The 69,308-nt window shown below is 51.8% G+C and overlaps 13 non-coding genes across 13 annotated transcripts; 5 read left to right on the forward strand and 8 right to left on the reverse strand.

Moving 5' to 3' along the window:
* Window positions 1–3,017: 3,017 nt before the first annotated feature.
* Window positions 3,018–3,091, reverse strand: TRNAI-AAU (transfer RNA isoleucine (anticodon AAU)). Its single transcript has one exon. It is a non-coding gene; the product is annotated as a tRNA-Ile (tRNA).
* Window positions 3,092–7,245: 4,154 nt separating this feature from the next.
* Window positions 7,246–7,318, forward strand: TRNAA-AGC (transfer RNA alanine (anticodon AGC)). The gene has a single exon. It is a non-coding gene; the product is annotated as a tRNA-Ala (tRNA).
* An 8,124-nt stretch (window positions 7,319–15,442) lies between these two features.
* Window positions 15,443–15,515, forward strand: TRNAK-CUU (transfer RNA lysine (anticodon CUU)). The gene has a single exon. It is a non-coding gene; the product is annotated as a tRNA-Lys (tRNA).
* Window positions 15,516–18,615: 3,100 nt separating this feature from the next.
* Window positions 18,616–18,688, reverse strand: TRNAV-AAC (transfer RNA valine (anticodon AAC)). Its single transcript has one exon. It is a non-coding gene; the product is annotated as a tRNA-Val (tRNA).
* A 2,547-nt stretch (window positions 18,689–21,235) lies between these two features.
* On the forward strand, window positions 21,236–21,317 carry TRNAS-UGA (transfer RNA serine (anticodon UGA)). Its single transcript has one exon. It is a non-coding gene; the product is annotated as a tRNA-Ser (tRNA).
* A 5,705-nt stretch (window positions 21,318–27,022) lies between these two features.
* On the reverse strand, window positions 27,023–27,094 carry TRNAG-UCC (transfer RNA glycine (anticodon UCC)). The gene has a single exon. It is a non-coding gene; the product is annotated as a tRNA-Gly (tRNA).
* A 5,743-nt stretch (window positions 27,095–32,837) lies between these two features.
* Window positions 32,838–32,911, forward strand: TRNAK-CUU (transfer RNA lysine (anticodon CUU)). The gene has a single exon. It is a non-coding gene; the product is annotated as a tRNA-Lys (tRNA).
* A 5,163-nt stretch (window positions 32,912–38,074) lies between these two features.
* TRNAT-UGU (transfer RNA threonine (anticodon UGU)) lies at window positions 38,075–38,148 on the reverse strand. Its single transcript has one exon. It is a non-coding gene; the product is annotated as a tRNA-Thr (tRNA).
* Window positions 38,149–41,793: 3,645 nt separating this feature from the next.
* On the reverse strand, window positions 41,794–41,866 carry TRNAR-UCU (transfer RNA arginine (anticodon UCU)). Its single transcript has one exon. It is a non-coding gene; the product is annotated as a tRNA-Arg (tRNA).
* A 6,824-nt stretch (window positions 41,867–48,690) lies between these two features.
* Window positions 48,691–48,772, reverse strand: TRNAL-UAG (transfer RNA leucine (anticodon UAG)). Its single transcript has one exon. It is a non-coding gene; the product is annotated as a tRNA-Leu (tRNA).
* Window positions 48,773–55,246: 6,474 nt separating this feature from the next.
* TRNAI-UAU (transfer RNA isoleucine (anticodon UAU)) lies at window positions 55,247–55,320 on the forward strand. Its single transcript has one exon. It is a non-coding gene; the product is annotated as a tRNA-Ile (tRNA).
* Window positions 55,321–57,040: 1,720 nt separating this feature from the next.
* TRNAV-AAC (transfer RNA valine (anticodon AAC)) lies at window positions 57,041–57,113 on the reverse strand. The gene has a single exon. It is a non-coding gene; the product is annotated as a tRNA-Val (tRNA).
* A 10,809-nt stretch (window positions 57,114–67,922) lies between these two features.
* TRNAF-GAA (transfer RNA phenylalanine (anticodon GAA)) lies at window positions 67,923–67,995 on the reverse strand. The gene has a single exon. It is a non-coding gene; the product is annotated as a tRNA-Phe (tRNA).
* Between the last annotated feature and the right edge of the window lie 1,313 nt (window positions 67,996–69,308).

A 69,308-nucleotide genomic window follows, 5' to 3' on the forward strand; every position in this document is an offset into this window, starting at 1 on the left:
CTGCACGCTGAGGTAAATTGTGTCAGACTTAATTTGTTGGACCTACATTGCTCTAGGTGCATGAATTGTTAGGAGAGCTAACAGCACCAATGAGTGGCAAGACCAACGTTTTCAAATACAGCGTCTGCACACAGGAAGCCTATTTCAAATACAGCCATTAGATGCACTACAGTGGGTTGCTTTGTGTAGATGCTGGGATAGTTATCTTGAAATAAATTTGCTGTGCAGAACCCCCTTTTGAACCCAGGGCTGTGAAAGGTTCAGCAGCAGCTCCTCAGAAGACACCCAGCACTGCAGGTCAGGTTGTCACTCATCAGCACCCCAGTGAAGGGGCATTAGGAAGGGTAATAGAGTGAAGGGAATAAAGGGCAGAGACCCTGCCAGCAAGGCAGAGTGAAGCCTCCTGAGAAAGACTCTGGTATGGTCTCCAGAAGCCACTCAACTTCCTTCATGTCTCTGGACATTGCTGCCTATAGCAGTCCAGCGAAGGGTAACAGAGCAACACCCTGCACTTGTCTTCTGGCTAGCAAGGGCTCACACCCTTGGTGTTGTGAGAACCATGCGCCACCCACCTTAACTATCCAAGCTACAGAGAAACAGCTCAGAACAGGCAGCTGCTGTATGGCTCCTGGAGTGAGGTGGCTCTCCCTCCCTCCCTCCCTCTTCAGCATCCCACCCAGGCATCCCCTCAGCCCCTCCCCCACCACCCTGAACCCCAACCTGGCATCTCCCACTCAGACTGCGTCTCCCATTCCCCACTGCCCTGAACCCTGGCTAGGAATTCCCTCAGACCCTGCTGCCCCGCTCTGTCTGAGCTAGTCCCCTGCCGGTGTCCCCTCAGACCCTGCTTATTCCCTCCCTCCGCTGCCCTGAGCACGACATTAACACGGCCCATGTTCCCTGGCAGAGGGGTAACACCATCACCACCTGCTGCAATGTGCTTCCTTTGGAGGGACCCCAGTCTGCTGCCTGCTCCTGAGCTCAGCTGCTCCCAGCTCACCCAGAGCACATGGCCTTGGAGCAGCAGCTGCCCTGGCTGCTCTCCTACCACAGACACAGAGCCCACAGGAGTCACCCCAACTCCAGAACCTTCTGCCTGCTAAACCTGCCCACCAAAAGTGATGCAGACACAACTCACCCCGTCCCCTCCAGGGGTGTCTCCCTGTTAGGTGCATGGGTCACACGTGCATCACCACGTTCTCTCACTTGTTTCTTTGCTGGTGCCTGGCAGCCTGGCTTTGCAGTGCCTGGTGCCCTCTGAACAGCTGCTGCTGGCTGGGTCACCTCCCTGGAGCCATAGTTCTGCTCAGCTACAAGGACAGTGTCACCAGATCACACCAGCCTGAGGCCTCTCAGGATCTCTGGGCACACTGCCAAGTTCCAGAGCACCAGCTGATTGCCCCAACCCCTCCAGCCAGCTCAGCCAAAGACCTGGATCCAGCAGGCATGAGTCACCCCGCTGTCTCTCACTCATGGGATGAGAGAGGGAAGCAGCACAGACTGCTTGCCAAGGCAGCGCCAGCAGGTGCCTCTGACCTTGAACTTGGGCTGCAAGAAACAGAGTCCTGAATGGTGGCCTGCACCCCTCCCCAGTTGCTTCTTACACCTTTGAACAGGCTGGCATTGCACGCTGGGCACCTCTCACCCTCAGCTGGCAGCAGCACTCTGCCCTCATTGCTTCTCTGCAGCTGCTCTTTCTCCCACAGCTCCTTTTCTCCATCCTGGGCTTCCTGAGCATGTGGCCCCACGGCACTTCCCCAAGTCAGAGACTGAGCTGTCCAGGCTCCTTCCTGTGGAGATGAGATGAGAATCATGGAATCCTAGGGCTTGGAGGGACTTCAGGAGGTCAATCCAGTCCAGCTCCCTGCCTAAAGCAGGACCAACCCCAACTAAATCATCCCAGCCAGGGCCTGTACAAGCCAGGACAAGAAAACTTCTTGGGATGAAGATTGCACCACCTGTCTAGGTAAAGCATTGCAGTATTTCACCATCCTCCTGGTGAAATAAAAGCAGCACTACCCAAACACTGGACTATTACTGCTGTCTCTTGGATCTGAAACCAGGTTGCTATAGCCACAATGCAGAGTACAAACCCTTGTACGATCACAGCAAGCTAGAGAAGGCCGGTATTGTGTTTTTTTACTTTCTCGGGTTTCACCTGGTAGTCTGGGACCCAGCACATGGCCCCAGGCATGAGCAGGGTTCTTGGCTTCCTGATGCACAAGGGAAGGTGAATGCAGCTTTCCCAGCCTGGGACTCAAACCCTAAAACCTCCAAATAAGGTTCTAACTCTGAGAGAGCTGGGCAGGTAACTGACATAATTTAGAAATAGCAGACAGCTTTTTGCAAGACTGTAAACCTCATTCTCCTAGGAAGAGTGCCAATTCCAAAACAGAGATTTTGGAATAGGGACTGTAGAGTCAGGAAAATGGGGCTATTAAAAACTAAGTTATTCAAGAATATTGGATTCCAAAACAACGTTGCTGTGCAGTTACATCCCCGGCATGCCTCCAGGGCCTGCTCCTTGTACGTCTGCACCCCACCCCCAAGGGCCCTTCCTGTGCCTTCCCCAGCCCTCTGCCCACCAGAGCAGCAGCTGCGGGACCTGAGTGAAGAAGCAGAACTCAGGCAGGAAGAGGAGTAGGGCAGGCAGGGACTTGCACCACTGGTGAGTTACCTGGGCCTGTGGTGCTGCAATAGCAGTTGTCCAGGGAGAAAGCCTGTGAAGCCAGAAGGCCTTTGAGGGGAGATGCAGAGCAGAGAAAGCCACTGGAGCTGCTGTAGGGGCTGGTGCCCTTGGCAGAGGGCTCCTGCTGCTCCTTCCTGTGTGAGGTGTGTGTTGCAGAGTTGGGAATCTGGGGATCCTCACCTCCCCCAGGCCCACTCTGCAGCCCTTCCCTTAGCCTGGGGTGGTGACTCTGACTTGCTCCCTGCCAGCCTCTCAGCCCGGTTCCTTCAGCTCTTTTGGCCTCCTGCCCAAAGCAGCCACAAGAAGGAAAACAGAAAAGACCTGCCCCTGGCCAGCATGGGGCTTGAACCCATGACCTTGGTGTTATTAGCACCATGCTCTGACCAACTGAGCTAGCTGGCCAAGTGCAAAAGACACCACAAGTGGCCTTTTTGGAAATGAGCAACAGGCAGCTGCAGGGCCACTGGACTGATGCCCTGCCCAGGGGCTGTGTCAGAATGTCTCCCACCTGCACAATTCATGTCCACTGCAGGGGTTTTACTTCCCAGCAAGGTTAGGAAATTTTGATGAGGAAGCAAAAGGAAGCTACAAGAGGGATCTCAGGTGTGTCAGGTCAGCACTGGGGACAGCTGGGTTGAGAGGTGAATTACCACGGGGGTGGGGGCAGAGCTGGGTGTGCCTGGGAGTGAGACGCTCCCTGTCACGCACTAGTGTGTGCAGGGACAGGGCTGGGGGGTGTCTCTGCAGAGGCAGGTCGAGGGCAGGAGCTGCTCCCACAGACAGGGCAGAACAGAGCTCCTGCCGAAAGGGAATTGTGTCTGTGTTACAAACGTGCTGGAGGAGCTGGCTGGCACAGGCAGCCCCCAGAACCACAAAGCTGTGAGGCACAGACTCTCTTCTGGCAGCCACAGCAGCACCTTCCCCACACCCATCACACCTGCCTTTTCCCGAGCTCCAGGCTGTGACTAGATTCTTTCCAACGCTCCTTTTCCATCAGCCTTTACCTTCCCCAGCAGGGAGAGACATTGCCCAGGGAGGACATACAACAGGGCACCACTGGGAGTTGATTCATGATCTCCTGTTTATGAGGCAGGTATGTTAGCCAGGTAAGCCACAATAGTCTCCTTGTTATGTTACTGCTTCCTGATAGGGAGGTAACTGTGTTAGTCTGTGTCTTAAACCAAAAAACAGCCCTGTAGCACTTTCAAGAAATGCATTTTCATAGGGCAAACCCATATGGTTGGACTGTCCACAACACCACCTTCCCATTCCCCAGCACAGACATTGTGCCGCAGGGCAGCTGGAGTTGCTGCCCAGCGGACATTGAGGACGGGAGGGGTTAAATTGCTTCCTTCACTTTTTGTCTCCTCTGCGGTGTACAGGTCAGAAACTACCAGTCTCCCCTCCTCTCTCCCCACCTGCCCCAGTGCCAGGATCCCACAGGACACTGAGGATGGGAGGAGTTTGGGTTTTCGTGTTTTTTATGTGCCTTTTGTGTTGCAGACCCTTGGGGTGCGTTTGCAGAGGGGGCTGCCAGGGGCAGGACATGAGCCCTGCAGGGCACTGGTGGGTGTGTCTGTGACATCACAAGGGCCTTTGGAAGAACCTCAGATGATTGGCTAAAGGAGGTGGGGAGGTGGTGACCTCACAGACAGTCCAGCACAATGGCCAGGTGGGACAGGCTGCAGGGCTGGGGCCATCTCAGAGACCCCCCAGGGCTTTGCCTCAGGGAGTCTCCTTCTTGAGAGCTCTGCCCTGGAGGCTGGGGAGAGAATTCATGGTGAGGAACGTGAGCGCAAGGAGGATCCTCTTTGGCCCATTCTCCTTTCCCACGACTAACTGCGCTGGACGGCAGCATCTGTGTGGGGAGGGTCAGAGTCCGATCCAGACGATTGGTTAAAGGAGGTTTACTCTCGGTAATATTACTCTGGTTGCTTTAAGTGTTTGGGAGAACTGCAGCATCAGTGAGTGGCAAGACCAAGATTTCCTAATACTGCATCTACACACAGGAAGCTAATTTCAGATGCAGCCAATGGACACACTATGGCTTTTTTCAAAATTGGTTTTACTCCTGTCTGCGCAGCCCCTGTTTCCACATTGTTGCCATTACTTGTACTTGTACAAGGAGGTTTACCCATTTCAAAATAAGCTGTCCCCTATTTATTTCTGAATTATTTCAAAGCAGCGGTTGCCTTGTGCAGAGGCTGGGATAGTTATTTTGAAATAACTTTGTTGTGCAGAAGCCCCTTATAAATCCAGGGCTGTGACAGACACAGCAGCAGCTGCTTAGAAGATAACAAGCCCTGCAGGTCAGGTTGTCACTCATCAGCACCCCAGTGAAGGGGCATTAGGAAGGATAATGGAGTGAAGGGAATAAAGGTCAGGGCTCCTCCCTGCAAAGCAGAGTGAAGCCTCCTGAGCAAGACTCTGGTCAGGTCTCCAGAAGCCACTCAACTTCCTTCATGTCTTTGGACATTGCTGCCTATAGCAGTCCAACAAAGGGTAACAGAGGAACACCCTGCATTTGTCTACTGGCTAGCAAGGGCTCGACCCCATGGTTTTATGAGCACCATGTGCTACCCACGTAAACTATCCAAGCTACAGAGAAAAAGCTCACAAGGGCCCTTTCGGAAAGGAGCAACAGGCAGCTGTAGGTACAGTGTGGTTCCTGGAGTGAGATTGCTGTCCCTCCCCCACTGCTCAGCATCCCACCCAGGCATCCCCACAACCCCTCCCCCACCACCCTGAACCCCAACCTGGAATCTCCCCCTCAGACTCTGTCTCCCATTCCCCACTGCCCTGAGCCCTGGCTCGGAATTCCCTCAGACCCTGCTGCCCCTCACCCGTTGTCCTAGGCCCCTGCCAGGTTTCCCCTCGGACCCTGCCTGTCCCCTCCCTCTCTTCCCCTGAGCACGACATTAACATGGCCCATGTTCCCTGGCAGAGGGGTAACAACATCAGCCCCTGCTGCAATGTGCTTCCTTTGGAGGGACCCCAGTCTGCTGCCTGCTCCTGAGCTCAGCTGCTCCCAGCTCACCCAGAGCACATGGCCTTGGAGCAGCAGCTGCCCTGGCTGCTCTCCTACCACAGACACAGAGCCCACAGGAGCAGACCCCACAGCTGTCACCCCAACTCCAGAACCTTCCGCACGTGCAGTGCTAAACCTGCCCACCAAAATGACCCACCTGCAACTTGTTCCTACCTGCTCCAGGGGTATCTCCCTTTTCAGTACATGGCTCACCTGTGCATCACCACTTTCTCTCACCTGAGGCAGCCCATGGCCCTGACTTCCTCTTTCAAATCCAGCCTGCACGTGAGAGCACTTCCTCTTCCCACCAGCTGGGAGACAAGATGATGATAGTGCTCTCTTGTGCCAGTGCACATCGCTCACCACAGACAGCCGCAAACCCCCTGTACATTGTGAGCTTCCGGCGGGTGGGCCGCAAAAGCAGCTCCCCTTGATTCCTTGGGCAGGAAGTTACAAGGAGAGCAGTTTTATGGGAGAATGTGGGTATTGATCCCACTACTTTGTGCAGGCTGAGCAAGCGCTCTACTATTTGAGCGAACACCCTCTAGAAAATGGGATGTTCTGCCCCAGTCACCTCATTGCTGACTCCATACGTCCCTGCAGCTCCCCGGCTCCTGTCCAAAGATGACCCTTGTTAGCCCAGTTCCTACCAGCTGGCTGGCTGAGCTCTTTAGACACAGCTGCTAATTATGCCATGGTGACGGTTTCAAGCTCTATGTGAGCCCTTGGGGCATATTGACTAAGTGGCCTGGCTACTGTGGATGGGGAGGTTCCAGCACACACACGGATCTGTGCAGTGCCAGCCTTGTGGGAGGGCTCTATGGGAATCCCTGCCTGCATCACAATGCCACTGCCTGGGGCTGCTGGTGCCTGGCAGCCTGGCTTTGCACTGCCTGGTGTCCTCTGACCGTGTCATCTCCCTTGGCTCAGAGTTTCACTGATCTTCATGGGCAGGTGATATACCTGCAACAGGGGTGGCTCTGTGAAATGCAGAGGTCTGTAGCATGTGGTGCTTTGGCAGGTGCTTCATTCCTGAGAGCAGCTGCAGAGGAGATCATGGACAGTCAGTGTCTGTGGGAGGAGGGGTTCACATTGGGGCTCTGGGGCATATTTTTATGCTTCTAATTACTGTCCACGTGTGTGATTTATTTCTAGAGCTGTTTTTGGAGTGCCCCATCTGGGTGTGTTTACTAGCCAGAGCTGTCAGAAAGCACCCGCCAGCACCAGCATTGTGATGCAGGCAGGGATTCCCATAGAGCCCTCCCACAAGGCTGGACCTGCACAACTCCCTGTGCGTGCTGGAACCTCCCCATCCACAGCAGCCAGGCCACTTAGTCAAGAGGCCCCAAAGTCTCACCTGGATCTTGAAACCGTCACTGTGACATTATCAGCAGCACTGTCGAAACCGCTCAGCCAGCTGGTTGGAACTGGTTTTACAAGTGTCATCTTAGGAAAGGAGTCTGGGGAACTGCAGGGACCTATGGACTCAACAATGAGGTGGCTGGGGCAGAACATTCACTTGCCCAGGGGGGAATTAGCTCAAATGGTAGAGCGCTTGCTTAGCATGTAAGAGGTAGTGGGATCGATACCCACATTCTCCATTGCTGGCCTTTTTTCCAAGGTAATAGGAGACCCCTCCCCACTTCCTTCTTCTTGGCTGCTCCCCAGGAAGCTCTCCATGCAGAGGGGCCATTTGGAGGTGCCTGTGCTCAGCTGTGTGCAAGGGCACAAAACAGCACTTGGACCATCTTCTCTCCCACCTGCTGTGGGGATTCTGAGCAGTGGGGGAGGTGTAACAAGCCAATTCCAGAGGCCCCAGGGACCCTGCAGCTGCCTCTTGCTCCTTTCTGAAAGGGCCCTTGTGAGCTGTCACTGTGCAGGCTGGCTCGCTCAGTTGGTGTGAGTATGATTCTCCTAACACCAAGAGTGGGGTCCCAGTAAAAGGGAGGGGCAGAGCTGACATGGTCTAATCTGTCCAGGTGGAAATGGCCCATGATCAGTAGTTTGTATCAAAAGAGGAAAAACCAAGTCAGATCACACAGGGGGATGTGGCCCATTGTCAGAGTCTAAGATGGAGCTGTTCACACCCAGGGCAGAGAAGCTGCTTTTTTTAGGAGCCAGCCACTCCCAGTCTCTGTTTAATCCTTGGTTGATGGAGTTAAATTTGCAAATAAACTGCAGCTCAGAGATTTCTCTCTTGCTTTGATTTTTAAAATGTCTTTGTTGTAGGACTGCAACTTTTAAATCTGTTACTGAGTGTCCAGGGAGATTGAAGTGCTCTCCCACACATTTGTTTAATTTACCCTTTCTCATTTCTGATTTATGTCCATTTACTTTTTTACATAGAGACCGTCCAGTTTGGCCAATGTAAATTGCCGTGGGGTATTGCTGGTGCATGATGGCATGTATTATATTAGTAGATGTGCATGTAAAGGAGCTCCTTATGGTGTGGTTGCTTTCAGGTCCTGTGAGGATATTCGTGGTGTAGATATGCGAGAAGAACTGGCAGCAAGGTTTGTTGCAGGGCTTGGTTCCCAGTTTGGAGTTACTGTGTTGTGATCTTTAGTTGGTGGTGAGGATTTGTTTCAGGTTGGCAAGCTGTCTGTAGGCGAGGACAGGCCTGCCTCTCCAGGGCTGTGAGAGTGAAGGATCATTGTCCAGGATGGTTTGCAGATCACGGATGATGTGTTGGAGAGGCCTTAGGTAGTGGCTCTTTGTGATGGCCAGTGGTGTTCTCTTGTTTTCCTTGCGAGACCTGTCTTGTAGCAGGTGGCTTCTGGGTACCCGTCTGGCTCTGTCAATCTGTTTCCTCACTTCCTTCGGTGGCTATTGTAGTTTGAGGAAAGCTTAGTAAAGGTCTTGTACATGTTTGTCTCTGATGGAACAGAGCAAATACGGTTGTACCTTCGTTCCTGGCTGTCTACAATGGATGATATAGTCTCCTCTGGATGGAATCTGGAGGTGTGTAGATAAGCAAAGAGGTCTGTGGGTTTTCAGTATAGGGTGGTATTTCTGTGACCATCCCTTATCTTCTGCACACTAGTGTGCAGGAAGTGGATCTCTTTTGTGGACTGGTGCAGACTAAGGTTGATGGTGGGGTGGAAACTGTTGAAATCCTGATGGAACTCTTCAAGAGCCTCCGTCCCAACCAATGAAGCACTTGCCCAGCTTTGATGGTGTTTGGATCTTATAAGGCACCGGAGGAAGCTCAACTTGTGCTGAGTGGGGTCACACAGACCAGGCAGTGCTGTGAATGACTGAGCCCAGCAGCACCAGCTGAATCTCCCTCCAGGCAGGAGGAAGTGTGGGGAAGGCTTTGGCAAGGAGAAGTCAAGTGCAGCTGGGGTTTGTGTGGCGGGGGTTGGTTGGTTTTGTTTTTGTCTAAAACAGTGACATGTGATGTTTGCTTTTCCTCCAAAGATGAGTTTTGCAAGGCGGAGTGTTGCTCAGGGAGCAAGAAGTCTTGAGTTGAACTCCCTGATGCTCCCGCCACAGAGTGTGTTTGCTGCTCTCCCTGACTTTGTGTTCCCTGCGTTTCTCTTACCAACATGTGCCAACAATGCTCAGATGCTTTGTATATTGGACAGACTTCTAAGTCCCTTAGACAAAGGGTTAATGGGCACAAAACAGACATCAAAACACTCCAGATCCACGAACTAGTTAGTCAACCTATTAATGTGGTGGACCGTTCTATTAATGACTTAAGAGTATGCATGTTCCTGAAAAAATTTTTCGCACCGCTATTTAAAAGGAAACAGCTGAGTTGTCGTTAATATTCAAATTCGGCACATTAACACATGGTTTGAACCGGGATGGGAATGTTCTGAGTCACTAAAAGGGCTCGTTTGCATACTTGGCTTAATCTAATTTTTGACCTCCCTGCCCCCCCCCACTCCTCTACTCTCTGATTTGCTCACCTTGAACATGTTTATCTGATTTGTCCTCCTTGACTGCTGTATTTGGTTCTGTTTGCCTTACATATCGAGTCTGTTCTGGTTTGGCTGTGGTCTGAAGAAGTGGGTCTGTCCCACGAAAGCTCACCTCAGGAATTATTCTGCAATTCCTTAAAGTGCTACTTGACTGACTTTTGTTTTGACAGAGTGGTTTGCGACCTGTTCCGAGTGGGAAGTTGGTTTCTTGCTTCAGGGCTCTGAAGAAAGCTTGGAAATGACCTTGGAAAGGTGAAGTTAGGTGCAGTACTTATCAGAGCACCGGCTGATGGTGGCTTGTTGGTCTAGGGGTGGGAGAGCTCCTGGGCTCAAGTCCTTTCTTCTGCCTTTCTCTGATATCTTACCCAGACATTTGGGGGACTGATGTCTCTTTGCATGTTTTCCCTGTGTTCATTTGCTCAGTACAATGAAGCAGCCTTTTGCTACTGGATGGCTCAGCTCAGGCATTAGTCTGTCAAGATGTGCTCCCAACATCTATGTCCCTCCTGGTCATTGGGACAGCACAACTTGGTGGCGGAAGCCGCAAATGTCCAGCTTCTGACTCTGCCTGTTTCTGGATAACTTGGCATTTCCCCCTTTCTGGGCTACAGTCCTTTAATTCACTGTCTCTCCCACAGTGACCCAGGCAGTCCTCTTTTTCCATGCCACCCCCTCAGTGGCTGTTGCAGGAATCCCTCCTTCTGGTTGTAGCTCAGCATGGACTCCACATCCAGCGCTTCTTGGCTTTTCCTTCTCAGGTTTCACTTCTCCTTCCCTGGACTGCTTCCTACAACTCCCCTTCATCTGGATGCGCTGTCTATGAACCCTCAGCCCTACAAGGGGCTGCCCTTTTCCAGCAGCCTCTGTCTTTTCAGCTTCCATCCTTGATTTATAGCCCCATCTGCTCCTGCTGACAATCTCTGCTCCCAGCCTCTTCCTGCAGGTGCAGCCTGGGCAGTGATTCAGCCTTGCTGGCCACCTTAATCCTTGCAAGCCTGTGTTGGGAGGATTGGTTTGGTGCATTCTGAGGACTGAAAGTTGTGGTCTCTTCATGTGGTGTTTTGCTCTCTGTGTTTGTTCTTGATCTAGGTTCTTTTTTGTGGCCTATCTGAGCAGCAGGGGACATGCCAGGCAGCTGTTCCAGGTAAGAAACCCCTCTTCCTCTTCACTCTGGCCTCTCTGGGAGCCCCAGGGTTTACTCATAAATGAGTCTTTGGGGCAGGAGTCACTGCATGGACTGCTCATTCTTTCATTCTCAAGGCAAGTTCCTGACCCTGGCTGAGGGTCTGGGGTTAACCTGGCTCGGTCATGTCATGCTTTGGGGCCTTGGGCCAGTGCATGGTGCTCTGCAGCTGGGATCTGTCAGGGCCTTTTCTCTGCTGTGTTGGTCCTTTCTTCAGCCACCATTTGTGTGTTCGATGGGAACAGAAACGTGAGCCTCGCAGGCTGGGAACTGATCTCAGCTGAGGGACAGATTTCCTCAGTGCTGGCACATTTGCAGAGGAAAATTTTAAGAGTTGAAGTTCATTGCAAACATGCAGGGCAAAAACTGAATGTTCTGGAGATAGAAATGAAAATATATTTTCCTGAAGAAAACCACCTGAAATGGAGCCCCTCTTTAGCTGCAGTCAAATGCTGCATCTCTGAGCTCTGCCCCTCTTTACCAGTGGAAAATGGTGATAGTTTTGTTTCTCTGGAGAGGCAACTCTACCTTTCTCAGAAGGAATGTGCCCATGACAATCTGGCTAGCCAAGGAGTGCAGGGTGCCAGTCAATGAAGAGTCACAGGTGCCCAGAAAAGATTCAAACGGCAGGTCTCAGGGTGAAGTGGACAGCATTTAGAGCTCTGAATCTTTCTATCTCAGTTCAAGTCAATGTGGGACCTCCTAGTAGCACAGCGGTTACCTGGAAATCTCTCTTTGTCCAGGGTCTTGGTTTTCTTATCCACAGGTGCACCTGAGTAAGGGCTTTTTCCTCCTGCTGGATAAATGAGTCCCACCAGAATGTCTCCTCCATTATCTCAGCTTTTTGGGAACCTCCCAGTACTTGGCCTGCATCCCCCACTGGTTCAAAGAGCTCCCCTTTCGTGAAGCCAAAGGGGTCTTGCTTCTATGTTCACCTGATTTCCTCTTAGGGAGGCCACTGTTGTGGCTGAAACCCTCCTGTCTTCTCCTCCCATTGAGCCAGCCACTGTTTTACTAGGGGGACGGGGACCCTCCACAGCTCCACCATCTTCCCCCACCAGTGACATGACAAACCTGCACTGGGCTTTGTTGGAAGGAAAACAGTTAAGCTAGTTGTGGACTTTGTTGTCACTCCACCAGTTCCTGCTGGTCTGTCCTGTCCCCTGGTTCAGCAACCCACCGGCCTGGCCGCTCTCTTCCTCATCCAGTAGCTTAGAGCTGAAAACTCAGAAAGCAGAGCCCTGGAAGGTTTCTAATCCCACCACCTCCAAGGGAAGGAAGGGAGTGTCGGGGGGGGGGAGACTCAGTCTCACTTCTTGAGGAAAGGTTGCAACCCAAAGACATTCACAAGATTTGTACTTACTGCTGATCAACCCACACCAGCAGGAGAATGAAGTCCCACCACCCTGAACGTCTCTGAACCACTTGTGTAGAACAGCCAGACACTCAGACACCTGAATGTCACTGAAGAGGATTTCCAGAGTTCCACAACAACCTCTGCAGAAGAGCTGGGGGCCATGATTGGCTGGGGCAGTGGTCTCCTGTGTTTCTCACTTCCCTGATTCCCAGAGCTTTGAGGCCAGCAGAACTGGGGAGGAAATGGAGATTAAAGAAAACTCCTGAAACTGCTGTGGAGGGCAGGTGCCACTTGGCAGGGTGATCCTACTGCCCTTCGTGTGGGAGGTGTGTGGTGCAGTGCGAGCTCCTGGGGGGCTGGCTTTGTGCTTTGGGTGGCTGGGTCCAGGCAAGCCCCAGCCTCACCTTTTCCAGACCCACTCGGAAGCCTGTCCCTTATGTAGAGGTAGTGACCATAAAGCCTTCCTCTGCCACATGGACTGGAGACCCAGGGTCTGGTGGGGTGTTTTTGGACAGCAAGAATTTTGTTGGTCAGGTCAACAGAGTGGGGACAGGACAAGAACCTTGTGATGAACATCATCTCCTGGGATGGGGAAAGGCTGGCCAGGCTGTGTCCAGGGCCCAAGTCCTTCTCAGTCAGGTGAAGGAAGTAGCCAAGCAAGAGGAGGGATGGAGATGGCCAAAGCCCGTTCCCAACAGGCTGGCCAGCCTCACCACATGTGTATGCTGGAATCTCCTCCCATCAGGGCTCTAGATTGCTCCCTGCCAGCAAAGTACACGGTGGCAGGGCCATCCTTACCCAAATGCTGACTGCACAGCTGCATAGGGCACCTCAGCATTTCCCAATTCATTTCATTCATTGCAATGGGAGCTGGGCACCTGAGTCCCCAGTCCCAGCCCTGTGTTCCTTCTGTGCTGTGTGGGCCATGCTGCCAGGGAACAGAGAGGGCCTGGGGATGCCAGACCTGATATACAGGCTCAGAGACTCAGCCTAGACAGTCCTGTGACTCCAGCAAATCCTCCAGGGGCTGCAGGGCATTGGGTAGCAGCAGTATCCCTTGTGCAGCAGCGTAGATTGGGGGCATATCAAACTCTGGTGCAGCAATGGGCTGGTGCAGTGGGGTAAAGCAGGTTCACCTCCCACTAGCAGCAGCTCCTGGGGGCGAGGGGAAAGTGGCTCCATGCACATCGTGACATTTTGAACACACAACCCACCTCTTCCTATTGGCTGTGGTTCCCCCTTCCTGGCCAATGGGAAACACAGGGGCGATTCCTGCATATGTGATTTCCCCCTTCCCTACCTCCCCCAGGGCCTGCAGGGGATGTGTCGGCCACTAAAGAGAAGAGTTGAGACTCCCAGGCCAAGAAGCAGGGCACAGAATATCCAAAGTCTTCAGTCTTATGAAATTCCCTAAGAGGGGCACAGCCCAGCCAGCTGCTGGGTCGCAGGCTCATCCACCTCATTAAAAATGATGAAATCTGTTACTGCTTCTCAGTTTTTCCTTTCTGCAGACTTATTTTCTTACATACACCCAAATGGGTTTTTTATATATATGAACATCACTGAAATTTCTGTCAGTTCTGATCACATGAGATGGTTTTAGGGGAGCTGCTAATTTCAGGGAAGAAAAGTGGGGACCAATGTAAGAAGTTTCCTTCTTTATATTTATCCAAATTCTAAAATATCTCCAAAGATGGAGATTTTGCCTTTACCCGAGGCAATTTATTCCAGTGCTTAACTGCCCTGACAGGAAATATCTCCTAATCTCCATCCTCCCTTGCTGCAGTTCAAGGGGAATTCAATTTAACTAAAATTAAAGGGAAGGAATTTTATGATTTGTAGCTGTATTCCCAATTCGATAGATTGATTGATTGATGTTTGGAATCTATCTATCCATCTATCTATTGGTCATTACTCTGGCCAGATCAGGGATTGTAGAACTCACTGCTCAAAGAATTAAATTTAAACTTGAGAGAGAAATAAAACTGTGAAATGTGCAGACCTGAGCACAGAGTTGTTCTGCACGTGAATTATGATACAAACCCACAAGTGTGAACTTTGGGTCCTTTCCCTTCCTGTCACTGCATTAATGTCCTCCAAACACCCCGGGGTGTGGGGCTTTCTCTAGCCCTGGGCGCCTTCCAGTGCAGACCAAGTGCCTGTCTGGTGTGCGCTTTGGTGCCACACTCCCGACTGCACCATACAGGAGGCCTGTGATCTGCAGGGGCGTCAGATGAGATGATCTCTGCAAAGAGCCTGTGGCACAGAGCAGCCTCTGGTGTTCCCATGTGCAGCCGGCTAGAGCCCCAGAATGTCCCTGAGAGAGTGGGGGTGACACAGGGGTAGCAGCTCAGCCATGCAAAGGGGCTGCCAGGGGCAGGACATGAGCCCTGCTGGCCAGGGGGAGGTGTGGGAGTGACATCACAAGGGCCTTTTACAGCATCTCAGCTGATTGGTTAAAAGAAGTTGGAAGGTGATGACATCATAGAGGGTCCCTGACACCAGCCATGTGGGACAGGCTGCAGGGCTGGGGCCATCTCAGACACCCCCGGGGCTTCCCCACAGGGAGTTTCCTTCCTCCGCTCTGCCCATGAGGCTGGAGAGGAATCAGGGTGAGGAAAATGAGCATGAGAAGGAGCCTCTTTGTCCCGTTCTCCTTCCCTCTTGACTAACTGCGCTGGACGACCGACGTTCACCTGGGGCAGGTCAGAGCCTGACCCAGCTGATGCTGGGCAAATTGAAGGCAGGGAAAACACTCGGTTAAGGTGCTGCCCTCCCCAGTGGAACTGAAGAGTGAATGAATCAGGGTCCTCCTTTCTCGTCCCATCGCCCATTGTTGTGAAGCACAACAGTCTGTGAGCCACGAATGCCCCTTTCTCTGGAGAGTCACTAACAGGCAATTTCCCACAGAAAACTCTCTGCAAATGTGTGTTCACTCTGTATGAAAAAGAAACGTGTTCTACTGACTGCACCGGCTCTGCGCTGAGATCAATGGTGTCAGCATTCATTTGTTGTGCAGAAATTGCCGTAGGTGTGTGAGGTGTTCGGGAGATGTAGCAGCACCAGTGAGAGGCTTGGCCAAGATTCACTCCAACAGTCTGTTTTCTTTGCATCTCACCTCCTGCAGCCCAGATAACAAAGACTGGAGTCCGGCCCTTGTGAGCACTTTGCCCCACACATTTGACTTTTGCCCAGCTGACAGGCACATTTGACTCTTTCTATTCTGTGATAGGCTGTATGGAGCATTTTATTTGTGGCCCGGCTAGCTCAGTTGGCAGAGTGTGAGACTCTTAATCTCAGGGTCATGGGTTCAAGCCCTATCCTGGGCGCTTCCATTCTTGCACTACTGTTCTCAGCCTACCAAACAGTTTTCACTGTTGTCCTGGCCTCTGGCGGGAAATGTGTGTTCTTGTCCTTGGCTCTAGTACAAACAAAGACAGTACAAGGAGGAGTTGTGTAGACATTCTGCAGCCCTCTACTTGGAAGTAGTGGGGTCTGCCATGGCAGGAATCAGCTCTTAATCCTGCAAGGACCTGGAAACCCTGAATCAGGAAGCTGAGACCATGCAGGCAGCAGCCATACCATGAGGCGCTCCTCCAGAGACCAGAAGTCAGCCAGCCCCCTGAGTGCCCCCAGGGCTCCCCCACCAGGCCATCCCATGGCTCTCAGGCCTCCAGCCATTGGAAGAGGAAGTGGGGCCTGTCCTGCACTGAGTCTGAGCTCTGTGACCTCTGGAGTGAGGAGGAGGTGCTCCACGTTATGGGAAGCAAACAATGGAATGCAGAAGTGTTCACCCAGCTGGCCAAGGGCCTGACCATTTGAGGTCACCCTTCCTGCCCACCTCACCATATCAGGAGTAAGGTCAAGGAGTTGCAGCAGGTTTATGCCCGGGTGCAGGACTCAGCCATCTGGTCTGGGGGTTGTCCCCAACACTTGCCCTTATTACCGGGAGCTCAAAGCCATCCTAGGCCCCAGGGACACCTACTCTCTCCTGGTCTTCCTTGAAACCATGGCCAAGGAGCCCCACCAGAAAGTGAAGCCTGAGTGAGGACCAGAGCCCAGCTCCAAACCCCCAGGGCCAGAGCAAGGACCATCCGGCCCAGCACCCAAGTGACCCAGCGAGGAGGTTGAGCTTTTGCTGGACGTCCCATCCCACAGCTCCAGCCGGACATCTGCCCAATGGTCATTCCCAGACCATGGCGATGGACTGTCAGGCACGTACCCCACAGGGCACACACTCCCAGGGCATGACCCTAGCATGCCAGGGCCCGAGCACACCGCAGCCCATGGATAAGGCTACGGCCACCAGCACCCTCACCCTCGGAAAGCCCCATGTGCCCCCTGTCTCCCCCCATGTAAATAGTTAGTGTATATAGTTATCCCCCCATTGTACATAGTTAGTTCTGATGGTGTTTGTTATGTTCCATGCTCAGAGGCGAGAATTTAGGTTGTTTAACGAGGAATCATTTTCATTTTTCACAACCCCTGCATGTTCTATGTGTGGGGGGCAGGGAGCGGGTGGTGGGAGTAATGTGTGGGTGTTGGGGGCAGTGAGTGAGTGGTGGGGGGGTGGTATGCTGGTGGTGGTGGGAGTGTGCAGGGGAGGCCTGGATGGTGCTCACTTGATCCCCCAATCAAAGTACTCCCATAGGGCCTCCCAGAAATGGACCCATTCTTTGGGGGCGTGAAGGCTACGGGCAGCAGCCCAGCTCACCTGTCCTCCTTGGGGCACCCGGAGGTGCAGCTGCTGGTACTGACACATCCATGGAAAGGCTCTAATGCCACAGAGCACCTCAGCACAGCTTAAGAAAAAGGGAGGACCATGACTACATGTGGCCAGATGACTCCCATAAAGAGCCTCCCCCGCTCCCCCCGCCCCGGCCTGGCTTCTCACCTCCACCAAACCCACCCCCAAAGCAGCAGGCATGCTGAGGCCAGCATCACACGGTGGTACAAAATTGGGCAATCCCCAAGTGGGGCCTCTTAACTGTGGGGCTCCTTTTAGCTGTGGGACAGGAGCTGTGGCCCAAAGACGCATTCCCCAGCTGCTGAGAAGCACAGAAGAACTCAAGTCTTGCCCAGGGTGGCACAGTCGAATGGAGACCTGCCTCAGGGCCTCTAGCTGGTGCTGTGGAAGAATCTATTGCAGTTGGGGCAGAGAAACATTCATTCCCCTCTGGCAAGTGTCTGCTCTTTTCCCAGCTATGCACTGCCCAGCCCAGGAGCTGGGAGAGACCAGAGCCCCTGATTCAGCCTTGGGAACAGGACTTTCCTTCGAGACAGCTGCCCATGTCACTGGGTGCAGCTCAGCCAGGGGTGCCCCCACCTTGCCACGCTGTCTGGCTAGGGCACTGAACCCCTGCACCCTGGCTGCAGGGGACTGAGGTGAGTGTAGCACTGTTGGTCTGACACTGGAGATGGGCTGGGCCCTGTCAGGCAAATGAAATCATCCCACCCCACCACCTGTGGCAGCCAGACCTCAGCTCAGCCTCACAGAGTTGAACTGTGCTTGGAGTCTGCCCAGCACAGGCGCTGGGTGGCAGCCGGCTCAGCCGTGCTAGAAGTAGCATCACACAGTAGGACTGGAACTCAACAAAGCTCAGCAGGATGGTGCCTATAAAGGCTCAGTGAGGATGGGATTCAAACCCTGCAGAGCACAATGGATTAGCCGTCCATCCCCTTCACCACTCGGCACCTCACCCAACACGCCTGGAACTTTTTCATATGTCCCAACTTCAGCCCTGCCAGGAAGTCTGGCCGGGGACACAGCATGTGCAGGTTTGGCCCAACAGGGCTACGCTCACTCCTGTCCCCTGCAGTGCTGCTTCCTGGGGCGAGCAGGGCCCTGTCGTGCCCTGGCCTGGGAGCAGCACAGCCCGGCCATGAGCATTCTCTACTCTGGGGCTGGGCCCTGCCCCAGCTCTGTGCATGTGTCCCTGCTGGGTGGGTACAGAGCAGGGCCATGGGCAGGGTCTGCAGCCTTTGTGTCTCCTCCTGACATGCTCTGCTCCTTTCCAGCTGCTCTGTTAGCACAGCAGCTCCGGCTTGATTGGCCCCTTCTCTGCCAGGCCTGTCTGTGAGGTAGGGGGCTGATGGGAGGCAGGTTCAGGAGCAGGCTGTGGCTGGGAGGGAACACGTGGGATAGGGCAGGGGCACTTGCCTGGCACAGCTTCGGTTGGAGGAGGGGCAAAGATAGCTCTGTGGTTCCCAGCCAGTGAAATCAGTGAGGGAAAACCCTTCAACTACATGCCAGGAGAGAGCTTCTGTGCACGAGCAGCAATGCATCTGCTGGGCTCCCCTCCTGGACAACAGGGTCTGGTTCAACTTCTTCTGTCACATGGGTGTTGGGCTTGTCAGAGAGAGAGGCTACAGCAGAAAGAGATGAGCCCTCAGGGGCATAAGAGAAAGTGAGACAAACAGAGATGCTCGTGCTTCTGCCTGGCTTTGACTCAGGGACCTTTTGCGTGTTAGGCAAACATGATAACCACTACACTACAGAAGCTCAACTTGCCCAGTAGGTGTATCTTGCCCTCCCCTAAATTGCATCCTCAAGCCACTGCTTCCCCTCCATATGTGGATGGGGGACCTAAGAGAAATTGAGGGGAGTCCTTTACTGGCTCAGCTGCTGGAGGAGAGGGAAGCAGCTGCACTCACAACTGGGACTTTCAATAGCATCTCTTCCAGAATTGAGGTCCCAAGTGGTTATGCAAATGAGACATGCAATATTTAAGTCTGCACCTCATTTGCATTTCTTATTGGCCACATTTCCATACCACTTCCAAAAGGGCTGGGCAGTGGAGCCACAGCCTCCCTGTGTAGATGCTCCACAGGACTTTTTGAAAGAGCTGCGGCTTTTTTGAAAAAAACTCTCCAGTGCAGACATAGCTGTGGGGAAAAAGTAGAAGAGCAGAGCCAGGCTCCAGCCTGAACATTTGCAACAGCTTATAACAAAGAAATGTGTGTGTGCATAACTGAAGACTAGAATTTCTTTAACAACTACAGAACATACAAATGTTTAATAAGTCTTATTTGCATGGCCATTTCGAAGTTTGGGGCACGTGTAGACACGGCCCAAGAGGGGAGTTGCCAGGTGGTCTAATCCAAGTGCCTGGGCTCTTTGCAGGGGTAACTGGGTGGGGTGCGGTGGCCTGGGATGTGCAGGGGTTTAGAGGAGATGTTCTGGGGCTGCCTTGTAGTTTTAAATGCTACCAGTGTGACTCAAACCTTCGTGCTCTTCTGCTCTTATAAACTATTCCGTCTGGGGAAAACACCGAGTGGGACAAGTCCCTAAGCTGAAACCATGATGGTATCTCCAGGGGAATGGGAAGGAAACTCTTTCTCCTTTAGGAACACAGATGAAAGACTGACCCAGCCCACTCTTTCAGAAGGGCTACGTCTACACTGAGAGAAATCTTTGAAATAGCCTGGCAAATGGCCATTCAGAAGAATACGAATGAGGCACTGAAATGCATATTCAGCGCCTCATTTGCATGCCTCCAGATGCAGCGCTTTGAAATTTCCTCGTTTCGCTCCTGCGTGGCTCGTCCAGACAGGGATCCTTTTTGAAAGGACCCCACCAACTTTGAAATCCCATTATACCATAGGAAAAAATGCTGGAAGTGAATCAGCAGTCCAAGTGATTTCCAAAGACCTGCTGCTATTATGAACCAGGGCACATGCTCCTTGGGGCACCCAACCACGTTGCCCCATCTGAATTCTGACAGGTCTGGGGGCCTTGTTCTGGAGTCTGGCCCTTCTCACCTTTAAACCTGTTAAATATTGTTCCATTATTTCAGCAGCAGCATGGCGGAGCTGCAGGAGTCGGTGCCTGTATTGGTGGCATTTAAATGCCTGGGGGGCATATAATAACCACAAGTAAGATGATCAGCATTCATTCCAGTGCACCACACAGGCTCTGCCTGCCAGCACCTCCTTGTCAACAGTGACTTGACTTAAACCCTTGTCCTCCGAGGGGTGCATACATGCAGCAGTCCCATTCCAGAGACCACAACAGCCCAGCAGTTGCCTTTGGTTTTGTCCAGAAGGATCCCTTGTTTGCTACTGTCCTGTTGGCTGGTTAGCACACTTGGTTTGCAGGTGGTTCTAACACTACTCAAGCCATGTGTTCAAGGGCCCAGTGTACTGCCAGACAACACTTGGGTGTGTGTGGTTTCACCTTTGCCTTTCTTCCCCCAAATCACCTGAATTTGGGGTTTTTGGTCTGGGGTGGAATAGCAGCTGACAAGTCTGTGGGTTTGCTGGTGGGAGATCTGGCTGGCCAGTGGGGGTGGAAGAGTGGTTGTTGGGATTTCCCTTAGAAAGGAGGAAATCCCAGCCTGGGGTTGTAAGTAGCCTGGGTTTTGAGCAAAGGTAGCCTGGGCTGGTTTCTCTACATGTGCCCATGGCTCCTGTCCTATTACACACCATCCCTGCTTTCTCTGACACTGTTGAATGCTCCTGAGAAGAACGTTGTCAGCCTGTGCATGGTGTCTAGGTGGCAGCATCCTGCTCCTTTCTTCTCTTTGTCTTCCTCAGCAAGGGGAGGAAAACGAAGAGCCCACTTGCACCGGACATGAAGTAAACAACTGAGGAGAACTTGCTGAAGACTCCCTATTGACTCACTGAGTGCGGGAGCCAAATGGTGGGAGGGACCTGATGACCTCACATCTGCAGGGCAGGTTAACTACATGTCCCTGAGCTCAGCCCATGCTGGAGGCAGCTGGGCAGCTTAAGCAGAACACAGTGTCAGATGGGAGTAGATACGTGTTATTGGGGAAGGGATCCTGAGCGCTGCATCCCAGCCATGTGCTTTGTCCATGGTCCTGACTTCCTCACAAATCCAGCCTCCAGGTCAGAGCTGTTCCCGTTCCATCCAGGGGGAGGGGAGATGTTCAAGGTGCTCTCTTGTGCCATTGCACCTGGCTGAGCACAGAGATCCCCAAATCCCCTCAATGCTGGGAGGCAGGTTGCTGTTTGAATTCTGTATTGCCAATGACATTGTCTCATTATTGTCCAGTATCCATGATAACAAAACACTCAAGATCTCAGAGCTGTGATGACTGAGTGGTTAAGGTGTTGGACTTGAAATCCAATAGGGTTTCTCTGCGCAGGTTCAAATCCTGCTCACAGCGGAGTCTGTGTTTTACCCCCACCCAGGGCAAGACACACTGGTGTGGCACATGCAAGAGGTTGGGTCCCTAACCCTGTTTCACAACGCCTGGCTGTTTCCGGGGAGAAATGCAGCAGTTGTGATGTGGTCAGTGCTCCAGACAGAAGCTGGCTGCTGCTACCTGCTGGGAACAAAGCTCCGGGGAAGTAGGCGTCCCTCCCATGCCCCACTCTGCTCTGCTTCTGCAATGCTGTCCTGCTCTGCTCTGTCTCTGCCCGCACCCGTCTGCTTCATCCCCCAGTGTCTGCTGGTGTCTGCCTCCACCAGTCCCTGCCCCACCTTCTCCCCCGGGGCCACCTCCTGCTCCGCTCAGACAGGAAATAGTGGCAAGTGCCTGGCCCATGGCCCGAGTAGCTCCACTGACATCGTAGGGCTGGGGGGAGCCTGAAGTGGGGCAGAGGAACCTCTAGGGGAGAGCCTGACAGCAGTGAGTGGCAGGTGCAAAGTGGACAGAGGGGGTTGTGGGGTGAACAGGGTAAAAGCTGGGATGTGGTTGGCTCAACTGTCTTCAGTGGTGTATTCTGGTGACAATCTTCTCTTGCGATGGGAATCTAAACTGCTGGATGGGGAGGGGTGTGGGCCAGGCCAGTGAGTAACTGAGGCAGGGGCAGGCCAGGCCCAGTGAAAAACATTGGGGTAACAAGGAGGTTCACAGCTGACTACATTTTTCAGTCCCACGTAGTGCAGAGCCAGGGCTGGGGGAACTGCAAGTGGGGGAACGTAGCACAGATTTGGAGGACCCCCTCCCCTTTATTGAAACAGCCTGTCCACTCCCATACCAGGTCAGACAGGCCTTTCCGGGTCTGGCTCGGTGGGATGTGAGGGCAGGAAGGTTTGAGCCACAGCAGTGGCCTCCCTCAGGGCAGCTGAGGTGAACACAACAGCAAGGCCCCTTTGGGTTTGGTCCATGGGGAGGGCTTTGGACCAGTGGGGGATACAGGCTGGTTTCTGGGAGGTTCCTCTAACGCCCAGACTCTGTCCCCACCACTTACTGATGGGAGCCCAGAGAGTCTCTGCTCATTGCAAAACGGCATAAGAAGCAGAACATCTGCCTCGTGGAAAGGAGGGCTCAGGCGCCGCTTTTCTGTGTGGCCAGTTGGATGCAGTGTTGGACTTCGGATGAGACCATAGATAGTTCAAGTTCCGATATGGTCCTACTCGCTCTGTGCAGCCTTTGCCCACAGACTGCAACCTTCTCCTTGGCTGCTCTGAGAAAGGGTCTGGCTCCAACTGGACTCTGGGAAGCAGTCGCTGGTTAGGGATGAGCCCTGGCTGCTCCCACTGAGCCATGACCTTTCTGGACTTGCCAAAGAAGAGGTGGGGGGCAGATCAGGCTTGTGTGTGGAGCAGTTTCCCTCTTCCAAATGGCGCCTGTCCTTGTGCTGGAGGGAGCTGATTTAATTGCCCCTTTCCAGCTCTGGGGGTTTCTCTGCTTCTCACTAGAAGGGGAGAAACCTCTTGAGGCCACATCTCCTGCCCCACTGCCAAACTGAGTCCCATAAGCGGGAGCGGTGACAGAGCTGCTGAGGAGCTGCTCTGCTTCCTGCCGTCTCCTGACACTGGGAGCGGACTGTCCGCAGCTGGCCCCATGCTGGTTGAGGGGAGGCTTTCAGTCACTGTGTGGCCTGCCAGAGTCAAGGGAACAGCCTGGCTGGGGGTATCTTTGCCAATCTGGCCTCAGGCTGATCTCTGAGAGGCCTTTGGTCAGTGTTGAGTCTTCCAGGGGGTGGGGAGCAGCCTGGCTGGGGGTGTCTGTGGCTGTCTGTGGGCCAGGTATGATGGTGAATCCTTTAACAGTGTGTGACACACGTGATTTTGGGAGAAAGATTGTGCACATGCTGGGGGAGGAGCAGAGCAGTCCCAGAAGGAGGCAGCTTGTAAGCCACGACCTTTAGACAGGCTTTCAACTGGGTAGAGCAGGAAAGGGGTAACAAGCCTGCATTGCGGTGGGGAAGGGGAAACTGAGGCACTGCACCTCATGACCTTGGTGGCTAAATGCCAAGCAATATATCCATTCCCAGACACTGCTACCTGCATTCCGGGGGCTCTTGTTCCCACAGGGGAGTGCACCAGACAGAATGAATCAGTTTCCCAAATATGGCCAGAAAAATCAGATGACTAATCTGAGAGGTGTCAAGCAAAAGGAGTAGCATTGTCCCCTCAGTGGTGTAACATGGAAGAGTCCGCACCTCCCTCGGCCCCACTCAATTCCAGGGCCGGGAGGAAACATTTTCTGCAAAACTATCCAGAATTATAGCTTCTGCTCTGCATCCTTCCAGTGGTCTGGCCATTGTGGGAGGGCAGCAGCCCACGAGGTTCACCAGCTGCAGCACTCACACCATCCTCTTTCAGCCACCAGATGACAAAGGCCACATCCGTGTTCCCTCGGACATTGCCCATCCTCGGGCTGGTGGAATTTCCTTTGAGGTGGGATGAATTTTTTAGGGGCAACACCAATGCTGGGGTCATGTGCAGATTTGCATCATGGGTACAGATTAACATCCTTACCTATAAATACATGTTTGGAACAGATCAAAGGTACGGAAGACAAACACATCTAACCGGGGGATAACTCACAAGGTGCAATGCTTCTAACAGTTATTTCATGTGATGTCATATTAAAAAGAATATTAATGCCCCATTTTGGTACCTCTATATGATCATCCTTTCTTACAGCTCCAGCTGTTAAACACACCCAGATGGAGCACTCTGAAAATGGCTCTATAAATAAATCACAGACATGGCCATTCAGTGAAACATAAAAATCCATCCCAGAGCCCCAATGGAAACACCTCCTCCCACAGACCACTAACTCTCCACAATCTCCACCGCAGCTGCTCTCAGAAATGAAGTATCTGCCAAAGCACCGCATGCTACAGACCTCTGCAGTTCACAGAGCCACCCGTTACATGGATATCACCTGCCCACGGAGCTCAATGAAGCTGAGTCCAGGGAGTTGACGCAGCCAGTAGAACCTGTTCAAAGGACATCAGGCACTGCAAAGCCACAGGAACCTCCCTGTCCAGAGCAGTCAGGCCACTTAGTCAAGATGCCCCAAGGGCTCACCTTGAGCTGGAAACCGTCATTTTGGCGTTATTAGCAGCATTGTCTGAACAGCTCAGCCAGCCAGCTGGTAGGAACGGGTCTTACAAGTGTTAGGAAAGGAGCCGGGGAGCTGCAGGGACATATGGACTCAACAGTGAGGCGGCTGGGGCAGGGCTTTATCTCATACCCTGGGGAATTAGCTCAAAAGGTAGAGCTAATTGTATTGCTTTGCATGCAACAGGCAGTGGGATCGACGCCTACGTTCTCCAATAAGAATTCCATTCTCCAGCCTTTTCTTCCAACGCAAAGTGAGACCAGAGCCCCTTCCTCTTACAGCTGGGTCCCCCCCACCAAACCTCTCAATGTGGAGGCAGGATTTGGGGCCGTCTGCGCTTAGCTGTGTGCAAGGGTACAAGAGAGCTCTTTGAACATCTCCTCTCCCACCTGCTGGGAACCCACACACGTTTGCTCTGGAGGCAATATTTGAAAGAGGAAGTCAGGACCATGGACTACCTCAGGCGAGAGAAAGTGGTGATGCACAGGTGAGCCGTGTACCTAATATGGTAATACACTTGGAGCGGGTAGGAGTGAGTTGCACGTGGGTCACTTTGGTGGGCAGGTTTAGTGCTGCATTCGCAGAAGGTTCTGGAGTTGGGGTGACAGCTGTGGGGTCTGCTCCTGCGGGCTCTGTGTCTGTGGGTAGGAGAGCAGGCAGGAGAGCAGCTGCTCCAAGGCCATGTGCTGTGGGTGAGCTGGGAGCAGCTGAGCTCAAGAGCAGGCAGCAGACTGGGCTCCCTCCGCTGGAAGCACGTTGCAGCAGGTGGTGATGGTGTTACCCTCTGTCAGGGAACATGGGCCGTGTTAATATTGTGCTTAGGGTAGCAGAGAGAGGGGACAGGCAGGGTTTGAGGGGACACCCGGCGGGGGCCTAGCGCAACGGGTGAGGGGCAGCAGGGTCTGAAGTAATTCCTAGCCAGGGCTCAGGGCTGGGGGGAATGGGAGACAGAGCCTGAGGGTGGGTGGATGCCAGGTCATGCATTAATCAGCTAAGCCACAGAGCCCATCGCCATTGCTAAAACCCAGGCACTACTGGGAATGGGACCCAGGCTCCTCTGCTTCTAAGACATGCGCTTCAACCAGCTAATCCACAGACCCTCAAGGACCGGTGGCTCAGTGCTCACTGGTGGCCAATGACTCCCATACAATTTCCTTCATTCTTTCCCTGTCCAGGGTGGAACAGCTTAGTTTCTGTAGACAAACTCCACACCCATCTAGTGCACCATCTCCCCATTCTCTGTGGGCTCTGCCTTTCCTGTTTGAACCATTCATAATGTTAAATACCAGGGTCTTGATTTTTTTTTCCTCCTGCATTCTGCAGATAGACTCAAATTCCTGTAACTTCCATTGCATAACCTTCTGCAGTAGGTTTTCTTTCAGTTGCTTCTTTCTGTAGAATTCCTCATAGGTGATCTTCAGCATCTCTCCCATTATCAGGATCTTTTTATAACAGCTCCTCTCAAATGCCAATATCCTTCTCTTTGAATCTTTCCTTATCACTCATGTCTCACAACCGCACATCATGCTGCTGAATACACACGTGTTCGAGACACTCAGCTTTGCTCCTAAGATAATTGTGTTGTTTCTTCACTTCTCATCCATTGCCTTCAGACACGCACTTGCTTTCACAATTCAAGTCGCTATTTCCTTCTTACAGCCCAGAGCATATGTTATGTTGCTTCTCACATATGTGATCTTCTCTACTTCGATCCCATCTACACTGATCACCCTTCTAATTTTCTAATCTACATATATCATTGTTTTTGTATAACAATGTTCATAATCCCTCTTTACCACTTCCCTTCCTCATTTAGCACCTGCACCATTCTTGTTTCCTTCTTTTCATCATCTTCAATGAGAACTATATTATCCACAAACCTCAGCTTGTAGATTATCATCCCGAGCAGCTACTCCGTCTACTTTTTCCTCCATCTTGTCAAGATGCATGATGAAGATACTACTTATAACCAAATGCCCATCCCTCCACACATTCTTACCACTGCCTGAGCATTGTTGTTGATACCTGTCAACAACCGATCAGTCTGCTATCCCCTCCCTGTGACTCCAACAGCGCCCAAGTCACTTTCTGATCTATCCTGTCAAATGCCTTTTGAAAATCAACAAAGCTACTGCAGATGCTGGAGTACCTCTCCAGGCGCGAGCCTGGGCAATTTTGTGGGACCCTGGGCTGCCCAGACTCCAGTGTCCCCCTCTCGACTTCACTGACATCATCCAAAGGAGAGGATAACCTCTACGTCTGGTACCAGCTCAGCTGCAGAGACTGCCAGGTCAATGCCAGAAGTTGGCACAGAACTGCCTAAGGACTCCCCTCCGGACTTTCTGTCTGGGTTTACTCCCTCAGCCTTGCGCCTTACCAGGATAACCCAGAAGGCAGTGGGGCGGGTTGCACAGAAGCTATCCACAACCTTGAGCTGACAGAACTTGGCTCACACCAAGCATGATAGCTTAAAAAGCCAAGACACTTCCCATTTCACCAAGGAGCAGGTCATCTCCTCTCTCCGCTTCCAACAGAGAAATTGAAAGGAAGGAAGGAAGGAATTAACCTGTGTTGACTGGGAATTGAACCCAGACCAACTGCTTGGAAGGCAGCCATGCTCACCACTACACCACCAACACTTCCTTGATGGGCCTGTGCTAAAATCAGGCATATGAATGCCAGAGCATGTGTCTTCAACCCCATGTTTTGTTTTCATATATTGATATTGTAGAAGCTCTATTCTCTATCATTCACAGGGCACCAGGGGGGCTAGATAATCAAATGTGCCAGATAGAAGACTTACCTACCCTGAATGCAAACCCAGCCACACCTCACAGATCAGCTCCGGCTCATGTCCTTCAGTACATTTTCTCTGACTTTTACTGAACAGTCTCCAAGCATATAGAAGAACACTGTCCCACACACAAAGGAAATCTGCCTCCCTGAGTGATGGTCGCTATGTGAGTGGGAGAAGGTAGGTCAGTGGGGAAGATGTGGTGTGCACCTGAGGAGAGAAAGTTTAATCAACACCCATTTGAAAAACTACTCTGGGCTGGGACAGAAAAAGAAGCCTGGGAAAGAAGAGTTTGTCTAACAGGGATCTGAAGATTAGCGATTCAAGCAAGAGTGAAATATGGATGTCAGCCAGTGATAGAGTGTTTGATTTCAGGTAAAGTGATCTTCTTTCTAATCCATGCTCCCCTTTTCAAAGGCAGCCACTTGTATGACAATAGTTGTATCACCTTTCCCAACATGCTCTGGATTTCTATCGTATGGGGATCCTGAAAATGGAAATGAACCCTTAACATTTGTCAGTGCCAATGCAGATAAACCTAGCAAACCCCTCCCTTTGTTGAAATCTGGCTACACAGCGAAACTGACAGTTGAGACTGACATGAGGAATTTTGGGTCTTATTTCCATAAAGAGGTGCTCATTCAGAGTCTATCACATACATCACTTCCAGCAGGAAAGGTCTCTGCACACTTTGTAAATGTGTGTGTCGAGAGGATGTCATTTATTCTGGGAATTCACAGCCAAGGCCTTTAAGTCCTCCCTCAGCTAGATATTCATACACACTTATCACCAAGCTCCCCAGTCTCTGCATTTCTGTTAATTCTCTGCAGGCTGTTTATTATTATTTCTTGTAAAAGAAAAATTAACCCTTTTCACCTTTTGGGGGCTTCTAAGAAATGTTGCCTTACAGCCAGGTGGAGGTGGCAGCAAGACGGGTTGGGCTCAATGTCTAGGGGAGAAGAGTGGTAGAAATGGGGCAGGAAGGAGTGTCCTGAGAGGTGAAACAGCTGGAGGGTGGCATGAAGTGCAGGGTGCCAGCCTGTCAAGAGTCACAGGTGCCCCCAGGAGTAACATTTGGTTGGTCCTGGGGTGTAAAAGCAGTACTCAGGAGTCTGATCTCTGCAATCTGAGTTCAAATCTCAGTGGATGGCTGGTTGGTTGTGTTGTTGCTGTAAATCTTTGTCTCTCCAAAGCTTGGGCTTCTTTATTCACTGGTGCACCTGAGGAAGTTTTTTTTTCCTCCTGCTGGATGACTGAGGCCCACTGGAGCTAGATAGGACTCTGGCTGGGCTGAGTCACCAACATGGCTGCAATAGGTCGAGGCCCTGCAACTTACCAGTCTGTGAAGAGATACCTGAGGAGTGAGGTTGTGTTTTTCACAGCTTCTCCTGATTGCCACACAATTGTTGCCAGTACCTGGAGCTGTCAGGCTATTCCTATTGCACACATGGCATTTAAAGGAAGGACCATCCAGAGCAGGCTAAGAAAGTCAGGGGACAGCAGGTGAGAGGAAAAGTTCCAGGCTAGAGCCCAACTCATCTGTCCCCCTCTGGGCCCTTGGAGCAGGGGCTGCTAGTTCTGACACCTCCATGGGATGCTCTAATGCTCCAGAGCACCCAAGGCCAGCACAAGAGGAGGGGAGGGCCATGACTGCATTTGCCAGAGGACTTCCCTAAAGATCACAGAGCCTGGCTGTTCCCACCCGCAAAGCAGCATGTGCGCTGCAGCCAGCATCAAAATGGGATAGAAAATCAGCTCTCCCCAAAAGGGGCCTCTTAACTGTGGGGCTCCTTTCAGCTGTGGGGCAGGAGATAAGTCCCAAAGGCTACGTCTACACGTGAAGCCAACATCGAAATAGCTTATTTCGATGTAGCAACATCGAAATAGGCTATTTCGATGAATAACGTCTACACGTCCTCCAGGGCTGGCAACGTCGATGTTCAACTTCAACGTTGCGCGGCACCACATCGAAATAGGCGCTGCGAGGGCACATCTACACGCCAAAGTAGCACACATCGAAATAAGGGTGCCAGGCACAGCTGCAGACAGGGTCACAGGGAGGACTCAACAGCCAGCCGCTCCCTTAAAGGGCCCCTCCCAGACACAGTTGCACTAAACAACACAAGATACACAGAGCTGACAACTGGTTGCAGACCCTGTGCCTGCAGCATGGATCCCCAGCTGCCGCAGCAGCAGCCAGAAGCCCTGGGCTAAGGGCTGCTGCCCACGGTGACCATAGAGCCCCGCAGGGGCTGGAGAGAGAGCATCTCTCAACCCCCCAGCTGATGGCCGCCATGGAGGACCCAGCAATTTCGACGTTGCGGGATGCGGATCGTCTACACGGTCCCTACTTCGACGTTGAACGTCGAAGTAGGGCGCTATTCCGATCCCCTCATGAGGTTAGCGACTTCGACGTCTCACCGCCTAACATCGAAGTTAACTTCGAAATAGCGCCCGACGTGTGTAGCCGCGACGGGCGCTATTTCGAAGTTAGTGCCGCTACTTCGAAGTAGCGTGCACGTGTAGACACAGCTCATGTGAATTATGATACAAACCCACAAGTGTGGACTTTGGGTCCTTTCCCTTCCAGTCACTGCATTAATGTCCTCCAAACACCCAGGGGTGTGGGGCTTTCTCTAGCCCTGGGCGCCTCCCAGTGCAGACCAAGTGCCTGTCTGGTGTGCGCTTTGGTGCCACACTCCCGACTGCACCATACAGGAGCCCTGTGATCTGCAGGGGCGTCAGATGAGATGATCTCTGCAAAGAGCCTGTGGCACAGAGCAGCCTCTGGTGTTCCCATGTGCAGCCGGCTAGAGCCCCAGAATGTCCCTGAGAGAGTGGGGGTGACACAGGGGTAGCAGCTCAGCCATGCGAAGGGGCTGCCAGGGGCAGGACATGAGCCCTGATGGCCAGGGGGAGGTGTGGGAGTGACATCACAAGGGCCTTTTACAGCACCTCAGCCGATTGGTTAAAAGAAGTTGGAAGGTGATGACCTCATAGAGAGTCCCTGACACCAGCCATGTGGGACAGGCTGCAGGGCTGGGGCCATCTCAGACACCCCCGGGGCTTCCCCACAGGGAGTCTCCTTCCTCAGCTCTGCCCATGAGGCTGGAGAGGAATCAGGGTGAGGAAAAGGAGCATGAGAAGGAGCCTCTTTGTCCCGTTCTCCTTCCCTCTTGACTAACTGCGCTGGACGACCGACGTTCACCTGGGGCAGGTCAGAGCCTGATGCAGCTGATGCTGAGCAAATTGAAGGCAGGGAAAACACTCGGTTAAGGTGCTGCCCTCCCCAGTGGAACTGAAGAGTGAATGAATCAGGGTCATAGAATCATAGAACACTAGGACTGGAAGGGGCCTCGAGAGGCATCAAGTGCAGTTCCCTGCCCCGACGGCAGGACCGACCACTATCTACACCATCCCTGATAGACATCTATCTAATCTGTTCTTAACTATCTCCAGCGAGGGAGATTCCACAACCTCCCTTGGCAACTTATTCCAGTACTTGACCACCCTGACAGTTAGGAACTTTTTCCTAATGTCCAACGTAAACTTCCCTTGCTGCAGCTTAAGTCCATTGCCTCTTGTTCTCTCCTCAGAGGCCAAAAAGAACAAGTTTTCTCCCTCCTCCTTATGACACCCTTTAAGATATCTGAAAACCGCTATCATGTCCCCCCTCAATCTTCTTTTCTCCAAGCTAAACAAGCCCAATTCTTTCAGCCTTTCTTCATAAGTCATGTTCTCCAGACCTTTTATCATTCTAGTTGCTCTTCTCTGGACCTTCTCTAATTTCTCCACATCTTTCTTGAATTGGGGTGCCCAGAACTGGACACAACATTCCAGCTGAGGCCTAACCAGCGCAGAGTAGAGCGGTAGAATGATTTCTCGTGTCTTGTTCACAACACACCAGCAAAGGCATCCCAGAATCATGTTTGCTTTTTTTGCAACAGCGTCACACTGTTGACTCATATTTAACTTGTGATCTACTAGAACCCCTAGGTCCCTTCCTGCTGTACTCCTTCCTAGACAGTCTTTTCCCATTCTGTATGTGTGAAACAGATTATTCCTTCCTAAGTGCAGCACCTTTCATTTATCTTTATTAAACTTCATCCTGTTTACTTCAGACCATTTCTCCATTTTATCTAGACCATTCTGAATTATGACCCTATCCTCCAAGGTAGTTGCAACCCTCCCAGCTTGGTATCATCTGCAAACTTAATAAGCGTACTTTCTATGTCACTATCCAAATCATTAATGAAGATATTGAACAGAACTGGTCCCAAAACAGACCCCTGCGGAACCCCACTTGTTATGCTTTTCCAGCAGGATTGAGCACCATTAACAACTACTCTCTGGGTGTGATTGGCCAGCCAGTTATGCACCCACCTTATTGCAGCCCCATTTAAGTTGGACTTGCCTAGTTTGTTGATAAGAATATTATGCGAGACCGTATCAAATGCTTTACTAAAGTCTAGGTATACCACATCCACTGCTTCTCCCTTATCTACGAGTCTCGTAATCGTCTCAAAAAAAGCTATCAGGTTGGTTTGACATGATTTGTTTTTTACAAAACCATGCTGGCTGTTCCCTATCACTTTACTACCTTCCAAGTGCTTGCAGATGACTTCCTTAACTACCTGCTCCATTACCTTTCCTGGCACAGAAGTTAAGCTGACTGGCCTGTAATTTCCTGAGTTGTTCTTATTCCCCTTTTTGTAGATGGGCACTATATTTGCCCTCTTCCAGTCTTCTGGAATCTCTCCTGTCTCCCATGACTTTCCAAAAATGAGAGCTAACGGCTCAGCTACCTCTTCTATCAGCTCCATGAGGATTCTAGGATGCATTTCATCAGGCCCTGGTGACTTGCAGACATCTAATTTTTCCAAATGGTTTTTAACTTGTTCTTTTTTTATTTCAAAAACTAACTCTACCCCTTTTCCACCAGCATTCACTATGTCAGGCATTCCTTCAGACTTCTCTGTGAAGACCGAAACAAAGAAGTCATTAAGCATCTCTGCCATTTCCAAGTTCCCAGTTACTGTTTCTCCCTTCTCACTGAGCAATGGCCCTACCCTGTCCTTGGTCTTCCTCTTGTTTCTAATATATTTGTAAAAGGTCTTCTTGTTACCCTTTATGCCTGTATGTCCTCCTTTCTTATCCCATCGCCCATTGTTGTAAAGCACAACAGTCTGTGAGCCACTAATTTCCCTTTCTCTGGAGAGTCACGAAGAGGCAATTTACCACTGAAAACTCCCTGCAAATGTGTGTTAACTCTTTATGAAAAAGAAACGTGTTCTACTGACTGCACCGGCTCTGCACTGAGATCAATGGTGTCAACATTAATTTGTTGGGCAGAAATTGCCGTAGGTGTGTGAGGTGTTCGGGAGAGCTCGCGGCACCAGTGAGAGGCTTGGCCAAGATTCACTCCAACAGTCTGTTTTCTTTGCATCTCTCCTCCTGCAGCCCAGATAACAAAGACTGGAGTCCGGCCCTTGTGAGCACTTTGCCACACACATTTGACTTTTATGCAGCTGACGCGCACATTTGACTCTTTCTACTCTGTGATAGGCTATGGGGAGCTTTCCTGCTGTGCCCTGGCTAGCTCAGTTGGTAAAGCATAAGACTCTTAATCTCAGTATCATGGGTTCAAGCCCCCTGCTGGGCACTTGCTTGCTTGCTTCCTTACTTCCTTGCACAAACATTCTCAGGCTGCCTAAGAGTTCTCAAAAAGCTTTCACTGTTGTCCTGGCCTCAGGCAGGAAATGTGTGTTCTTGTCCTTGGCTCTAGTACAAACAAAGATAGTACAAGTAGGAGTTGTGTAGAGGTTCGGCAAGTCCTCTCCTTTGAAGTAATGGGCCCTGCAAGGGCAGCAATCAGGTCTTAAAGCTGCAAGGACCTGGGAACCCTGAAGCAGGAAACTGAGACCATGCAGACAGCAGCCACACCATGAGGTCCTCCTACAGAGACCAGATGTCAGCCAGACCCCTGAGTGCCCCCATGGCTCTCAGGCCTCCAGCCATTGGAACAGGAAGTGGGGACCTTCCTGTGCTGACTCTGAGCTCTGTGACCTCTGGAGTGAGGAGGAGGTGCTCCACGTAATGGGAAGCAAACAATGGAATGCAGAAGTGTTCACCCAGCTGGCCAAGGGCCTGACCCCCTGGGGTCAACCTTTCCTGCCCACCTCACCATATCAGGAGTAAGGTCAAGGAGCTGCAGCAGGGTTACACCTGTGTTCAGGACTTGCCCATCTGGTCTGGGGGCTGTCCCCACCTTTTGCCCCTATTACCGGGACCTCAAAGCCATCCTGGGCCCCAGGGACACCCACCTACTCTCTCCTGGTCTTCCTTGACACCATGGCCGAGTGTAGCCAGGCAGCCAGCCCCCTCTCAGACCAGCATTGCTGGGAACACAAGGGAGCCAAAACAACAGGGCACTTAACATAAATTCCAGCACAGCCTTTGAAGCTGTGAGAAGCACAGGTGCTGCTACAATGTGCCTCTGGGAACATATACAATGATTAGGCTCACAGCAGACAGAGAAGCTGTGACAGACCTGGCTCTTAGCCCCTACTAAATAATGTGATGCACACAGACCAACATCCTAGGTGGGAAAATATTTACCCTAATAAAAGAAATGTCCAGTAGTCGAAACTTATTGTTTCTCTCCCTTGCAAGTGTAAACTACTCTTGCTAGAGCTGGCGTCGCCCAGACAGACCAGCCCCAATTTGGCATAAGAAAGGAGAAAGAGAATAAAGGAGTTCAGAGGTATAAGTATGGGACCTACAGCACCATGATTTTTGAGTGCTTTTCACTATCTATCTCCTGGCCAGATAAGTGACAGCCTCCCAAGGCTTCTGCAGATAAAAGGGTCCCTAAGCCTTGTCCCTTATTCGTCTTTCCGTGGAATTGAGTGACCGATCCTGGCTTGGCACCGCTGGAATCGAGAGATGCAAGGAGGGTAAGAAGCGCCCACTCCTGATCTCCTATCTTTAGTGTACACATATTTTGAAATAGACTCTATACTTTGTTTTCTTTCTTTGGGATCGTGGCTTCAGTTTTGTAACTTGTTTGTGTGTGTAACATCTATACATTTAAACAAGTAGGCACTAGCAATTTTGTAACCACATGATTAGAATCTAGTTTCATAAATTTTGGTAACCGTTTGTGCATAAGCCTGACTTGTTTCTCTGGTTTACTGTAAAGCAGCCAACACAATTAAAGAACCTCAGCCGTTTTGGCTATAAAGCCTGGCCATTAGGTGAGAGTACTAAGAGCCTAGCGTTGAGTTGTGCCGCCTCCACGGGGCAAACTCTTGGGGCGCCTGTCAGTCAATCCTGACTGCCCGCTGCGAAGGGGCTCTGAGCTCTAGCAGTTAAAGTCACGGGTGTTTAGGACCTTGGGGCATCCGTCAGCCTAGCCCGGGCTGCCCGCCGCGAAGGGACAGTGCATCCTAGCGGTTAAAGTCACGGATGGCATAAAACGTGCATAGCTGGCACCTCACCAAACATCCTTGGCCATCGGCTAACACCGAGGAGCCCCAGCAGGATGTGAAGCCTGAGTCTGGACCAGAGCCCAGCCCCACACCTCCAACGCCAGAGCAGGGACCATCCGCCCCACCATCCAAGTGATCCAGTACGGAGGTTGAGCTTCTGCTGGACATCCCCTCCTGCAGCTCCAGCCAGACATCTGCCCGATGGCCATTCCCAGACCATGGCAGTGGACTGTCAGGCACATCCCCCACAGGGCACACGCCCCCAGGGCATGACCCCCATGTGCCAGGGCCCGGGTACACCGCAGCCCATGGATAAGGCCACAGCCACCAGCACCCTCACCCTCGGCCAGCCCCATGTCCCCCATTAGTAAATAGTTAGCGTATATAGTTATCTCCCCCAATTGTACATAGTTAGTTCTGATGGTGTTTGTTATGTTCCATGCTCAGAAGCGAGAATATAGGTTGTTTAACAAGGAATCAGTTTCATTTTTCACACATCCCCCATGAGTTACGTGTGGGGCCAGTGAGCTGGTGGTGGGGGCAATGTGTGTGTGTGTGGTGGGGCTGGAGTGCGGGTGATGGAGGCAGTGAGTGAGTGGTGGTGGGGGAGGTTTGCAGGTGGTGGTGGGAGTGTGCAGGGTGTGCACCTGGGTGGTACTCCCTTGATCCCCCAATCAAAGTACTCCCATAGGGCCTCCCAGACATGGACCCATTCTCTGGGGGCGTGAAGGCTACGGGCAGCAGCCCAGCTCACCTGTGCTCCTTCGGACACCCGGAGGTGCAGCTGCTGGTACTGACACATCCATGGGATGGCTCTAATGCCACAGAGCACCTCAGCACAGCTTAAGAAGAAGAGAGGACCATGAACACATGTGGCCAGAGGACTTCCATAAAGAACCTCCACCCACCGCCTGGCTTCTCCCCGCCACCAAACCCACCCCCCTCAAAGCAGCAGGCATGCTGAGGTCAGCATCACAAGGTGGTACAAAATTGGGCAATCCCCAAGTGGGGCCTCTTCACAGTGGGGCTTCTTTTAGCTGTAGGGCAGGAGATATGTCCCAAAGAGGCATTCCCCAGCTTTTGAGAAGTACAAAAGAACTCAAGTCTTGTCCAGGGTGGCACAGTCGAATGGAGACCTGCCTTAGGGCCTCTAGCTGGTGTTGTGGAAGAATCTCTTGCAGTCGGGGCAATGAAATATTCATTCCCCGTGGGCAAGTATCTGCTCTTTTCCCAGCTGTGCACTGCCCAGCCCAGGAGCTGGGAGAGACCAGAGCACCTGATACAGCCTGGGGAAAACACCCTTCCTCAGAGGCAGCTGCCCATGACACTGGCTGCAGCTGAGCCAGGGCTGCCCCCACCTTGACCCCATGTCTGGCTGGGGCACTGCACCACTGCACTCTGGCTGCAGGGGACTGAGGTGAGTGTAGCACTGTTGGTCTGACACTGGAGATGGGCTGGGCCCTGTCAGGCAAATGAAATCATCCCACCCCACCACCTCTGGCAGCCAGAGCTCAGCTCAGCCTCACAGAGTTGGCCTGTACTTGGAGTCTGCCCAGCACAGGCGCTGGGAGGCAGCAGGCTCAGCCGTGCTAGAAGAAGCATCACACAAGAGGACTGGAACTCAACAAAGCTCAGCAGGATGGTGCCTATAAAGGCTCAGCGAGGATGGGATTCAAACCCTGCAGAGCACAATGGATTAGCCGTCCATCCCCTTCACCACTCGGCCACCTCACCCAACGTGCCTGGAACTTTTTCATATGTCCCAACTTCAACCCTGCCAGGAACCTTTCTGCAACTCACTGGCTGGCCGGGGACACGGGAAGGGCAGGTTTGGCCCAACAGGGCTCCGCTCACTCCTGTCCCCTGCAGTGCTGCTTCCTGGGGTGAGCAGGGCCCTGTGGTGCCCTGGCCTGGGAGCAGCACAGCCCGGCCATGACCATTCTCTACTCTGGGGCTGGGCCCTGCCCCAGCTCTGTGCATGTGTCCCTGCTGGGTGGGTACAGACCAGGGCCATGGGCAGGGTCTGAAGCTTTTGTGTCTCCTCCTGACATGCTCTGCTCCTTTCCAGCTGCTCTGTTAGCACAGCAGCTCCGGCTTTATTGGCCCCTTCTCTGCCAGGCCTGTCTGTGAGGTAGGGAGCTGATGGGAGGCAGGTTCAGGAGCAGGCTGTGGCTGGGAGGGAACACGTGGGATAGGGCAGGGGCACTTGCCTGGCACAGCTTCGGTTGGCTGAGGGGCAAAGATAGTTCTGGGATTCCCAGCCAGTGACATCAGTGAGGGAAAACCCTTCAAGTACATGCCAGGAGAGAGCTTCTGTGCACGAGCAGCAATGCATCTGCCGGGCTCCCCTCCTGGACAACAGGGTCTGTTTCAACTTCTTCTGTCGTGAGGGTGTTGGGCTTATCAGAGACAGAGGTTGCAGCAGAAAGAGAGGAGGCCTCAGGGAAAGCAAGATAAAGAGAGCGTGCCTGCTTCTGAACCATGGACCTTTTGCATGTTAGGTAAACATAATAACCCCTACACTACAGAAGCTCTACTTATCAAACTCACCTCTCTTGCCCTCCCCTAAATTGCATCCTCAAGCCACTGCTTGCCCTGCCATTTGTGGATGGGGGACCTAATAGAAATTGAGGGGAGTCCTTTACCAGCACAGCTGCTAGAGGAGAGGGAAGCAGCTGCACTCACAACTGGGAATTTCAATATCAGCTCTTCCAGAATTGAGGTCCCAAGTGGTTATGCAAATGAGACATGCAATATTTTAGTCTGCACTTCATTTGCATTTCTTATTGGCCACATTACCATGCCACTTCCAAAAGGGCTGGGCAGTAGAGCCACAGCCTTCCTTTGTAGATGCTCAACAGGACTTTTTGAAAGAGCTGCGGCTTTTTTGAAAAAAAACTCTCTCGTGCAGACATAGCTGTGGGGAAAAAAGTAGAAAAGCAGAGCCAGGCTCCAGCCGAAACATTTGCAACAGCTGATAACAAAGAAATGTGTGTGTGCATAACAGAACACTCGAATTCTTTTAACAACTACAGAACATACAAATGTTTAAACTCCAGTTTTCTTCTCTGTCTTCACACTTGCTTCAAAAAAAGTAATTCTCAGCACACTGAAATGTCTCTCAAAAGGTTCCCATAAGAGCTATTTACTTGGGCCATGGCTTCACTTTTGAAAGGGAAATGCTGATGAGGCTCTGCCATTCCACACAGAGGAGCCAGGAGCACTGAGCTTTTAGCAGCCCTCCTCACATAAAGGAAAAAACCCACATGTATTTTGGGGGGTCATAGCTAACATTCACAAGGCCACACCCTGTCCACAAACAGGGGACCCCATGAAGGCACCACTGGGAGTTGAACCCAGGATCCCCTGCTTACAAGGCAGGTGCTTTAACCAGCTAAGCCATGGTGCCTGCATCTAAGCAAGCTTTCCTGTCTGTCCACACCTGACTCCCACCAGCCCCACCTGGGCCTGCTTCGCTCTGCTGGAGTTTCGATCCTGTCAGACAGAGGAGCTGGGGAAGTTTAAATCCCAAGGGGGGGGGGGTGACTCTTTGCACAGGTCTGTGCTCAAGAATTAGGTGGTGTCACTCAGGGGTGTAAGAAACTGTCCCCCACCTCCGGAAGAAAACAGACCTACTCCAGTGCTCAGACTGCCATGGCAACCACAGGGCCTTCATGGTCCACATTGGTTGGGGAAGGGCCTTGGCCAGTGAAGACCCAGAGGACAGGTGTCCTGTGACTGCTGTACTGGGGAGACTGTGGTCAGTGCTGGAAGCTCCCTAGAAATGGGAAACTGGCGACATCTGAAAGATTAGGTAATCATAGCCCATGACCCAGGTCAACCTTTGTTTGAAACGGAAATGTTTAAGGCCAAGGAGGCCGGGGTCCAGCAGCTTTCGAACCCAAATGGGCTGTTTCTTTGCAGGGGGCAAAATGTAGGAAATGGAAGGGGGCACTGGAGAAGCTTCGCTCCTGGCCTGACACTGCCTTGGAAAAGAAGGAAAAAAGACACCACTTCTGTTGGAGAATGTGGGCATTTATCCCAAAGCCTCTCGCATGCTTAGTGAGCGCTCTACCAATTCAGCAAATTCCCCTGTGTCTGAGCATAATTTCTGACTCACCGATCTTATTCCAGAGGCCAAAACGTCCCTGTGGCCGCCCATGGCTACGGCAAAGGGTCGCAAAGGCTGTGTGTGCACAGCAGTGTTGTTCCTGAATAAGCGACTCCAGAAGAGGTATTCCAGAGTTGTTGATTCTGATGTAGCGCAGCTGCGCACAACGTGGAGTTTGAAATACTGCTCTGCTATTTTGACATTCAACATCTACAAAAAATGGAGCCGGTTTTGAAGCTCCTGTTTCAAAATAGCTATTTGAACTAGCTCCAATCATTATCCCAGGAGATGCCCAGCCAAGACTCTGCTCTCTCTCTCTCTCTCTTGCTCTGTCTCCTTTGAGCTCCTGGCCTTAGGCAGGAAAAGTCTCTTCTTGTCCTCAGTTCTAGAGGGGAAAAATTGGTATTTCTGTCACCCTCAGAGAGCAGAAGAGGATTTTCTTCTCTTCAGTTCGATCCCCACATGCTCCAAGAGGGCAGAAAACAACCCTTCGCCAGCTCACTGTCCTCCTCAGCACTCTGTCGTGTTATGTCTTTCCACATCAGCTCCATTTGTGCCCTGGACCTATAAATGATCTTCACATAGCCAGGAAAGGAGGAGCTCTGAATCTGAGCCATTCACTTACACAAGGACAAGGGTTCGAGCACTCTGCCACTTGAGCTAACTCCTCTGCCTGGGAGCCCCAAAACAATTTGGGAGGCCAGGATGGCAAAACCCGCCATGGCAGCAACCGGGTTCCCAAGCCGCACAAGCCTCTGGAGGGGCAGGGCATTGATTGCATGGACGACCTGCAGGGGAAGGACATGAGAGAGCACTGGTGAGGGGTGTGCGGGGTGTGCCTGGACCTCACCCCCGGGCTTCTGACTGCTGCTACGCTGCCTGTCAGTGCTTCAAAGTCAGCAGCTTTGAAGTTCCCAAGGTGGCCATTACGATTATGAAGTGCTACATATGCATCACAGCACCTCATTAGCCTCCTCCAGCATGCCTGCTTAGCACGCCCCATTGGAAGGAGGGGGCTTGTATGGAAGCACCCAGAGAGGAGTTACTGACACTGAACGCAAACCCAGCAATACCTGTTGGATAACATGGTATACGTCACTAGGTTCTCCCCTTCTTCTTTGTAATCACTGCTGAGGCTCCAGGCAGATGGGAGAAAGCTGCCCTTCATGCACAAATCACCTGCGTCCCTTAGCAGCGGTAGCTCTGTGGGTGGGAGAAGCCAGGTCTGTGGGAGGCAACTGTAGGGTGCACCTGGAGAGAGAAAGTAACAGAGAGTAAGCCGTGCTAGTCTATATACTATCCAAACAAAAAAGCAGTGAAGTAGAACTTTAAAGATTAACAAAATAATTTATCAGGTGAGCTTTCATGGGACAGACCCACTTCTTGAGACCACAGCCAGACTGGAACAGACTCAATATTTCAGGCATAGGGATCCAAAAACAGCAATCAAAGTTGACAACTTCAAACTCTCTCAGACAAAGAGTTAAGGGGCACAAAATAGACATCAAAACATTCCTGATTCACAAACCACTTAGTCTACATGTTAATGGAGTGGGCCAGTCTGTTAATGACTTAAGAGTTTGCATCTTGAAGAAAAATTTTCAGTCTGCTTTGGAAAACGAGACTGCTGAACTCTCTTTCGTATTCAAATTCGACACATTAACATGTGGTTTGAACTGGGATGCAAATTTTCTGAGATACTATAGGGGCTCTTTTGTATCTTTGGCTTCATGTAACTCTTGACTCCCACGCCCCCACTACTCTCTGATTTGCTGACCTTGATAATAATTTTTTTCTGATTTGTCAACCTTGATTACTATTTTTGGTTCTTCGTGCCTTAAATATTGAGTGTGTTCTGCTATGTCTCTGGTCTGAAGAAGTGGGTCTGTCCCACAAAAGCTCACCTAATAAATTATTTTGTTCGTCTTTAAAGTGCTACTTTACTGCTTTTTTGTTCCAGAGAGAGAAAGTTTAATTAAACTCCATTTGTAAAAGCACTCTGGACATGGGGAGGAAAAGGAGCTGGGGAAGCCGGGTTTGTCCTACAGGGGCCTGAAGATCAATGACTCAAAAGAGAGTGTCTGTCACTTGCGTACAGAGGAACGGCAAAGCCCAAGGCAGGAAGAGGAGAGTGCTTGTGCTGCCAGCGGGAGAGAGCTCACTCCATCAGTCTCCTCAGGCTGAAGGCAGGTAGTAACAAGAGTCTCTTGGGTACCCACAGCTTTGAGTCTCTTCCTTTCCCACAGTGTCCTATTTTCATGATCTGCTTCTTCTCAAGCAACCCCTTTCTCCTTCTCCACAGCCCAACTTCTGTCTGATACCCACAGGATGTGGCCACACGAGCCTCTCTTTTGCAGGGGCTATGGGAGTGCGCCACTTCAGAAGATGTTGTGATGTGGAGGGGTGTGTGTGTGTGTATGTGAGTGGCTCACAGAGGGTGTGGGGCTCCTGCTGAGGGTAACCTGGTGACCAGGTAACACCTTTGAACTGCAGACAAAGGGGGAGGTGGAGCCCAAGGAGTTTAAATTGAAACTGGGAGTTGGGAAGCAGTTAAGTCTGGGCTGGAAGGGAGAGAGACAAAGGAGGGAGCAAGGCCCCAGCTCTGGGGGCCCTCAGGGCCTCCTCTCACCAGCATGGATTGGACTGGCTGTCTCTGCCTGCTGTACTGACTCTTCTGTAAGAGGCTGTGTCCTGTCAGCTAATAAACATGCTCTTCTCCTGCTGAGTAAGAGTCACTCCTGCCTGCAGAGCTTCAGGAAGCCTAAACCCCATCACAGATTTGAATGAGGTCATGATATGAACATGCAACAACTCATTGGCATAAATGGAACCTCCTGCCCTTCAGGGAGCACCCCTGGCACAGAACTGCTCAAGCCACCCTGTCTGGTTTTGAAAGGTCACATTATTCTTTACCTTGAGGCTGACAGGTGGGAAAGAGGGCTTCACCCCAGGTGGGATTTGAACCCACAATCCTTGGCTTAGAAGGCCAATGCCTTATCCATTAGGCCACTGGAGTACACAAGTAAGGAGAAGTAATGAGGGATAAAATTCTCTCAAAAATGTACCTTTCTTACCTTGGAAGACAAAAAAATTGCTCTTTCTTTGTGTTAGTTCTTTCTTTGCTGTGAATCTGAGAAACGTCCAGGGACTAACTCTGCAGTAGCAACAAAGGAGTGACCCACACCCAGCTAGATGTTAAGTTACCATCCCTGGCCATTCACCAGGAAGGGACATGTAGGCAACAGGTTCACAATTGCCATGAAAGGCAGCTGCTCAATGGGCTGGACGCCCTGAGGTGCCTGGCTCTGAGACACACTGAGGATCTTCCTGGCACCCAGAGGAGCGTGTAAAGTAAGGGACATTGACAGGATCATTTCTCCTCTCTTCCTGTACCTACACTGAAGGCAGCAACAATGTTGGAAAGACAAAGAAGCCTTTGACGTGGCCTAATTGGAAAAGCATCCCAGGAAGCACAAACTGCTGGAAGTTATGCGGAAGGGAAACCTTCCAATCTGGCTCAGCGTGAGCACTTTTAGGAATTAGACTGGAATTTCTCTTTTCTTTCTCTTGTCACAGTTCTGGACTCCTGAACCAATATCACCTCGAAACAGACGCAACTGATATTTTTGTGGGGAATAAATCTCAGCTACTGGAGTTTTGATTGACATTTGGGGAGCCCGTGTGAGGAAACATGCAGGGAACTGGGCTTTTTCACCTCGTGAGATCCCTTCCACTTCTAGTACTCTATGAAAGAGACTGGAGGATAGTCACCCCTTTGATTTACTGAGGGACTCATGAAGGAGCTCAGTCTGATAAGAGGGTCTACAGCTGTGTAATGTAAGTCTTTTGTCAGAATGAGTCGGGAGCAACCAGGGTCTGTTTCAACAATGAGGGGTCCCTTTTCATCCATCTCACATAGAACCAGCTGGAGTCCCCACCCAGAAGCCTGGGAAATTTGCACAGCCCTGGGTGCCTCGCAGGGGCAATGCTTCCCCACTCACAAGCACAGAGTCTGAGTGTAGAAAATGAGCTTTTAATGAAAGAGGCAGAAAAGTCATATGGCATAAGCTTGGGAAAATACCACACCCAGAGTTCACAACCAAGCCTCAAGTAAGTATCCCAGCTCAAGCAGATGGAGCAGTGCCCTTTGCCTCTCAGGCTCAGCCGTCCTATACTGGAAAGAGCCAATCCACACACCCAAACTTTCTCCCTACCCACTTCAAATGCCCCACTTGCAAGTCTTCCCAGTCCCTGCACTCCCTGACACATCACTTTCGACTTGTCTACACTCGCCCCTTCATAAAACGAAACAGTAAGAAGGGACATTTGAATAATAGGTGGTTCTTTCGACAGCGCCCCCCTCCCCCCACAGATGGTACAAGATTCGAAAGTGGCACTTTTCAATCGCCTTGTGCTCCATTATGCTTATGAGGCACTGCACGTTGATGGCAGCACCTCATTATCATCTTCCGACCTCACTCATTACCATGCCCCTTCCGAAAGGAGCAGGCTAGTGTAGACGTGGCCCTTGCTGCATTCCCTCACTGAACTGGAGGTAACGCAACCTTTGTGCTGGACCGGCGTTCCGCATCCCCTGCCAGCTGCCCATCCGCCGCTCACACCTGCTGGCTGCTTCTCACACCAGATGTCCCTCTCCTGTCTTGTGGGTTTTGCAATAGACAGAACCCTGTGTTTGAAGCACTCCAGGGCTTCAGCTACCAGCTCATAGGGGATTTCAGTTCACAGTGGTATTCAGCTCTGCATCGAGGTGCAGCATCTCCGTATTCACCAGGATGAATTCTAGCAGAATAGTTATTGACCCATTTTTAGGTCCACCTTCTAACAGCAGGGGGAAGAAATAGTCAAACCAGTTTTACCGCTGTATAGCCCAAAGGCTTCCAGCAAGCTGAATCAACCACTATTCCAACCCTTTTTCACTTCATAATGTTTCCATGAAGGGATCCCTCTGTAATCCATATCTGACACAGCAGTCATGAGTGCCCTGTAGCCCACAACAACTTCAAGCACTGATGAGATTCCACAGTTCTTACATTGGGTAAAGTCATAAAATGTGACTTTCCAACAACAAGCTATTTACAAGAGATGAAAACGCTTTGCTTCACTTGATCCCATCAGGCTTTGTTTTCAAGGCATTACATGGGCCCACCTTTACATTTTCATGCCAATGATCTCTGAAGAACACATTCCCCAAATCCTTCAGCACTATGAAGCTCCTGTTGGCACATTCTTTACAGTAAGAAGAAAATCTCTGAGAAGCAGGAGATTAGCTGGTGTCTCCCTGCAGAGAGTTCATGAGCAGGTCGGGGGACCATACATGCAATTCACCTGGCTGTGCCCCTTTGCACTGACAGCCGTGTGACAAAAAAGCAAAAAGGGGCTACTTGCTAGTGCAGGGAATGGGGCAGAAGGAACACAATGCTGCTGAAGGCTGGGAGGAATGTGTCTCCCAGAGGTCATCTGCATCAGAATGCGAAGGGCGGCAGGTGTGATACTGAGGCTGGGAGGAGTGTGTCTCCCAGTGATCATTTGCATGAGAATGCAAAGGTGTGCATGTGTGATACCTTTCAGGCAAAGCCTAATGGGTCGCAAGTCAGCCATGAGATTTGGTCTATTGTAAACATGTAGTTGTAAAATCACAATTTAAGCTGACACTTAACGTGGGAGTTGTGAGATCTCACCAATGCTCTGGGTTGCTGTGGGGGACAGGGCAGTCGCCTTAGCTGCGTAAGACATTGATTACACAGGGCTCCCTGGTTTAAAGTGTTGTGAGAAAGAAGGGGAGGGGCACTGGTTGAACCAGCTTGCTGAGTGCCATGGCCCTGCCTGTGCCTTAGCCATATAGCTCTTAGCCTGGCTTGTCTAACCCTCCCCACCTGTTGAAAGGTAGAGCTGGATACTGGGGTGTTTGTGAAACCCTAAATGAGCCATACCAGGAGCTAAAATGACAGAGCAGAAATCACAGGGTTCTGTCTTGGAGTGATCCAAAGCAGTTGGGTTGGGAATGACGATGGCGGGAAGCCGGTAGGAGCGGCGGCAGATGATGGCGACCGGCGGGTGGCCAGTAGGAGGAATGGATGATGGTGACTGGTGGGCGGCCGGTAGGAGCAGTGGCAGACGACAGCTGGTGGCAGAAAGGGGAGGCTGCAGACAAGTGGACAGCTCGTACTGCCCTGGTGATGTATATGCGGGCTTTGGGTTTGGGACTGCACCGCAGAAGGTACACCCTGTAACTGTGTGTGGGGTAAAGGGCCAAGAGCCCCAGCAAGAGACTGGGTTCTACCGCATATGGGGGTGGTATCTGGGTGAAGGGGGTTTGTCTCTTCTTTGCTTAGATATACTGCATCTGTCGCTGTAACCTTGGGGTAGGTAATGGTCATTAAACGAGCCATTTCTATCTCAGACTCTGTGCTTGCGAGCGGGGGAGAGAACCGCCTTACAGGCACCCAGCACAATTGTCCCAGGCCACTGGGTGGGGGCTCGAGCAGGTTGGTTGTATCCTTGACAGAAAAACCCCACAAGAGTTGAACCCGGCCCTTCTGGCAGGCATCTGGCATTAATAGAAGGGTTACATAAGTGGGGGCTCGTCCGGTATCTCTTTTGCTGGGTGGTACCCCTCGCAAGCACCCATATATATGTAACATTGTAAGAAGCAGTTCTGTTGTTGCAGGCTAAGTTAGAGTTGATACCATGGCTGGCCGTATGCTAGAAGACTGGTGTGAGGAGTTGAGTATTGATCCTAGAAATTGTCTATTAGTTTTAGGGATACCTGAGGATATGGAAGATGGCCCCATTGAGGCCCTTCTAACAAAAGCCATTGATTCTCTAATGAGGTGTCGCATACGGGGGCGTAGACCTCAAGGAGACGACAAAGCATTTGCGGTGCTATGTGAATTGCCAGTAGCTGTGGACTCTTTACAGATCCCAAGTGAGATAACGATTCCCACTGGCACCTTGAAAGTTGTGATCGCCAAGGCCTTTGCAACAGGCCCTGCCTCACACGCAGTATTTGAGGAGAAGATGACAGCCTTCTTGGCACAGGAAGGAAAGACTATGGCAGACATGTCGAGTCTACTGGGTGCTGAACCATTGGCCCCTGGCCCTTCTATGGATGTATGGGCCAAAGCTTTGGGACAAGCATTGGAGAAGGTCCTGCGACCTCATCATGAGTCTAGTTCATACTGTAAGTTACGCTTATTTTCTGGTGGTGCGGTCCCAATACCAGGGGAAGAAGCGTTTGAACCCTGGTTAGAACATACCACTGAAATGCTCCAAGAGTGGGCAGTACCTGAAGCCAAGAAGAGAAGGCGACTGATAGAGAGTCTCCGGGGTCCCGCGCTGCATGTCATTCGCACGGTGAAGCTGGGTAATCTGGAGGCTAGTGCAAATGACTGCTTAGAAGCTCTCAGTCATGCTTTTGGGAGGATTGAAGATTAGGAGGAAGTTTATTGCAAGTTCCTGAGTACCAGACAACAGAGGGGCAAAAAGTTGTCAACCTATGTTCAGAGGCTGGAGAAACTACTGCAGAGAGTTGTTTTGCATGGAGCCGTCACAGCGGAGCAAATGGATCGAACTCAAGTGTCCCAAATTGTGAGGGGAGCGCAATGCCAGCACCCAATCCTATTCTACCTTCGGTTAAGGGAACGACTGGTGGCCCCACCCAGCTATTCGTGATTGATTAGAGAGATCCGAGAAGAGGAAGAAAGGCAGGCTACTAGTGAGTGTTGGGGCCCTTAACCGTCCAAACATGGCAGTACAGCCCTCTCGCAACCCTCCATAACATTGATGGTGAACAGTGGCGAGGAGCTCGCCCAGAAGGTGCAAGACCTGATGGTGCAGGTGGACGAACTGAGGGGCGCTGTAGGTCCAGCCCGCTCACCAGAGAGTGGTGAACAGCTAGCAGCAGTGGTCCATAAGACTGGGCTCAGGACCACTACTTCTACAGGTCGGCCAAGTATAGGATCATTCTTCTGCTACACTAGTGAAGAGGAGACAGTAAGGTGTGTTCTGGGGCACTCAGAAATCCCAAAGTCAGAGTGTCAGGCTTTAAAGGAGTAACAGCCCTCCAGACCACCCTCTGGCAAGCAAGTAATGAAGCCTCGGTCTCTGATGAGACAGCTCCCTGCAGCCCTATTGACAGTCCCAGAGCAGCTGACTGGCTGTCTGGCCCTACTTTAGCCAGCACAGGAATGAAAAGCTGTGTAAACAACCAGGGAGAACTTACAAATGTTACAGCTTCTTACCAAGGCCATTGATGACCTCTGTCCCTACACAACTTGCAGGGGAAAGAAGAACCAGGCAGCAGTTCTCTGTCTGTGCTGGAGTTCACAGAAGCAACGAATGCTGGTTTCCCTCCCCTGCGGCTCAGCAGGTACAGTTACAGTCCCCTCTATCTGGCACCCGATTCTCACTCTGATAATCTCTTGGTTGATCTGGAGCTGCTGAACTTGTTGAGGGTATTTCATGTCCTCCAGAAGTTACTTTCTTCCCCATTCCCAGAGTCTGGGCTGGGCTGAATGGGTGGTGAACCAGCCAGAGGGGAATTTTAACCCAAACTTGGCTCTTCTGAGCATCTCTAGCACAATGGTTCTCAACTTGTTCACTACTGTAGGCTGCATATGAAACCACAGTGTGTAATGTGGGCTGTGTCCAATACTACCTGTGTGTTTGTGAGGATGTCACAAGTGGGTGCTGAATAAGCTGCAAACAAGTCACAGACTGTGAACCATTGCTGTGGTGTGGAGCTACTGGAGCTGATGTGGAGGCAGACAGAGGAGGCAAGTGTCCTTTTGCACACAAAGAGGGCAGAGCAGGGACAAGGGAACTCAGCTTTTCAATCTTCTAAGCTGAGTGTGACGCTCCTCAGGGACACCCAGGATTGTGAGGGACCTGCTCCCACCAGCCTGTGGTACTGTACAAGCAAGGCACTAACACACATCCACACACTTTATTTCCAAAAGTGAGACCTCTTGACAAAGCTGCTGCACTATTTTGTAGCTCTCTGTAAGGCCCCTGCTAATCTTCTAACTTCTTCTTCATGTTCTCTGTGTTTCCAGACTGCCAGCAGCCTGCATTCACAGTTCTAGTAATTACAAGCAGTCTTACACCTAAAGCACCACATTCCCTCCCCTCTTGAGAAGCCCTCTTCATTTTAAAATAAAACTGATTCTAACTACAGCAACAAATATGGAATAAGCCACTATACTGTTGGCAGAAATCCTACATCGAAAGCACTGGAAATACTACATACCATGGTCTCTAGTCTAGACAGGTGGTCGTTTGGATCTGGCAGACCTTCTCTCAAATCCAGTTCCTGATGCAATATCTTGTTGTGTTGGCAACTACGGTGAAGTCATCCAATGGGGTTGGGTGTTGGCATCATCTCCTTTTGGTGCACAAGCAGGTTTCCAAAGGACCCCGCAGACTTTGAAATCCCCCTATTCCTATCAGCAGAGTAGCTGGCCATTAGCATGGCTATTTTGAGGTTTTGGCCAAATGTGGCCACAGCCCATTTGTCCTTATTGATCCTCATGACATTTCTTTTGACCCCACCCTGCGATTTATCCAAGTCACTCAGGACCTTATGCCTACCCTCCAGCAGATCTACCTCTTCCCCTAGTTTAGGGTCATCTGCAAATTTGCTAACGGTGTAGTACTCCCCCTCATCCAGCTTTTCAATAAAGATGTTGAACCTTGCAAGACAGAGAATTGATCATGAGGACATTATACTTGAAACCCATCTCCAAACAGAGATGTCAGTTTCAACTGTTGGGGTCTGGCCATCAATGCAGCTTTCCATCCATCTTCCCGTTCATAAAGAGATGACAGTGGTGGGATTTGAACCCACACCTCTAATGAGACTGGAGCCTAAATCCAGTGCCTTAGACCACTTAGCCACACTACCTACAAAAGTCACCTCCCGCGAGCATCAACCTCTCTTGACATTTCCTGAGTTTCAGAACAGTTTACACCAAGAGTACATACAAAGTTTTAAAAAGCCTCATATGTCATACCTAGTGAAAATGTCAGCATGTTTTCAATAAAAGGGGGCTGTGACACAGTATTCCAAAAAGATGGCTTTTAGCACATCCTAACCTTCCCCTGCCGTCTCTCTAGGCTGCTTTTTATCCCAGATCACACTGACACACAGAGGAAGGTGATGGGGATTACTGGTCATGATACTCTTAAAGCTGGAGTCACAGTTCCTGAGTGCAGCTGCCATCCTCTGCTCTGGCAGCTCAGCCTTTGAAGGGCTCCCCACGTGGGCCAGGGTGAGCAGTGACTTGTGGATGGACGTGATGGGAGGGGAACCCAACCCAGATAGAACTTCTGTAGCAGAGTGGCTGTTATATTTGCTTTACACGTGCAATGTACTTGTTTAAAGCCCCATGAAAACACCAGCGCTTTGGTTGCTTTGCTCCCCTTTGGGGCTGAGAAGAGCTGGTCTCATTCTGTCTCCGGGGTAAACCCAACTGCTGTGTGAAAAAGGGTAGAGGTATCAGCAGAGCATATACGTCACTCTCAGACTGGGGAAGTTACACAAGTTCGGCCGGTCTTTTTCAGGAGGCTTGTGTCTTGGCGTCCTCTGCCCTTGAGGATTGACCTACTGAGGCCGGCTCTCCTGCTGGCCTCCTTTGCGTGACTTGCTAAAGGAAGAAGTGAGGCTGGAATGGGGCAGAAGAAGGAAGTAAAGCTGAGGCAGGCAGGACAGCAGCTTAGCACCTCAGTGCAGTTAATGGAGCACCACTCTTTCTCCTGCCAAAGCCTGTGCAGGTGAGGCTGGCTGCAGGGGGGCAGAATCCTGTGCCTGTCCAATGGTGCTCCAGGAACGGCTCCTGGTAACCCAGGAAGAGAAGTGGGATTCTGGGTGGAAGGAAAACAAGCAAAGCTCTGTCTGAGTGAGTAAGGAGCAGGTCCTGGGTGCATTGGGCAGTGGTGGTCTTGAGGGACTCTCTGTCAGCCTTGGGGCAGCAGGGACCACTGTCCCTTTGTGACTGAGCCAGGCTGGTGGTTCATGGCTTTGGATGTGTCTGGTTCTGAGCAACTGGGACCACAAACCCTCCACCTGCCTGTGTGATGGGCAGATGTGCTTAATATGACATTTGAGGGAAATGGTTTAGCTGTCAAATATCAGAACCTCTTTTCTGTGTGTGAACAGCCTTTGTAGCTGGGTGCAGGATGTGTCTGTCCGTCTGTCTGTCTGTGCTACAGAGCGTGTGGTAGGTTTGTGGGTCACACTCGCAGACGATTGGGCAATACGCTGCCTCGCCTGCTTAATGGCCCATCCTGTAGCCCCTGCTGTCTTGTTGGCTCATTGGGAAAGCGAGGGGTACAGCTGAAGGCGCAGCAGCTCGGCTTTGCATGAAGTGTGGGCGTCTCAATTATCGGTAGCAGCCGAGGGCAATTTGAGGCCCTGTGGTCAACATCTAGCCTGTTAGCCCCCTTGTCTGTACGCTTCAGTCCAGGGCCATGCTGACACTGCACATCTGTGTTCTGAAGCATCTAAACGCTGGGCTTGAGATAGGCGCGTCTGTGCTTTCAAACGCTCTAAGACTGTGCTGTTCCTTTGTGCTGTGTGCTCAGAGGCACCGAAAAGGGGCAAGATGGAGTAGAGCAGGGGGATTGTGTCTGGTTACAGGACCCCAGGGGCTCCAGGGCGGGACAGTCACACGGACACCTGCCTCAGGCCCTGTGGCTGGTGCTGCAGGCTGATCTATTGCTCTCAGTGTCAGAGAGAGGGGAGTTTGACATTCAACCCCACAGGCAAGTGTCTGCCCCTTTCCCAGCTGTGCACAGCCCAGCTCATCCCAGCTGCTGGGAGAGACCAGAGCCCCTGAGCCAGCCTTGGGGACAGGCCCTTCTCTCACAGGCAGCTGCCCATGTCAGTGGCTGAAGCTGAACCAGGCATTCCCACACCTCGTCCCCATGTCTGGCTGGGGCACTGCACCCCAGCTGTGTTTGGGGCCCTGCTCACCCCAGGAAGCCGCACTGCAGGGGACAGGAGTGAGAGTAGAACTGTTGGGCTAAATCTGCCCATCCTGTGTCCCTGGCCAACCAGCGAGGTGCAGAAAGGTTCCTGGCAGGGTTGACTTTGGGAAGGATGAAAAACTTGCAGCACATGAAGATGAGGGGGTGAAGGTGATTGATTGCTAATCAATTGTGCTCTGCCTACAGGGGTTCAAATCCCATCCTCATTGCATCTTTCTTTGTTGATTTCCAGCCCCATTGTTTGCAACTTCCAGCACACCTGAGTTTGCTGCCTCCCAGCTCCTGTGTTGGGCAGACTCCAAGCACAGGACACCTCTGTGAGGCTGAGCTGAGCTCTGGCTGCCAGAGCTGGGGGGTGGGATGATTTCATTTGCCCTGAAAGTGCCAAGTCTGACTGAAGTGTCAGCTCCACTCACCTCTGCCCCCTTCAGGTCTGCTGTGTGGGGCTAAGCAGGGCCCCAAACACAGCCAGGGGTGTAGTTCCCTGGCAAGGAGGGGGCAGCCCTGACTCAGCTGGGGTCAGGCACAGGTGCAGCTGCCTCTGAGTGAATTGCTGGTTCCCCAAGGCTTGATGCAGTGCTCTGGTCTCTCCCAGCTCCTGGGCTGGGCAGTGCACATCTGGGAAAAGAGCAGATACTTGCCCAGGGGGAAGGAATGTTTCTCTGCCCCTGACAGCAATAGATCCAGCCACAGGGCCTGAGGCAGGTCTCCATTCCACTGTGCCATCCTGGGCAAGCCCTGAGTTCTTCTGTGCTTCTCAGCAGCTGTGGAAAAGCCTCTTTGGGACATATCTCCTGCCCCACAGCTGAAAGGAGCACACAGGAGCTGCTGGGTTCAGCTCCCAGGGGTGCCGGGCTGCTACCTTCTGCAGCCCCTGGTGTTGGCCCTGACAGGACATGGGGCTGGAGGGACCTTTGTTCTGATGCACAATGGATGTTCTGAAGGTTCACATGCTGGTGACAGGCCAGTGCTTCAGGCCCCCCTGGGACACTCCTGCCCTTGTGGGAAAGGAGCAGCTCTGGGCTTTCAGGTCAAACTGCACATGGCAGCTGCCACACTGTGGGGTGGCTCTTGCAGTGCTGCTGAGGGCGGCTTTGTGTGCTGTGTCTGAGACTGGAAACCCCAAGCCCCTCTGGGGTAACGACTGCAGCAGGACAGGTCAGTGTCCTGGCCCCAAAGCAGCCAGACCCACTGAAATGCCGGAGTGTCCAGGGAAACACTTCCCTGCCCTGGGCTGTTTTCAAGGGCCAAACTCCCTTCCAGCGTTGACCTGAGTGAGACACTGACATGGCCACTTCCCAGCCCCAGCCCTGGGCCCTCAGCCATGAGCACTAGTAAATGTTCTACCCCTGGAGCGCATGACCCTCAGAATAAGCAAATGTCCTGACCCGCACAGCTCATTCCAGAGACCACAAACTCTCTGCAGCTGCCCATGGCTCCTTTCCACCGAGGCTGGTGAGATGAACTGGTTATTGTGAGTCTCCTAATGCTCCCATGAGGGGTTCAAGTTCTGCTGTACCTTTTAGCTCACCTTTGCTTGTTGTCCTGGCTGCAATGGACAAATAGGCTCTATGATGCCCAGGGGGCTGTGCAGGGGTCAGCCTGGGGGGTGGGGGGTTGCTGGGTGTCACTGTTGGCATCACCAAAAGAATTCCAAATGCCTCTGTCCAGGGGTGCTGGTGACTGGCAGTAACCTGCTGTTACTGTTCTTGGCATCCTCTGTGTTTCTGTGCCTGTCACCTGCCTGGTCACACAGATTTGCTGAGCTACTTGGGCAGGTGAGGTACATGCAACAGGGCTGGTTGTGTCAACCGCACAAGTCTGCCACTTGCGAGCATTTTGGTGGGTGCTCCATTTTCTGAGAGCAGCCGCAGTGGAGATGTCGTTGTCTCCGGCAATAAGAGTTCAAACTGGGGCTCGTGGGGTAGATTTTTGTGCTTCCTTTCATGCTTACTAAACTGTGCTCTGCATGGGCTGTGCCCCAAGGGGTCTGTTCCCTCTGGGTGCCCAGAGGTAAACTCACAAATGAGCCTTTTGGGGGGAAGGAGTCACTCACTGGACCTCTCTCCCCTTCAGTCTCAGGGCGAATTACTGACCCATGGCTGTGGGGCTGGCATCAGCCTGGCTCACTCGTATCTTGCTTCGGTAGCTCTGAGCCAATGTGTGAGACTCGGCAGTTATGTTTCTTTGTTTCTCTGCTGCATTGGTCCTTTCTGCAGCTCCCTCTGTGGGAGGGCTCTGCCTGGCCCTGTGCCCAGCTCTGCCCCCTGCCTGGTGACTATTTACTGCTCAGAGCCACAGGCTTGTTCCTGGGCCTGGGTCAGTCCCTGTTGCTGCTGGCTGAGTGTGACACGGCCTAGGTGTGTCAGCCAGCACCAAGGGCATTTCTGTGTGAGGCTCCTGAGCCCCCCGGCTGTGGGTCCGGTTCTCCTGCCCAGTGCAGCCCATGGCAAGCAGAGCCCTGCGCATGTGCATCGTACTGCACCTTTGTGTGATCGATGGGAACAGACACCTGAGCCTCAGAGGCTGGGAACTGAGGCAGCTGAGGGACGGGTTTGCTCAGTTTTTGTACGTTTGTAGAGGAAAGCGTGAAGTGTTTAAATCCATGTCAAGCATCCAGTGCAACCCCAAAACATACTGGAGCCAGAGGTGAAAATGGATTTCCATTAAAAAAACCATCCAAACAGGGGCATCTGGTATAGCTTCATCTGCATTCAAGTGTTCCACCACTGAGCCAGGCTCTCTATCACTGGAAAATGGTGAGAGGTTTGTCCCCAGCCCATCTCAGCGTGGGGATTTCTCCGGCGGGATACAGGCACAACAGAAAGTTCCTTACCGGATGGGAAGTCTGATCTAAAGCCCAAGTGAATTGCAGGCAGACAAAATCTGACGGCCCTGCCCAACACAGTGCTGGAGGCTGGAATGATGACAGCAGGATGGGGAACAAGGGGAACACAGCGAGTGACAGGGATTTGTGCAAGTAGCAAACCCAGGCAGCAGTCAGGCCCTGCTGGGTGTGCCCTGTACCTTGCTGCAGCGATAGGAGATGATTTGGACCATTTCCCAGCCACAGACATTCTGGATGGAGCCAGCCAAGCTGGACATGTTGACCATGGCCACCTTGCTGCAGCTCAGCCCTCTCTGGGGGCTTCCCTGGGCAGCCTGCTTCAGCAAGGGTAGGAAGGCCTGGGCAGAGGGGAGAGCAGAGCAGGCGTGGGGTCAGAAAAGGAACCAGAGTTCTGCTCGTGAGGCCGGGCACCAGAATGGAGGGTGGGTCTCTGCTCTTCCCACTGATGCCCAGCCCCCAGCCAGCCCAGAAGCAGGAGCCTCACCCAGGAAGGTGTGCGGAGCCATGGATCCTACTCATACCCTGTAGAGGCCAACAATGATCCCCAGCTCATGTCCCTGCATTCACAGTCTTCATCCAGGGCAGATTGGGGGGGTCTGTGGCTCCCCACTGATGCCCACTTGGGTATTGCCATGGCCCACCTGCAGCTGTTCAGCAAGGAGGATTTGTCCACGCAAGGGTACCCCCACCTGCGGCAGTGGACGGTCAGGTATGTACCCCACACGGCACATACCTCTGTGACATGGGGCGAGGGCACCAGACATGACTGGGAGCCCCACACCCCCAGCGGACCCCGACCTGCAACTGCACAGTAACAGCCCCAGGCCCTGCTCAAAGGTTTCACACAGGGAAAGCTGGGAAGTCAGCCCCACCCCCAGGGCACAGTGATTTGCACTGGGCTGGTAATAAAGCAAAGGGGTTGTGCGGAGGGTCACAAGTGGGACTGAAGGGCAGAAGGAGAGAGAAAGACAAAATGTTCTGCTAGTTACACCGCAGCAAATGCTCACCCTGAAAAGCTCCAGCCGGGGCAGCACAGCCCATCCCCCACTCCGTGAGAGACAGGCGATAACTCTGCCCCACAGCTGGGCCCTCCTCGCCCCACCCCTGGGGTGTGAAGAGGGAGAAAGGAGGGTGTGGGGAGCACAGAGTGAAAGTCAGGCTGAGGGAGCAAAGGGGGGCAGGACTCCAGGCTCTGCTGGTGGGATCCTGGCACTGGGGCAGGTGGGGTGGGAGGAGGGTAGATTGGTGGAGTCTGATCTGCACACGGCAGAGGGGACAGGAAGCGAAAGGGGGTTTTTTCGTTCCTCTCATCCGCAATGTCCTCTCGGCAGCAACTCCAGCTTCCGTCGGGCACAATGTCTGTGCTGGGCAATGGGAAGGGGTTGTTGTGGGCAGCCCACCAGAGTGGGTCGGCCCCCACAAAAGCTCATCACTTGATAAATTCGTTTGGTTGTCGTTAAAGTGCTGCAGGACGGCTTTTTGGCTGAAGACACAGATGAACGCAGATACCTCCCTGTCAGGACGCACAACACAAGCAAGTGGGGCATCATGGCTTAACTGGTAAAAGCGCCTGCTTTATACACAGGAGATCCTGGGTTCAACTCCCAGTGGTGCCTTGTTGTCCATCATGAGCAACATTTTCCTACAGGTGTCTGGGGAACCAAAAACCCCTCCCTTGGCAATCCCAGTCATGGCTGGGGGAGGCAAAGGCTGATGGGAGAGGAGCATTGGGAAGAATCCAGTCACAGACAAGAGCTCAGGCAAACGCAGCTGAAACTGGCGTTGGGAAGGTGGCTCCTCTGGCTACAAGAACAGAGACTGATCCTCCCAGCCCTGTGGCTCTCTGGCACTGCCTGTGCACAGCTGCTGACAGCGCAATCTCAGCTGGGCAGGAGAGGGAGAGTTACTTTCCTCTCACATCCCTTTGTTTGTCGCTGACAAAACCCAAACGAGTTAGGAGAAAAGTCCCAGAGGCTCTGTGGCTCCCCTGCCCATGGACCTCCCAGGTAAGGGGAGATTAGGAAAGCAGCACCCAGTGGTGCCTGGACAAATCTTTCTGGCTGCCTCTCACCTGCTTTGCAGCACCTCTGGGCTGTGCTGGAGAGTTCAGAGAGCTGCAGGAGGCGGCTGCCGTCCTTCTGCAGGAAGAAGTAACAGACACTGACAGGTGGACAGCTGAGGTGGCTGAAGAGTGGGTGTGGGCAGCATGGGAGGAACCCCAAAGCCCTTTGTCTGTTACTAAGGCAGGGAGGTGATGCCCTTGATTCTTGTTATTCACCAGCAGGTCTATGGAGCCAGGGGCTCAGCATTAAGGCCTGGGCCACTGAGCACTAGGGAATCCCATTCACAGTGTATATTGCCTCCTGGCCCTCTCCTGCCCCAGACCTGCCTCTGCAGAGACACCCCCCACACTAGTGAGCAACAGTGTTGGCCTGTGCTTGGAGTCTGCCCAGCACAGGAGCTGGGAGGCAGCCGGCTCAGCTGTGCTAGAAGTAGCATCACACAATAGGACTGGAACTCAACAAAGCTCAGCAGGATGGTGCCTATGAAGGTTCAGTGAGGATGGGATTCAAGCCCTGCAGAGCACAATGGATTAGCCGTCCATCCCCTTCACCACTCGGCACCTCACCCAACGTGCCTGGAACTTTTTCATATGTCCCAACTTCAACCCTGCCAGGAACCTTTCTGCCACTCACTGGCTGGCTGGGGACATGGGAAGGGCAGGTTTGGCCCAACAGGGCTGTGATCACTCATGTCCCCTGCAGAGCTGCTTCCTGGGGTGAGCAGGGGACTGTGGTGCCCTGCCCTGGGAGCAGCACAACTCAGCCCATGTGTCCCTGCTGGGTGGGTCCAGAGCAGGGCCATGGGCAGGGTCTGCAGCCTTTGTGTCTCCTCCTGTCACGCTCTGCTCCTTTCCAGCTGCTCTGTTAGCACAGCAGCTCCAGCTGGATTGGCCCCTTCTCTGCCAGGTCAGTCTGTGAGGGGCCGATGGGAGGCAGGTTCAGGAGCAGGCTGTGGCTGGGTCTGGCTGGGACTGAACATGTGGGATCAGGCAGGGGCACTTGCCTGGCACAGCTTCTTTTGGCTGAGGGGCAAAGATAGCTCTGTGATTCCCAGCCAGTGACATCAGTGAGGGAAAAGCCTTCAACTACATGCTGGGACAGAGTTTCTGTGCACTAGCAGCAATGCATCTGCTGGGCTCTCCTGCTGTACAACAGGGTCTGGTTCAACTTCTTCTTGTCACATGGGTGCTGGGCTTATCTGTAAGAGAGGTTATAGGAGAAAGAGATGAGCCCTTCTGGGCATAAGAGTGAGCCCCACAAACAGAGGCATTCATGCTGCTGCCTGGTTTTGAACCAGGGACCTTTTGCGTGTTAGGCAACTGTGATAACCACTACACTACAGAAGCTCTACTTTCTCATGTCTTGCCCTCCCCTAAATTGCATCCTCAAGTCACTGCTTGCCCTGCCACATGTGGATGGGGGACCTTATAGAAATTGAGGGAAGTATTTTACTGGCTCAGCTGCTCGAGGAGAGGGAAGCAGCTGCACTCACAACTGGGACTTTCAATATCAGCTCTTCCAGAATTGAGGTCCCAAGTGGTTATGCAAATAGGACATGGAATATTTAAATCTGCACCTCATTTGCATTTCCTATCGGCCACATTTCCACGCCACTTCCAAAAGGGCTGGGCAGTGTAGCCACAGCCTTGCTGTGTAGCTGCTCCACAGGACTTTTTGAAAGATCTGTGGCTTTTTTGAAATAAAACTCTCTAGTGCACACATAGCCATGGGGAAAGAAGTAATAAAGTAGAGCCAGGCTTCAGCCAAAACAATTGCAACAGCTTATAACAAAGAAACGTGTGTGTTCATAACAGAACACAAGAATTCTTTTAACAACTATAGAACAAACAAATGTTTAAACACCAGTTTTACTCTGAATTTGTGTTATTCACTTACAGAAGGACAAGGGTTTGAGGGCTTTGCCACTTGAACTAACACCTCTATCTAGGAGCAACTCTTAACCCACTCACCTTGTTCCTGAACCCCTAATAGGCCTCTCTCTGCCCTCTGAATCATTTCTGAAAGGGCCACTTCCAAGGCATTTTTCAGGTGGGCTGGCTAGCTTAGCTGTTTGGCTTCTTATTGTAATAACAAGTTGGTGGGTTTAAGTTTACTTGGTAGCCAGGAGTTCTATGTTCTTACTTAGCTCACAGGTGTAAGTGGGGAAGAGAAGCTGGTGGAAATGTCCATTTCAAAGTTTTGTGTAAGTGTAGACACGGCCCATCAGAGCTCCCATCAACCACCTGTTTAGCAAATATTTGCATAGAAGACTTCCAGCCCTGAGTTCTGCAAGCCGGCAGTTCCTACTTTGTCCAAAACTTTTTAGCTAATGACAAAGCACCTCCAAATGTTAGGTGAGGGTGATTCTTTATGAAAACCAGCTGTGCTGGAGAACACAGCTGTGCTGGTGTTGAAAAAGACGTGCTACTGTGGTCTGCCTGAGCAATTCATCAAACATTAAAGATAGCTAGGACTGAGAGTTCCCCTTTTCACCACTGCTCAATTGGTCTATGATTCCAAACTCAAGGTTCTGTCTGTTCCTTATTTCGGTATTCTGGTCTCCAAAGTGGGGTGTGGGTTCAAATCCCACTCTTAACATCAGTTCTATTCTCTGCATGCTCAGCTGGCCTCATTTCAATGTCTCTGCTAACATTGCGCCAGCCCTTGCTATGGGTTTCTGTTAGACGAGTGGCACGACTGAGGCACAATTCAGACAGGAACTTCATGGGAAATTGATGGAGAAACTCGCACTGCAGCCGCACAGTTATGAAGCCAGCACCTGTACCAGTCACCTATTTTCTGCTCTGAGAACTACAAGAATGCCAGGTTTGTAATACGCCAAAGGAGATTTTGCCCCTGTAGGTCACTTCCCCACCTTGTGGTGGTCCCCTGTGATAGCTGTTTAGTCTCAGCCCGTGGCCAGAATGATGCCATGAGAGAGGGAGGGAGCCACACACCTGTCTGTGGTGCTTGTGGTGCCCTCGTGTGAGAAAGGGAAAGATGCTCAGTCATCCTCCACACCACTCACACAGGGGAGGGGAACTGTGGTGGGAGTGGCAATAGCTTCAAGGGGCTCAGAAAGAGCTACAGGTGGTAACTTGACCCTGTGACTGTCTAACATGAATCAGGGTAAACAGGGCTGCCAGGCTGGACCAGGGTTGGTCTGAGACTGCCCAGAACCCAGCAAGGGTTTCCTTCAAATTTCCTACACCTCATTAGCATCAGGTCACGTGATTTGGAGTCCAGAAGATGCTCTTCCAGACTCCTGAACATCATGTAGAAGCTGGGCCCCTGAAAATTTTTGGGAAGAAGGGGCTTCTGGAATGGCCCCCCGGGCCACGCTTCTACATGGCATTTTGGAGTCCGGAAGGTGATGTAATGCTAATGAGGCACAGGGAATTTGTATCCATACCTCATTAGCATCTTTCGCTCCGTGTATTAGCATGCCACTTCCAAAGGAAGTGACCTGTGTAGAAACAGCCTATCAGTCACACTTTCTAGTAACTCAGGAACATTTGGGGGGAAAGAAGCCCCAACTTTAACCCAAACTGAAAAGTTTCAAGGATTCCCAATTTTTCTACCATACTTCTGAACACGCAATTGCTGTTAAAATTAACAGATATTACAAGCATAGAGGTATTTGTCGAGTGCACCTTATGCTTGCAATAGATTTATTTCAAAATATGAAAGAAGCATCTTTTAAAAAAACAAACTTTGATATTTGCAAAGGGTCCTCATTCCGGACAAGGTCACATTGACATTAAGGATTGTTGTGCATGATGATTTACTGTTAAATACTCTAAGAAAGTCCTACAAGTCTCTGGTTCCCACTGAAACACAGAAAACAGAATGGATTTTAAACTAAGAGGGGCTAAAACCCCGAAAGCAGCTCAGTTACGGACACAACATTTTAAGGATTGTTAAGTGTCGTGATTTACTTTATAATCCTATAAGAAGGTCATTCAGGGCTCTAATTTCCAATGAAACAGGAAAAAAATGGACTTTAAGCCAAAAGGAAAAAATAGCCCAAAGAAAAAAAGCCCAGTTGTGCAGGCATCTTAACTACCCCCACGCCCCACTCCCCTTCCCTTCAGAAAAGGAGAACAATAGGGAGGGGTGGTGGGTTAATCAACCTGATAATTACAGACTTTTTTTTGAACAAAGGGTTAAAATGGTATAAAAACTTCAGGGTTGTGGAGCCAGTTCTCTTTTCAAGAGAAACTCTCTTGAGCTGAGGTGCTGTTGGATCTCAAGACCAGGTCTGTGGCTTGTTTTTAAATAGTTTTTTAACTCTCTCCCAACTCCCCTTATATAGTTACACAATAAGGTCATAGAAACATAGAATCTTCTCTTTTTTAAGTCACCGCATCTCAGCCTCACAATGTTTATGCCCAGAACAGAATCCCATGGTTGAAGAAAACATAGCTCTCTGCATAACCACGCATTTATCTCCAATGATCCTGGACCTTTTCCTTCAACAAGGAGTCTGGCCGAGAGCACCCGAGGACCTCTAGATGCTTCATCCCTCGGGGTCACTTCTTCAAAGACTGTTCCTGGGGTTGCTTTGTCTTTGTAACTCTTGACCTTTACAAACAAATAACTCTACCTATTTCTTGCCCCTCACCAAAAGCTTGGCCACCATCCAGTCACACAATGATCCTGGGGCCAAGTGGTTAGGGTGTGGAAAGAGACTCTTGTGGCATAAGAGTCAAATCCCATCTCCTTCCTTGCCATCAGTATCCTGCAGTCCCCTGTGGTCACTGGGTGAACCCAGGAAGTAAGGAAGAAATGGGGCAAAAGAGGAACTCAAGCTGAAGGAAGCTGTCAAAATTCCTCCTGCCTCCCAAGGACACTTGAGCTGTGTCTACACGTGCACGCTACTTAGAAGTAGCGGCACTAACTTCGAAATAGCACCCGTCGCGGCTACACGCGTCGGGCGCTATTTCGAAGTTAAATTCAACGTTAGGCGGCGAGACGTCGAAGTCGCTAACCTCATGAGGGGATCGGAATAGCGCCCTACTTTGACGTTCAACGTCGAAGTAGGGACCGTGTAGACGATCCGCATCCCGCAACGTCGAAATTGCTGGGTCCTCCATGGCGGCCATCAGCTGGGTGGTTGAGAGATGCTCTCTCTCCAGCCCCTGCGGGGCTCTACAGTCACCGTGGGCAGCAGCCCTTAGCCCAGGGCTTCTGGCTGCTTCTGCGGCAGCTGGGGATCCATGCTGCAGGCACAGGGTCTGCAACCAGTTGTCAGCTCTGTGTATCTTGTGTTGTTTAGTGCAACTGTGTCTGGGAGGGGCCCTTTAAGGGAGCGGCTGGCTGTTGAGTCCGCCCTGTGACCCTGTCTGCAGCTGTGCCTGGCATCCTTATTTCGATGTGTGCTACTTTGGCGTGTAGACGTACCCTCGCAGCGCCTATTTCGATGTGGTGCCGCGCAACGTCGAAGTTGAACATCGACGTTGCCAGCCCTGGAGGACGTGTAGACGTTATTCATCGAAATAGCCTATTTCGATGTTGGCTTCACGTGTAGACGTAGGCTTGCTGTCATAGCAATAGCTGAGAAAAACATCTCCAATATTGAGATGATGGCCTGAAAACCTCATAAACAGCTGCTGAGATAGCTCATTTGGGAGAGCGTTAGATTGAAGATCTAAAGGTCCTTGGTTCAATCGCAGGCTTCAACAGGGCTTTTCTGAACTTTGGCCAGAGAGCAATTAGTGATTGCATTGGGCATTGCTGCTGGCAAATGCTCCTGGAAAGGATATTGTCAGCAGTCTTGGGACACCAATGAGCAAGTATGCTCTTCCTTTCTTCTCTTGCTCTTCCTCAGCAAGGGGAGGGAAAAAAAAGACCCCATTGTGCCCAGTATGATCCAGCCAACTTCACAGACCTTGCTCAGTGTTCCCTAAAGTCCACTGCTCAATCCACTGAGCGAGTGAAAGGCAGCTCTTAGGCCCTCTCACTACCACTTTCTCCAGGTTGGCCCATCCAGGTGTCACGGCAAATGCTACACAGGTGGATGGCATTGCAGGGGAGGGTCAGAGGAACACAGCCGAGATTCTGTGGTGCACTGGTTATCACAGAACTTTCCAAGCTGAAATCAGCAAAAAACACAGTATGTCATTTGTGTCCTGGCCTGTTTTCCTGCTTCTATGTCTGGCCTGGAGCCGGACATTCCCTGTCCCTATGAGTGCCAGCAATCAGACAGCCTGTGGTACCTTTCAATGAGACATGGGAACACTTTTGTAATTAGTGAAACAAAATACTTCCACCAACAGTAGTTGGCCCCTTTGCTGCACTTAGGTGCCTGTATGCTGTTGATTTCTTCTGTTTGAGGCAATAAGAAGCAGCCAACTCAGAAGCTGCTGAGCTCGCTCATCTTCCTTGAGATGTGAGATTGCCTCTCCACACTTGAGACACCCTTTGAGGTGGTGGGCTGAAAAACCTTTAAGGACTCTCTTTTCTTGGTTTCCAGCTTTAAGCTGCTGGATGAGGAAAGAGTGGCCAGGCAAGTGGGTGGCTGAAAAAGGGAAGGAGGTCTGACAAACAGGAAATGGTGGAGTGACAACAAAGTCCACAACCCCTTGCATATTTTTCCAGCCAACAAAATGCAGCACCAGATTTGTGCTTGGTCCACAGGGAGGGCTTTGAAGCAGTAGGAAACGTAGGCCATTTTCTGGGAAGTTCCCCTAAAGGTAAAATGCTGTTGATGGAGATCCGGAGCACCTCACTCATTCACTAGGAGGAAAAAGCTCCAACTCAGGTGTACCTGTGGAGAAGAAAGGCCCTGGAGAGACAGAGATTTATAGCAAAACCCACAGATTTGAAATCAGATTGCAGAATGCAGAGCTCTGAATACTGCCATTACGCCATGGGACCTGCAGATAAACACTTTCTGGGCACCTTTGACTCTTTGAAGGTTGGCACCCTGCATACCTTGGCTACTGATACTGGCATACATGCATTCCTTCTGAGAAAGGTAGAGTTTCTGTGGTGGGGTTCAGGGGTCCCCATGCACTGCACCCTAGCCGTAGGCAGGAGTGACTCTCACTCAGCAGGTTGAATAGGAAATTTATTAAGCGACAGAGGCCCAGTTTCTCACAGAAGAGTCAGTGAAGCAATCAGAGAAAGTCATTCCATCTCGTCCTGGGGAGAGGAGCCCAAGGGGTGCCCCTCTGAGGTGTAGCTTTCCCCTTGCAAGGCTGGCTGGCTTCAAGCTCCCTCTCCCCTCCAGCTTCTAACTGCCCCTTCTGATTCAAAGCCAGATCAGCTCCTCCCTCCTCTTTGTTCAGGGCAGAGGTGTTACCTGCCAGCCTAGGTTATAGCCCCAGGGTCATCCTTAGCTGCTGGGAGCTGCTCTGCTTGTCTCACACACATCCAGCCTGAGTCTCACACATGCACTCCTCCCACGCCATCACAGTTGCCTCCACAGCATAACCAAACTTTCACCATTTGCCGCTGGTAAAGAATACAGCTTCGTGGTGGAGCATTTGACTGCAGCTGAAAAAGTCCCAGGTGCTCCTTCACAGATGGTTGTCTTAAGGGAAACAGATCTTCATCTCCAGTCCATTTGGGGTTTTCCCTGGATGTTTGAAATACATTTAAACACTTATCATTTTCCTCTGCCAATGTACCAGCACTGAGCAAACCTATCCTTCAGCGGAGATCAGTTCCCAGCCTGCAAAGCTCAGGGTTCTGTTCCCATTGAACACAAAAGGGTACTGTACATCACAGACCTGGGTTCATAAGGGGGTTCTACACAGCAAAGCTATTTCAAAATAACTATCCCAGCGTCAACACAAGGCAACCGCTGCTTTGAAATAATTCAGAAATAAATTGGGGTTGGCTTATTTTGAAAGGCGTAAACCTCCTTGTACGAGTAAGAGCAGCTCTTGGGAACAGGGGCTGCTAAGACAGGGACTGCAGCCCATTTTGAAATCAACCATAGCACGTCCAATGGCTGCATCTGAAATAGGCTTCCTGTGTGTAGATGCGGTATTTGGAAATCTTGATCTTGCCACTCACTGGTGCTGCAGCTGTCCCCAACACTTCCTACACCTCCCCCAATATCGACACAACAAATTAAGGCTGACAAAATTGACCTCAGCGCGGAGCCAGTGCAGTCGGTAGAACAGGTCTCTTTTTCATGTACAGCTGCACTGCACATTACAAGAGACTTTTCTGTGGCAGATGGCCTGGTAGCCCTGCTCCAGAGAAAAAGGCATTAGTGGCTCCCAGACTGTTGCGCTTTCCAGCTCTGGGCCAAGGGAGCTGGAAGGAGAATCCTGATTCATTTACTGTGCGGTTCCATTGGGGATTGCAGAACCTGAAGCTGTTGTTTTCCTACCTTCAATTTGCCCAGCACCAGCTGGATCAGACTCGACCTTCCCCACAGGGACGTCTGCCATCCAGCGCAGTTTGTGGTGGGGAAGGAGAACACGTCAAAGAGGCTTCTCCTCACGCTCATCTTCCTCACCCTGAATTCTCTCCCCAGACTCCAGGGCAGAGCTCTCAAGAAAAAGACTCCCTGCAGCAAAGCCCTGGGGGGCTCTGAGATGGCCCCTGTCCTGCAGCCTGTCCCACCTGGCCATTGTTCTGCACTGTCTGTGAGGTCACCACTTCCCACCTCCTTTAACCAATCAGCGACTGCTCTGCAAAAAGCCCTTGTGATGTCACTGCCACACCCACCCCTTGAATTCTGGGGCCCAGAGGTGTGTCACTGTGGAGTGAAGGGCACAACTCTGTCCCAGTACATAAAGGGAGAGGGACATGGATGGTTCTTAGCCAGGAGAGTGAGAGAGGGGAGCTCATATGCTGGGTGCCCCTAGTCTCTGTGTGCCAGAGGTGTGTGGTGCAATGGAAAACGTTCTGGCCTTCTAAGCTGTCGTGATCACCTTGATCTGAAGCTCATCACCAAAGAGATTGTCTTGTTAGTCTTTAAAGTGCTGCATTTGTGCAGTTTTGTGCTGTGTGGTTACCTTGAGTTAAGGCCAATCATCCAAAGGGTGTGAGTTCAATGCTGCCAGACTCACTTTAGTGTGCATTACCCGTTGGGAGGGCTGGTGAAGATGGCAGAGCAGGGACTTCAAACAGCCGGGACCTACGCTTCAGAGACCTCAGCTCTGTTTTCTCTTGTCTTACGCCACAACTGAGTGAGGCAGCTTCTGCTGCAGGGAATCTCCTCCATGGGACAGCTGCCCCTTTCCCCAGCATGGCAGCCCCACTGCCAGGAACCCCTGCTGCATTTCCTGACCCCCCGCCCCCAGTGAGAGCTTTCACAGTCCCTTTTCTCAGCACACACCCCCACCAGGAGATTCTGGGGCTCCCTCTCCTTTTCCGCCCCTCATCTCTGCTGTTGCACCTCCACCTGTGGTGTCTCTCCATGGGGCACAGCCCCCCCATCACCATGGAGCCCTGATGTCTGCAAGAGAGACCTCAAAGAGGTAGACATCGAACTGGACAACTGGGAAGAACTAGCAGATGACCGCGGCAGATGGAGGCAGGGGTTACACAAGGGCCTTCAGAAGGGCGAGTTGAAGATCAGACAGCTAGCAAAGGAGAAGCGAGCACACAGAAAGCACAATAAGGACTTGCCAGACACCCACTACATCTGCAAGAGATGCAGCAAGGACTGTCACTCTCGTGTGGGTCTTTATAGTCACAATAGACGCTGTAAATGAAGTCTTACATTGAAACTTTAAAGGGCGCGATCCATAGTCTGTGCAGACTGAAGGATGCCTACTGCTACTGCTGCTTGGGCCAATGCATGGGGCTCTGCAGCTGGGAACTGTCAGTGACTTTTCTGAGATGTGTTGGTCCTTTCTGCAGCCCCCACTGTGGGAGGGCTTTGCCTGGTCCTGGGCGGGGTTCTTTTCTGGGGCTTCCGGAAGCTGTGCCCCTGCCAGTTGAATGTTTCTTGGTCAGAGACACAGGCTTCTTCCTGTGCCTGGGGTGGGCCCTGACACTGCTGGACGAGTGTGATGAAGCCAAAGTGCCGTGAGCTCAGTCTGAACCAAGTGGCCTTTGTGTGTTAGATTCCTGAGCCCCCTGGCTTTGGGCCTGGTTCTCCTGCCCAGCACAGGCCACTGTGAGCAGGGCCCTGCATATCTGTGATGTACAGTACCCTCGTGTGTTCAATGGAACAGAACCCTGAGCTTTGCAGGCAGGGAACTGATCTCAGCTGAAGGATGGGTTTGCTCAGTGCTGGTACATTGGCAGAGGAAAATGATAAGTGTTTAAATCTATTTCAAAAATCCAGGGAAAACCCCAAATGGACTGGAGATGAAGATCTATTTCCCTTAAGACAACCATCTGTGAAGGAGCACGTGGGACTTTTTCAGCTGCAGTCAAATGCTCCACCACGAAGCTGTACTCTATACCAGTGGAAAATGGTGAAAGTTTGGTTATGCTGTAGAGGCAAGTGTGATGGAGTGGGAGGAGTGCATGTGTGAGACTCAGGCTGGATGTGTGTGAGAGAAGCAGAGCACCTCCCAGCAGCTAAGGATGACCCTGGGGCTATAACCTAGGCTGGCAGGTAACACCTCTGCCCTGAACAAAGAGGAGGGAAGAGCTGATCTGGCTTTGAATCGGAGGGGGCAGTTAGAAGCTGGAGGGGAGAGGGAGCTTGAAGCCAGCCAGCCGGGCAAGGGGGAAGCTACACCTCAGAGAGGAACCCCTCGGGCTCCTCTCCCCAGGACGGGATGGAATGACTTTCTCTGATTGCTGCACTGACTCTTCTGTGAGAAATTGGACCTCTGTCACCTAATAAACTTCCTACTCTACCTGCTGAGTGAGAGTCACTCCTGCCTACGGCCAGGGTGCAGTGCATGGGGACCCCTGAACCCCACCACAGCAACTCTACCTTTCTCAGGAGGAATGCATGTATGCCAGTATCAATAGCCAAGGTAAGCAGGGTGCCAACCTCCAAAGAATCACAGGTGCCCAGAAATTGTTTATCTGCAGGTCCCATGGCGTAATGGCAGTATTCAGAGCTCTGCATTCTGCAATCTGATTTCAAATCTGTGGGTTTTGCTATAAATCTCTGTCTCTCCAGGGCCTTTCTTCTCCACAGGTACACCTGAGTTGGGGCTTTTTCCTCCTAGTGGATGAGTGAGGCGCTCTGGAGCTCCATCAACAGTATTTTAACTTTAGGGGAACCTCACAGAAAATAGCCTACATTCCCTAACTGCTTCAAAGCCCTCCCTGTGGACCAAGCACAAATCTCGTGCTGCATTTTGTTGGCTGGAAAAATATGCAAGGGGTTGCGGACTTTGTTGTCACTCCACCATTTCCTGTTTGTCAGACCTCCTTCCCTTTTTCAGCCACCCACTTGCCTGGCCACTCTTTCCTCATCCAGCAGCTTAAAGCTGGAAACTAAGAAAAGCGAGTCCTTAAAGGCTTCTCGGCCCACCACCTCAAAGGGTGTCTCAAGTGGGGAGAGGCAATCTCACATCTCAGGGAAGATGGGCGAGCTCAGCACCTTCTGAGTTGGCTGCTTCTTATTGCTTCAAAGAGAAGAAATCAACAGCATACAGGCACCTAAGTGCAGCAAAGGGAACAACTACTGTTGGTGGATGTTTTTTGTTTCACTAATTACAAAAGTGTTCCCATGTCTCATTGAAAGGTACCGCAGGCTGTCTGATTGCTGGCACTCACGGGGCAGGGAATGCCCGGCTCCAGGCCAGCCATAGAAGCAGGAACACATGCCAGGACACAAATGACATACTGTGTTTTTTGCTGATTTCAGCTTGGAGAGTTCTGTGATTACCAGTGCACCACAGAATCTCGGCTGTGTTCCTCTGACCCTCCCCTGCAATGCCATCCACCTGTGTGGCATTTGCTGTGACACCTGGATGGGCCAACCTGGAGAAAGTGGTGGTGAGAGGGCCTCAGAGCTGCCTTTCACTCGCTCGGCGGGTTGAGCAGTGGACTTTTGGGAACACTCAGCAAGATCTGTGAAGTTGGCTGGATCATACTGGGCACAATGGGGTCTTTTTTCCTCCCCTTGCTGCGGAAGAGCAAGAGAAGAAAGGAAGAGCACGCTAGCGCGCCTTGGTGTCCCAGAAGGGCTGACAACATCCTTTCCAGGAGCATTTGCCAGCAGTAAGGCCCCAAGCAGTCACTAATTGCTCTCTGGCCAACGTTCAGAAAAGCTCTGCTGAAGTTTGGGATTGAACCAAGGACCTTTAAATTTTCAGTCTAATGCTCTCCCAACTGAGCTACTGCAGCAGCCGTTTATGAGGTTTTCAGGTCATCACCTCAATATTGGAGATGTTTTTCTCAGCTATTGCTGTGATAGCAAGTGTCCTTGGGAGGCAGGAGGAACGTTGGCAGCTTCCTGAGTCAGAAGATTCTGTAGGTGTTTGTCTCTGTCGGAGGGGTTGGAGCAAATGCGGTTATATCTTAATGCTGGGCTGTAGACAATGGATCGTGTGGTGCGTCTGGGATGGAAGCTGGAGGTATGAAGGTAGGCGTATTGGAGATGTTTTTCTCCAATCACAAGGCCTTTTACAGAAGATAATTTACCTACAGCCTGAGTCTCACACATGCACCCACACGCCCCCCCCAACACTATCACAATCTGTTTCATTTTTTCACCCCCCATGTGTTACCTGTGGGGGCGGTGAGTGGGTGGTGGTGGGGGCAATGTGTGTGTGTGATGGGAGGCAAGGTCAGGAGCATGGACTTGAAGGCTTTGCCCTCACTGATGTCACTGGCTGGGAATCACAGAGCTATCTTTGCTCCTCAGCCAAAAGAAGCTGTGCCAGGCAAGTGCCCCTGCCTGATCCCACATGTTCAGTCCCAGCCAGACCCAGCCAAAGCCTGCTCCTGAACCTGCCTCCCATCGGCCCCTCACAGACTGACCTGGCAGAGAAGGGGCCAATCCAGCTGGAGCTGCTGTGCTAACAGAGCAGCTGGAAAGGAGCAGAGCGTGACAGGAGGAGACACAAAGGCTGCAGACCCTGCCCATGGCCCTGCTCTGGACCCACCCAGCAGGGACACATGGGCTGAGCTGTGCTGCTCCCAGGGCAGGGCACTAAAGTCCCCTGCTCACCCCAGGAAGCAGCTCTGCAGGGGACATGAGTGATCATAGCTCTGTTAGGCCAAACCTGCCCTTCCCGTGTCCCCGGCCAGCCAGTGAGTGGCAGAAAGTTTCCTGGCAGGGTTGAAGTTGGGACATATGAAAAAATTCCAGGCACGTTGGGTGAGGTGCCGAGTGGTGAAGGTGATGGACGGCTAATCCATTGTGCTCTGCAGGGTTTGAATCCCATCCTCACTGAACCTTTATAGGCACCATCCTGCTGAGCTTTGTTGAGTTCCAGTCCTATTGTGTGATGCTACTTCTAGCACAGCTGAGCCTGCTGCCTCCCAGCGCCTGTGCTGGGCAGACTCCAAGCACAGGCCAACTCTGTCGCTCACTAGTGTGGGGTGTCTCTGCAGAGGCAGGTCTGGGGCAGGAGAGGGCCAGGAGACAATACCCACTGTGAATGGGATTCCCCAGTGCTCAGTGGCCCAGGACCTAATGCTGAGCCCTTGGCTGC

This window comes from Carettochelys insculpta, unplaced genomic scaffold (genome assembly GCF_033958435.1).
Source record: "Carettochelys insculpta isolate YL-2023 unplaced genomic scaffold, ASM3395843v1 scaffold_0035, whole genome shotgun sequence".
Lineage (NCBI taxonomy): Eukaryota > Metazoa > Chordata > Testudines > Carettochelyidae > Carettochelys > Carettochelys insculpta.